Genomic DNA, 72,089 nt, shown 5'->3' with positions numbered 1-72,089 from the left:
ATTCTGAAGAAGGAATACTTTTAGGGTAAAAGTAGAGTTAGCATTGAATGAGGAGCAGAGAGTTGAGTCTAGGGTTAGAGGGTGCTTCTCATGGAATATAGAATCTGCTCAAATTAGCCACATTTATGTTTGGGAGCCATATGAGTTTTTCAACTAGTAAGGTTCCCAGCAGCATGAAGGATGCTGATATCTTGATGTTTCTCCCTGTGGCCTGGGTTATAGACAAATAATTCAGGGGGAAAGGAAAAAAAAAAAAAAGAATCTCTCTAAACATAAAGCACTGAAGAGAGACTAGAAAAATCAGGAGAGAGCTGGGAAGAGACGAGAGGACTGACTTCCTAGCCAATCCTGAAGCAAAGAAAGATCATTGGTCTAGTGACTCCTGAGAGGCGTGCTTACCATGTATAATTCTGATTTTAGATATTCTGTCCCTTTATGTCACCATATACAGTCAAGGGTTCTGCTATTTACATTAGAAACCATGACCACCACACGTGTCCCTAAACACAGGGAAACGTCTAAAGATGCATGATTTCCTCTGTTCAATATGCATTGTAAATCTCATATAACCAAATCTTTTGAAGTTTCCTTTCACCAAAAAGAGGAGAGAAGCAGCAGCTCAGTGGCACACAAGTTGTTGAAAATGCATTTCACCCAGAGGATGCCATTGCCTCTGGGGCCTCATGCCTCAGGCTCACATACAGGGCTTCTGCTGTTTGGGGTGCCAGGAACCCCGCTAGGGATCCAAGTTTTCAAGGCTAATGAAGATGATTTAGATGTGACGTCTGAAAGGGCCGTGTGGCATAAAGCCTTTCCTGTATGAAATCCTGGCACAGCTGCTCAGAGAAATGTGAGTGGGCGGGGATGAAGGGGTGTGAGAAGGCAGGATGCCATCAGGCAGAGCTAGCCATAAAAAAGGACTTAGAGAGTCCAACTCCCCTTTTTGTCTTAACTTTATCAATTTCATCTTTCTTTTTTTTAAAAAAAAGTCCCATTTTAAAAACTTGGCAATTCATCCAATAAAGCATGCCTCTATGCCCAAGTAGTAATATTTACTTTTTTAAATGTGGGATTTAAGATAACAGGGTCAACAGAGAGAACATAATTAATGGAACAAATGGCTGTTGATCACCTAATTAACCAAATAAACTTGAACCTTGGGAGAAAAATAGGTGGACTGTGACCCAATCATTCCTTGTCTTCATGAAGCACCAGGAAAAGCTGAATAATTCCAGAGGGAACATTCGAGAGCATATATCCATTGGCCATGAGTTTAATGTAAATATTCATCAGCTGTGAGGAACCTAGAACTTTCCAACACAGTAAAAGCAAGGTTGTGCTGATTAAAAAAAAAAAAAAAAAAAAAAAGACGTATAGCCTTTCACCTTGTAATCTTTGCTCTTAAACCTGACCTTTCAACCCCCTTCCGAGACAGACAAGCCCATTAACAGTCCCCAGTGCCTCACTAAGCTCCGCCTAGCGGTCTGAGATCTTGACCTAACAGGTGGACTTCTCATGCTTAATGATTTCTTTCAGCTTCTTTCTGCAGAAGGAGCACACCCAAGACGGTGATAAGGAGCATGGCTGCACCACCACTGTTACTGCCCCACCAGGCTGATTTCTAAGGTTAAAGCAGCAATTGTAAAACTTGCCGTATTTTTCTTGATGATGATATTAATGCTCTTTACGAAGTTAAAACAACAATGATCTGAACTGATGTAAACCTTTGGGGGCTTGCTGCATTTTCATGAAAGCCTGTAATGACACATGCAGAGTAGGAAGAGAGTCGCCATCCTTAGTATTCATGAAGAGGACTGGCAGTGAGAACCCCAAGCATGAGCGCCAAGGTATTATTAGCGCTTCCTGTCAACAGCATGGCCTGGGAAATTGATGGCACAAGAGCAACACATGCCCTGCTTTAAGGAACCCTCAGACACAGGAGGAGTTTATACTTGGAGTCAGATCCATAACTTCCCATTACCGCGTATTAGCGACTTTCTAGAAAGGGACAGTTTCTAGATTTTTAATAAAATCTAATGTTTATATGAAATGCTTTATTATGCAGTAAGCACTACATATGCATTTTCTTTTTTCCTTCTCATAAAAATCTTATTGGTCACTTTTATTATTATCCTCATATTATGGATGAGAAAACAAGGCATAGAGAGGTTAAGTAGCTTTTCCAAGCTCACACAGCAATAAATGGCAACACTGAAACTCAATCAAAGACAACAAAGTTCAGGCTCCTCTGAGACTCTGTTTTTGGGTCTGTTTACAAAGAACTTTCTCACATGTAATCCCCGGTAAACTTCAAAACAGCCCTGTACATTAAATATTATTGTCCTCATCGTATGAATGAAACTAATAAGGCTACAACATATACTTAGGTCCATTAGCTTTTTAAGTAAATCATTTTTAAATGCCAAACAGATGTATGAACAATTAAAAACTCTTAAATATAATATTTTTCATATCATACATTTCAAATATTCATCACCTAAGAAAATGTTAATGTTCAATTTTAACATAAATTTTGCCAACTCCCTTTCTGGATAGGTTGCCAGATTTAACAAATAAAAATACAGAATGCCTAGTTAAATTTGAATTTCAGATAAAAAGCAAATGATTTGCATGGGGCATACTTGTACTAAAAAAGTATTCATTATTTATCTGAAATTCAAATTTAACTGGGCATCCTGAATTTTATCTGGCAGTCCTATTTCTGGAAGATATATTTAGTGTGCCATAAATAAGGAAATTTTAAGCCAATTGAAAAAGATCAGAGAACTACTCTTTTGTCATCAGCTACATTTGTACTAAGCATATATCTGTGGATGATGCCTGCCTAGCTACTTTACAACTGTGTGGTCTGGTTTCAGCCCTCCAGGAGTTTATAGTCCAAATAGTCATTACAATGTAAAAATAGTGATAAGTCGATGACTCTTTCAAATGCTTTTAGTTCTAGCTACTAAAAATTAATACTAGGAAGTGCCATTTGTATAGTTTTTGATGATTTGTGCTAATTTAAGATTCACAAAATTTTATGAGGGCTGTGGGTATTCCCATTTTACAGATAGAGAAAAAGAGACTAAAAAGTTATTTGTCTAAGGAAACCAAGAATTGAAGCAGAACTGGGGTTTAAGTCTACTGATTCCAGCCTCACTCATTTTTCCTCTACACTCTACAGTACCACGTTTCTCAAAGCAGCAGGCTAGCCATGGAGGGGAGCATGGAGAAGGCACTGCCAGATAGCAGTGAATGCCCTATCTTTCTGGGTACCTTTATGATGGTGCCAGAACCTGGAACCCCAGATGACAACAGAGGGTGATGATTCACCAAGAAGAGTCTTCCGGTTGGCCTCAAGCCCTTCAGACTCTGTTAACGGAGCAGGCAAGACTGGCTCAGGTGAACAACCTGGAAAGCAAATTTGTTGGGAGCAAAAAGTAAGTAATTCAGGAAAAGCTAAGGTCCTATAGAGGTGGTCAGACTTCCATCTAGGTCACATTTTTCTAAGTGGATATGATGGTTAACTTCATGTGTCAACTTAAATAGGTCACAAGGTTCATGCTTGGTCAAACATTATTCTGAGTGTTTCTGTGAGGGTGATTTTGGATGTGTTTAATATTTAAATCAATAGACTGAGTGAAGCAAATTGCCCTCCCTAGTAGGTGGGCCTCATCCAATCAGGTGAAGGCCTGAGTAGAAAAATAGGCTGACACTCCCCCAAATAAGAGAGAATTTCCCCTGCCTGATGGTCTTCAAGCTGAAAAATCCATTTTTTCCTGCCTTTGGACTCGAAGTGAAACAGTAACTCTTTTGGGTCTCAAGCCAGTTGGCCTTTGCACTGGAACCATACCATCAGCTCTCCTGGGGCGCCAGCTTGCTTACTGCAGATCTAGGGACTTGTCAGCCTCCATAATCACAGGAGCCAAATCCTTATAATAAATACATACATACACATACATATGTATACAAGTATGTATGTGCATGTATATATAAAGCTAATATTTTCAGGTTTCTAAATTGTTTACACATACACACACATGCACATTCACATTATATTTGTGTAATATACATAGACCAAAGCCATTCTGAAATAATTCATTTCAGAGCAATTAATCATATAGAACTGTAATGCATCCTTTCATCAAGAAGTGGTAGAGGGCTTCCCTGGTGGCACAGTAGTTGAGAGTCCACCTGCCGATGCAGGGGACACAGTTTCATGCCCTGGTCCGGGAAGATCCCACATGCCGCGGAGCAGCTGGGCCCTTGAGTCATGGCCACTGAGCCTGCATGTCCGGAGCCTGTGCTCCGCAACAGGAGAGGCCACGACAGTGAGGGGCCCGCATACAGCAAAAAAAAAGAAAAGAAAAGAAGTGGTAGAATACAATTTATCTTGACTAAGGAACAATTTCATCTATTTAGGCTGACTTCTGATTACACGAACCAGAGTCTTTACATACAGATGAATGCTATTCTCTTCCTAACAGTTATCTAGAAAGACTATAAATTCTATAATGCTGAAAATATTTTTTTCAGATTGTCTAGAGTCCTCAGTACGTTCCTCTGAGTATTTCTAATTGCAATAAATCTTTATTCTTCAGAAATGAATCAAATGTCTGAAAATAGTCAGATATCCAGAGAATATAAAGGAGGACCAAGCTGGATAATGTAGATGGATGGCCCACTTGGGGTTACAAACTCCAAATAAAAAAGGGTGAATCTGTTTTTTTTACTTTCTCTGAAGTCAATCATACAGAGAAGGATCAAAAATTTTTCATCTGGCAGAATTGTTTTAATATACATATCACCTTCATGGGATATTTTAGAACAGGATTGAGGGCCTTCTGTTCTCTTCCTGGGGTACCTCGCTAATGTCTCCTCCCACTTCTTGTCATTCCTCATTTCCTAACAGCCTGCCTGAATTTCATGTGTTCGTGCCCTTGACATTCACTCCTCCTCATCTGTAGAAAACATACTCATACTTTTTTTTAACATCTTTATTGGAGTATAACTGCTTTACATTGTTGTGTTAGTTGCTGCTGTATAACAAAGTGAATCAGCTATATGTATACATATATCCCCTTATCCCCTCCCTCTTGTGTCTCTCTCCCACCTTCCCTATCCCACCCCTCTAGGTGGTCACAAAGCACTGAGCTGATCTCTCTGTGCTATGCGGCTGCTTCCCACTAGCTATCTATTTTACATTTGATAGTGTATATATGTCCATGTCACTCTTACTTCATCCCAGCTAACGCTTCCCCCTCCCCGTGTCCTCAACTCCATTCTCTACGTCCGTGTCTATAGTCCTGTCCTGGCCCTAGGTTCCTCAGAACCACTTTTTTTTTTTAGATTCCATATATATGGGTTAGCATATGGTATTTGCTTTTCTCTTTGTGACTTACTTCACTCTGTATGACAGACTCTAGGTCCAAGCACCTCACTACAAATAACTCAATTTCATTCATGGCTGAGTAATATTCCATTGTATATATGTGCCACATCTTTTTCCATTCATCTGTCAGTGGACACTTAGGCTGCTTCCATGCCCTGGCTATTGTAAATACTGCTGGAATCAACACTGTGGTACGTGACTGTTTTTTTTCTTTTTCTTTTTGGTTTTTTTTTGCAGTACGTAGGCCTCTCACTGTTGTAGCCTCTCCTGTTGCAGAGCACAGGCTCCAGATGTGCAGGATCAGCGGCCATGGCTCACGTGCCCAGCCACTCTGCAGCATGTGTGATCTTCCCAGACCAGGTCATGAACCCATGTCCCATACATCGGCAGACAGACTCTCAACCACTGTGTCACCAGGGAAGCCCACATGACTCTTTTCGAATTATGGTTTTCTCAGGGTATATGCCCAGTAGTGGGATTGCTGGGTCATACGTTAGTTCTATGTTTAGTTTTTTAAGGAACCTCCATACTGTTCTCCATAGTGGCTGTATCAATTTACATTCCCACCAACAGTGCAACAGGGTTCCCTTTTCTCCACACCCTCTCCAGCATTCATTTTTTCTAGATTTTTGATGATGGCCATTCTGACAGGTGTGAGGTGATACCTCATTGTAATTTTGAGTTGAATTTCTCTAATGATTAGTGATGTTGAGCATCCTTTCATGTGTTTGTTGGCAATCTGTACATCTTCCTTGGAAAAATGTCTATTTAGATCTTCTGCCCATGTTTGGATTGATTTGTTTGTTTTTTCGATACTGAGCTGCATGAGCTGCTTGTATATTTGGAGATTAATCCCTTGTCAGTTGCTTCATTTGTAAATATTTTCTCCCATTCTGAGGGTTGTCTTTTGGTCTTGTTTATGGTATCCTTTGCTGTGCAAAAGCTTTTAAGTTTCATTAGGTCCCATTTGTTTATTTTTGTTTTTATTTCCATTTCTCTAGGAGGTGTATCAAAAAGGATCTTGCTGTGATTTACGTCATAGAGTGTTCTACCTATGTTTTCCTCTAAGAGTTTTATACTGTCTGGCCTTATATTTAGGTCTTTAATCCATTTTGAGTTTATTTTTGTGTATGGTGTTAGGGAGTGTTCTAATTTCATTCTTTTACATGTAGCTGTCCATTCTTCCCAGCACCACTTATTGAAGAGGCTGTCTTTTCTCCACTGTATATTCTTGCCTCTTTAATCAGAAATAAGTTGACCATATGTGCGTGGGTTTATCTCTGGGCTTTCTATCCTGTTCCATTGATTTATATTTCTGTTTTTGTGCCAGTACCATACTGTCTTGATTACTGTAGCTTTGTAGTATAGTCTGAAGTCAGGGAGCCTGATTCCTCCAGCTCTATTTTTCTTTCTCAAGATTGCCTTGGCTATTTGGGGTCTTCTGTGTCTCCATACAAATTGTGAAATTTTTTGTTCTAGTGGTAAAAAAATGCCAGTGGTAGTTTGATAGGGATTGCATTGAATCTGTAGATTGCTTTAGGTAGTATAGTCATTTTCACAATATTGATTCTTCCAATCCAAGAACATGGTATATCTCTCCATATGTTGGTATCATCTTTAATTTCTTTCATCAGTGTTTTATAGTTTTCTGCATACAGGTCTTTTGTCTCTTTAGGTAGGTTTATTCCTAAGTATTTTATTCTTTTTGTTGCAATGGTAAATGGGAGTGTTTTCTTAATTTCTCTTTCAGATTTTTCATTATTAGCATATAGGAATGCAAGACATTTCTGTGCATTAATTTTGTATCCTGCTACTTTACCAAATTCATTGATTATCTCTAGTAGTTTTCTGGTGGCATCTTTAGGATTCTCTATGCATAGTATCATGTCATCTGCAAACAGTGACAGCTTTACTTCTTTTTTTCTGATTTGGATTCCTTTTATTTCCTTTTCTTCTCTGATTTCTGTGGCTAAAACTTCCAAAACTATGTTGAATAATAGTGGTGAGAGTGGGCAACCTTGTCTTATTCCTGATCTTAGTAGAAATGGTTGCAGTTTTCACCACTGAGAACAATGTCGGCTGTGGGTTTGTCATATATGGCCTTTATTATGTTGAGATAAACTCCCTCTGTGCCTACTTTCTGGAGAGTTTTTATCAGAAATGGGTGTTGAATTTTCTCAAAAGCTTTTTCTGCATCTATTGAGGTTATCATATGGTTTTTATACTTCAATTTGTTAATATGGTGTATCACATTGATTGATTTGTGTATATTGAAGAATCCTTGCATTCCTGGAATAAACCCCAGTTGATCATGGTGTATGATCCTTTTAATGTGCTGTTGGATTCTGTTTGCTAGTATTTTGTTGAGGATTTTTGCATCTCTGTTCATCAGTGATATTGGCCTGTAGTTTTCTTTTTTTGTGACACCTTTGTCTGGTTTTCATATCGGGGTGATGGTGGCCTCGTAGAATGAGTTTGGGAGTGTTCCTCACTCTGCTATATTTTAGAAGCGTTTGAGAACGATAGGTATTAGCTCTTCTCTAAATGTTTGATAGAATTTGCCTGTGAATCTGTCTGGTCCTGGGCTTTTGTGTGTTGGAAGATTTCTAATCATAGTTTCAATTTCAGTGCTTGTGATTGGTCTGTTTATATTTTCTATTTCTTCCTGGTTCAGTCTCAGAAGGTTGTGCTTTCCTAAGAATTTGTCCATTTCTTCCAGGTTGTCCATTTTATTGGAATATAGCTGTTTGTAGTAATCTCTCATGATCCTTTGTATTTCTGCAGTGTCAGTTGTTACTTCTTTTTCATTTCTAATTCTGTTGAGTCTTTTCCCTTTTTTTCTTGATGAGTCTCATTAATGGTTTATCAATTTTCTTTAACTTCTCAAACAACCAGCTTTTAGTTTTATTGATCTTTGCTATCATTTACTTCATTTCCTTTTCATTTATTTCTGATCTGATCCTTATGATTTCTTTCCTTCTGCTAACTTTGGGGTTTTTTTGTTCTTCTCTCTCTAATTGCTTTAGGTATAAGGTTAGGTTGCTTATTTGAGATATTTCTTATTTCTTGAGGTAGGATTGTATTGGTATAAACTTCCCTCTTAGAACTGCTTTTGCTGCATCCCATAGGTTTTGGACCGTCATGTCTTCATTGTCATTTGGTTCTAGGTATTTTTTTGTTTCCTATTTGATTTCTTCAGTGATCTCTTGGTTATTTAGTAGCATATTATATAGCTTCCATATGTTTGTATTTTTTACAGTGTTTTTCCTGTAATTGATATCTAGTCTCATAGCATTGTTGTCAGAAAAGATACTTGATATGATTTCAATTTTCTTATATTTACCAAGGCTTTATTTGTGACCCAAGATATGATCTATCCTGGATAATGTTCCATGAGCCCTTGAGAAGAAAGTGTATTCTGTTGTTTTGGGATGGAATGTCCTATAAATATAAATTAAGTCCACCTTGTTTAATGTCATTTAAAGCTTGTGTTTCCTTATTTATTTTCATTTTGGATGATCAGTCCTTTGTGAAAGTGGATTGTTAAAGTCCCCTACTATGATTGGTGTGACTGTCGATTTCCCCTTTTATGGGTGTTAGCATTTGCCTTATGTATTGAGGTGCTCCTATCTTGGGTGCATAAATATTTACAATTGTTATATCTTCTTATGGATTGATCCCTTAATCATTATGTAGTGTCCTTCTTTGTCTCTTGTAAGAGTCTTTATTTTAAAGTCTATTTTGTCTGATATGAGAATTGCTACTCCAGCTTTCTTCTGATTTCCATTTGCATGGAATATCTTTTTCCATCCCCTCACTTTTGGTCTGTATGTGTCCCTAGGTCTGAAGCATAGGCAGCATATATACAGGTCTTGTTTTTGTATCCATTCAGCCAGTCTATGTCTTTTAGTGGGAGCATTTAATCCATTTACATTTAAGGTAATTATCGATATGTATGCTCCTATTATCATTTTCTTAATTGTTTTGGGTTTGTTTTTGTAGGTCTTTTCCTTCTCTTGTGTTTCCTGCCTAGAGAAGTTCCTTTAGCATTTGTTGTAAAGCTGGTTTGGTGGTGTTGAATTCTCTTAGTTTTTGCTTGTCTGTGAAGGTTTTAATTTCTCCATCGAATCTGAATGAGATCCTAGCTGGGTAGAGTAATCTTGGTTGTAAGTTTTTCCCTTTCATCACTTTAAATATGTCCTGTCATTACCTTTCGGCTTGCAGAGTTTCTGCTGAAAGGTTATCTGTTAACCTTATGGGGATTCCCTTGTATATTATTTGTTTTTCCCTTGCTGCTTTTAATACTTTTTCTTTGTATTTAATTTTTGATAGTTTGATTAATATGTGTCTTGGCATGTTTCTCCTTGGATTTATACTGTATAGGACTCTCTGTGCTTCCTGAACTTGACTATTTCCTTTCCCATATTTGGGATGTTTTCAACTATAATCCTTAAAATATTTTCTCAGTCTTTCTTTTTCTCTTCTTCTTCTGGGACCCCTATAATTCAAATGTTGGTGCCTTTAATGTTGTCCCAGAGGTCTCTGAGACTGTCCTTAATCCTTTTCATTCTTTTTTCTTTATTCTGCTCTGTGGTAGTTATTTCCACTATTTTATTTATCCAGGTCACTTATCCATTCTTCTGCCTTAGTTATTCTGCTATTAATTCCTTCTAGAGAATTTTTTATTTCATTTATTGTGTTGTTCATCATTGTTTGTTTGTTCTTTAGTTCTTTGAGGTCCTTGTTAAACGTTTCTTGTATTTTCTCCATTCTATTTCCAAGATTTTGGATCATCTTTACTATCATTACTCTGATTTCTTTTTCAGGTAGACTGCCTATTTCCTCTTCATTTGTTTGGTCTGGTAGGTTTTTACCTTGCTCCTTCACCTGCTGCATATTTCTCTGTCTTCTCATTTTGCTTAACTTACTGTGTTTGGGGTCTACTTTTTGTCGGCTGCAAGTTCCTAGATTCTGTTGTTTTTGGTGTCTGCCCCCAGTGGGTAATGTTGGTTCATTGGGTGGTGTAGGCTTCCTGGTAATGGGGCCTCATGCCTGTGTTCTGGTGGATAAGCCTGGATCTTGTCTTTCTGTTTGGCAGGACCACATCCAGTGGTGTGTTTTGGGGGTGTCTGTGAACTTAGTATGATTTTAGACAGCATCTCCGCTAATGGGTGGGGTTGTGTTCCTGTCTTGCCAGTTGTTTGGCATGGGATGTCCTGCACTGGAGCTTGCTGGTCATTGAGTGGAGCTAGCTCTTAGCATTGAGACAGAGATCTCTGGGAGAGCTCTTGCTGATTGATATTACGTGGGGCCAGGAGGTCTCTGGTGGTCCAATGTTCTGAACTCAGCTCTCCCACCTCAAAGGCTCAGGCCTGACACTTGGGTGGAGCACCAAGACCCTGTCAGCTACATGGCTCAGAAAAAAAGGGAGAAAAAGAAAGAAAGGAAAAAAAGTAAAATAAAATAAAGTTATTAAAATAAAAAATTTAAAAGTATATTACTAAAATAAAAATTTTTTAAGTAATTTTAGGGCTTCCCTGGTTGTGCAGTGGTTGAGAGTCCACCTGCTGATGCAGGGGACACGGGTTCGTGCCCCGGTCTGGGAAGATCCCACATGCCGTGGAGTGGCTAGGCCTGTAAGCCATGGCCGCTGAGCCTGCGCGTCTGGAGCCTGTGCTCCACAACGGGAGAGGCCACAAGAGTGAGCAGCCTACATACCGCAAAAAAAAAAGTAATTTTAAAAAAGAGAGCAACGAAACCAATAAGCAAATCCACTAATGATAACAAGCACTAAAAACTAAGATAAACATAAAAATCAGAATCTAGTCAGGCGCATACAGCAAACCCCAAGTCTACATTTGCTCCCAAAGTCCACTGCCTCAATTTTGGGATGATTCACTGTCTCCTCAGGTATTCCACAGATGCAGCGTGCATCAAGTTGACTGTGGAGATTTAATCCACTGCTCCTGAGGCTGCACGGAGAGATTTCCCTTTCTCTTCTTTGTTCACACAGCTCCTGGGGTCCAGCTTTGGATCTGGCCCCGCCTCTGCATGTAGGTCACCCTCTGGTGTCTGTTCTTCACTCAGACAGGACGGGGTTAAAGGAGCAGCTACTTCGGGGGCTCTGGTTCACTCAGGCCGGGGGGAGGGAGGGGTACAGATGCCAGGCGAGCCTGCGGCGCCAGCGGCCAGTGTGATGTTGCACCAGCCTGAGGCGCACCGTGTGTTCTCCCTGGGAAGTTGTCCCTGGATCACGGGACCCTGGCAGTGGCCGGCTGCACAGGCTCCCGGGAGGGGAGGTGTGGATAGTGACCTGTGCTCACACACAGGCTTCTCGGTGGCTGCAGCAGCAGCATTAGCATTTCATGACTGTCTCTAGTGTCAGTGCTGATAGCCACGGCTCACGCCCATCCCTGGAGCTCGTTTAGGTGGTGCTCTGAATCTCCTCTCCTCGCGCACCGCAAAACAATCGTCTCTTGCCTCTTAGGCAGGTCCAGAGTTTTTCCCGGACTCCCTCCCGGCTAGCTGAGGCGCACTAGCCCCCTTCAGGCTGTGTTCACATGGCCAACCCCAGTCCTCTCCCTGGCATCTGACCTCTGAAGCCCGAGCCTCAGCTCCCAGCCCCCGCCTGCCCCGGTGGGTGAGCAGACAAGCCACTCCGGCTGGTGAGTGCTGATCGGCACCGATACTCTGTGCGGGAATCTCTCCGCTTTGCCCTCCGCACCCCTGTTGCTGCGCTCTCCTCCGTGGATCCGAAGCTTCCCCCACCCTGCCACCCCATCTCCACCAGTGAAGGGGCTTCTAGTGTGTGGAAACCTTTCCTCCTTCACAGCTCCCTCCCAGAAGTTCAGGTCCCGTCCCTATTCTTTTGTCTCTTTTTTCTTTTGCTCTACCCAGGTACGTGGGGGAGTTTCTTGCCTTTTGGGAGGTCTGAGGTCTTCTGCCAGCATTCAGTGGGTGTTCTGTAGGAGTTGTTCCACATATAGATGAATTTCTGATGTATGTGTGGGGAGGAAGGTGATCTCCACATCTTACTCCTCTGCCATCTTGAAGGTCTCCCCATACTCTCATTTTGAGCCAGTGTTTCTCAAACACCAGTGTGCATCAGAATCACCTGGTGAATTTGTTACAGCACAGTTGGCAGGGCCCAACCCCCAGAGTTTCTGATTCAGTACGTCAGGAGTGGGGATGAGAATTTGCGTTTCTAACATGTTGCGGGTGAGGCTGATCTGTGGCCTACAAATTGAGAACTACTGCTTTGCACTGCTTCTTGGACTTTGCTGCATCTACCGTAACCTGAGGATCTTGTTAAATGTGGAGCCTGATTCAGTACATCTGGGGTGGATCCCAAGGTTCTGCTTTTCTAACAAGCTCCCACTTTTAGCAGCATGTTTGTGGGGCTCAGCTCTGAATACCCCTAATTTTTTTTAGAAGAAGAGGGCCACATCCTTCCTCTCTATCAGTGGTGGCCAAACTTGTCTGCACATTAGAATCACAGAAGGACCTTCAAAATATACTGGTGCCTATGTCTCATCCCAGAGATTATGGCCAGTCTGAGGTACATCCTGCCCTTTGGGAGTTTTAAAAGATCCTCAGGTGACTCTAATAATGCCAACAAGCTTAGGAACCACTGCTCTAAAAACTCAAGCTACTTTACATCCTCCATTGTATTTTCATTACAGCTATTGTCAGTTTGTTGGCTTCTTTTCTCTTTGCTTTCATCTAATCTGCTGTACCAGCTCATTCACGCCACTGAAGGCAGAAATGGAGTCTGTTCCCCTAACAGTGTCTGACACACACTAGCGGTGAATAAATGTTTGTTTTATAAATAAATGAGTGACAAAAATAGAAATAAAAATGAATTTGTAAACGATATTACCCAAATCACCAGCCCCCAGTAGAGTAGGGTCTGCCAAAAAGCCATTTACCTAAAATAAATTGTCTGACTTTCTCATAACAGACTTACAGGGACTACTGCTCTTCACATGTTCAACTGTCTGACTCGTTTGCCGTATGAATTCCATCAAGAAACTTTTCTGGCCACTACGGCGGCAGCAGGGTTCCTGGCAAGAATCACGGCTTGCAGGCCGCCACGGGCGGTCTCATCTATACACCATATCAACAAACTGAAGGAGAAAAACCATATGATCCTCTCAACAGATGCAGAGAAAGCTTTTGACAAAATTCAACACTCATTTATGATAAAAACCCTGCAGAAAGTAGGCATACAGGGAACTTTACTCAATATAATAAAGGCCATATATGACAAACCCACAGCCAGCATCGTTCTCAATGGTGAAAAACTGAAACCATTTCCACTAAGATCAGGAACAAGACAAGGTTGCCCACTCTCACCACTCTTATTCAACATAGTTTTGGAAGTTCTAGCCACAGCAATCAGAGAAGAAAAAGAAATAAAAGGAATCCAAATAGGAAAAGAAGAAGTAAAGCTGTCACTGTTTGCAGATGATAAGATACTATACATAGAGAATCCTAAGGATGCTACCAGAAAACTACTAGAGCTAATCAATGAATTTGGTAAAGTAGCAGGATACAAAATTAATGCACAGAAATTTCTGACATTCTTATACACTAATGATGAAAAATCTGAGAGTGAAATTAAGAAAACACTCCCATTTACTATTGCAACAAAAAGAATAAAATATCTAGGAATAAACCTAACTAAGGAGACAAAAGACTTGTATGCAGAAAACTATAAGACACTGATGAAAGAAATAAAAGATGATACAAATAGGTGGAGAAATATACCGTGTTCTTGGATTGGAAGAATCAACATTGTGAAAATGACTCTACTACCCAAAGCAATCTACAGATTCAATGCTATCCCTATCAAATTACCACTGGCATTTTTTACAGAACTAGAACAAAAAATTTCACAATTTGTATGGAAACACAAAAGACCCTGAATAGCCAAAGCAATCTTGAGAATGAGAAATGGAGCTGGAGGAATCAGGCTCCCTGACTTCACACTATACTACAAGGCTACAGTAATCAAGACAGTATGGTACTGGCACAAAAACAGAAATATCGATCAATAGAACAGTATAGAAAGTTCAGAGGTAAACCCACACACATATGGTCACCTTATCTTTGATAAAGGAGGGAAGGATATACAGTGGAGAAAAGACAGCCTCTTCAATAAGTGGTGCTGGGAAAACTGGACAGCTACATGTAAAAGTATGAAATTAGAACACTCCTAACACCACTCACAAAAATAAACTCAAAATGGGTTAAAGACCTACATGTAAGGCCAGACACTATCAAACTCTTAGAGGAAAACATAGGCAGAACACTCTGTGACATAAGTCACAGCGAGATCCTTTTTGACCCATCTCCTAGAGACATGGAAATAAAAACAAAAATAAACAAATGGGACCTAATGAAACTTAAAAGCTTTTGCACAGCAAAGGATACCATAAACAAGACCAAAAGACAAACCTCAGAATGGGAGAAAATAGTTGCTAATGAAGCAACTGACAAAGGATTAATCTCCAAAATTTATAAGCAACTCATGCAGCTCAATAACAAAAAAACAAACAACCCAATCCAAAAATGGGCAGAAGAACTAAATAGACATTTCTCCAAAGAAGATATACAGATTGCTAACAAACACATGAAAGAATGCTCAACATCCTTAATCATTAGAGAAATGCAAATCAAAACTACAATGAGATATCATCTCACACCAGTCAGATTGGCCATCATCAAAAACTCTAGAAACAATAAATGCCAGAGAGGGTGTGGAGAAAAGGGAACACTCTTGCACTGCTGGTGGGAATGTACATTGATACAGTCTCTATGGAGAACAGTATGGAGGTTCCTTAAAAAACTAAAAATAGAACTAACGTATGACCCAGCAATACCACTACTGGGCATATACCCTGAGAAAACCATAATTCAAAAAGAGGCATGTACCAAAATGTTCATTGCAGCTCTATTTACAATAGCCAGAACATGGAAGCAACCTAAGTGTCCATCAACAGATGAATGGATAAAGAAGATGTGGCACATATATACAATGGAATATTACTCAGCCATAAAAAGAAATGAAACTGAGTTATTTGTAATGAGGTGGATGGACCTGGAGTCTGTCATACAGAGTGAAGTAAGTCAGAAGGAGAAAAACAAATACTGTATGGTAACACATATATATGGACTCTAAGAAAAAAAAATCTCATGAAGAGATTAGTGGTAGGATGGGAATAAAACACAGACTTACTAGAGCATGGATTTGAGGATATGGGGAGGGGGAAGGGTAAGCTGTGATGAAGTGAGAGAGTGGCAGGGACATATATACACTACCAAATGTAAATTAGATAGCTAGTGGGAAGCTGCCGCATAGCACACGGAGATCACTTCTGTGCTTTGTGACCACCTAGAGGGGTGGGATAGGGAGGGTGGGAGAGAGGGTGATGCAAGAGGGAAGAGATATGGGAACATATGTATATGTATAACTGATTCACTTTGTTGTAAAGGAAAAACTAACACACTATTGTAAAACAGTTATACTCCAATAAAGATGTTTTTTTAAAAAAAGAAACTTTTCTGATACAGCTTTTATCAATATTCCACACAGTTGATTTTTCACATGCTACTGCAGACTTGTTAAGGAATCCAGCTCAGCCCTGGTATCCAGGAACTGTCCTGCCTGCTCCTGGGTTTTCAAAAGAACAGGAACAGAGCCCACCCCAAGTTTGTGCACTGACCTTCTCCTGCACGGCAACTCTGTCCCTCTTCTGCACAGGACATGGAGCCTTTTATCCCATCACCAAGGGGTCCTATACAGCAGCCAAATGTCTCTGAAAAGATGGAGTCCATTCTCTTTCCCATCATACTCTTCCTTTTCAGACCTCTCCACAACTGCAAACATAGAGAAATCAGCTGAGTGTAGGCAGCTGAAGCCTGGATCTCAAGCTCCTGTGTCTCATGATGAAGTGAAGACTCCTGTGGGTTTGTTGAATGAGCATAGTATCTTAGGGTCCATTGGCTTTGTAGTCACACCTGGAAAGGGCAAAACTTCATTCTGTATTTATTCTCAGAGAACTATTAAGTCTTAAGTCACCCACTGTACCAGTGGCTCCTATACACGTTTCCAGGTCCTCAGGCCGCTTCCTGATGTTTGGAACAGATTTGTGTAAAGTCCTGACATTGTACCAAAGAACAGTACTGAGGCCCTGCAGCATTACATGAACTAGGAGAGAAGTTAGTTGCTCATATCAAAAAGCCAAATCCCCACTAGTTAATATGTAGGATTTATCTTTTCCTCCCCCCTTATCTAACAAGACTTTTAACTAATGCTACAACTCAAAATACCATTAGAGGCAAGGTTCCTGTATTGTCCTTAATAAGAAGACATTATCACCTCCCGGTTACAAGATGGCTGCTGTGTCTATTAAGGGTTTTGTGTCCTTAATTCTAGGCAGCAAGAACAAAGAAGAGGGAAGCACCACCCCTTCCAAAATTTCCAAGAAACTTTGAGCTGATGTCACAAGGCTGCCCTTAGCTGCAAGAGAGTCAGGTAAAGAGTATTTTCAGTTGAGCACAGGGCTGATCAATCCATTAGGCACAGTGCCTAGAGCCCACCGTACTTTTCGGAGCCTATAAAAATGTCTTCATTTTACTTTCCTTTAAAATCAGAAGGGAAAAATAATATACTGAATATGAATATATAACAATGAATCTAGTCTGGATTACATTTGTCTTTACACCAATGCAGTTGTAAAATTTAATTTTAACTTTTAAACAGAGAAGGGGCCCACAAAGGCCAAAGCATCTAAGGACTATGAGAGTCATAAAACAGCACTGACTGGGATGAACCCACTGGATTCCAAACTGGAATGAAGCCACCCTAGCAGGCTACTGTCTTTGTTCCCTCACCCAGAAAGCAGGCCTCATAAGACTAGGAGCATTATAAAACTAATACACATAAATAATAGCATTGTTCCCACCCAAGAGATAGTGCCCACCACAAGTATTCACTAGTGATTATTAGTTTTTCTGAATGGTATATGAGTATTTTTTTCTCTTTTGAAAAAAAGAGCTATTGTGCAATGCTACATTTCTTGACATCATTTGCCAACCCAAGAAATTTTAGTAGCTTCAACATTTGGTTGCCCGTGGTTTATCATTGCCCAATCTGCTAATTCCTTTCCTCAGTTTTTGCCAGTAAGTTGGGTATTACTTAGACCAGTGACTGCCACAAGGTATGTGCTTTCTAATTGCCTGACTACATGACAGCCTGTCACCTTGGCCCTTCCCAGAAAGACTATTTAAGGAGGAGTCAGGCTTTAGCAGTTACTATATTTTCATTTGTGGTTAGAAAAGAGTGGGTTTTCCTCTCCTCCGCAAATATTTGGCCACCAAGTGCCAAGAGTATCACTTATGAGCCATCTGGAAGAGCTGTTGGTCCTTAATTATTTCCAGATGACATTTCAAATGGATCATGTGGTGGAATTCGATTCCTACTCTCAGAGTACCAAGGATAAGCTTAGCACCTCAAAGCATGCTACTTGAAGCATTTTACAAAGAGCATGTGCAAACAGCACATGTATAGAGAACTTTTCCCTAAAGAGGAGGCTTTAGTTGACAGTGCTAATGTTAAATCCTTGAAGTGGGGATAGCCTCTCGTTCAACTTGGTCCCCTCATGGCTCAGTGGCCACAGTGGCATTTCTAGCCTCTCACTGAATCTTGGTCCAAATGAATTAAATTACCAACCTAAAAGAAGCTGACCTTAAAACCATTTTATGTTTCCAAAATCAATTCACGATATTAGGTTTTCCCAAAGAAAACAAACTGTCATGTATGATCCTGGCTAAGCAGAATGCCAGTATCCAATTAAGTAAGATATCATCAACATCATGTTCTCTTAGACAAAAGGATAACCCTGGAATCAGCTTAGGAAGAACTAAGCAAAGATAGTAAAGGTTAAAAAAAAAAAAATCTTTCTGAGATCTGAGATTAATGGGTAACTTGTTTTACTTTCTAAACCCAGTTTCTCCATCTAGAAAATAGGGGTAATATTGCCTACTTCAGAATAAATTGTGATGAAGACCAATAAAGATAATGTTTGAAAAGCAATAAGGCAATGCCTCTCACATTTTAAGACCCAAATAGATGGTGTCTGTATTATTATTACTCTTGTTGCTGCTATTGTTATTTTTACAGTGAAGTGCAATTACCAGTCTAGCTTAGGAAGTCTATTTCGTGGTTGTCATCATTATGGTAGAGGTGTTACAAGATTACAGTTGGGAAAGAAGAATATGAGAAAAGCATATACTTTTGAGTGATGTCTCTCCTTATCCCTAAATGTTCTTCTTTCATGGGGAAAGATTTTTTCTTATTTGTTCACAGCTATCAGCCACCATGAAGAAACCCTTTGGGAAAGCAATAATCTTGAGGCATGATTCTTTTGCTCTCTACTAAATGCAGAAATGGAATCTCTTACACATCACAGACATCTTGTGATTTTTAAAAATTACTTTTTAATTAATGACTCTCATAAACTGTCTCCTGTGTAACTACTCCCTTTAGTTACACAACTGTGTGCCAGACTTGAGCACAGAATCATGGGATTGCCTTGCTGCACACCCACCCCCTGGGAGTGGGTTTGGGAATGTCCTCTGGAAGGTGGGATTTTCTTCATCAACCATAGATCCAGGGAGAAACTAAGTCATGCCTTGATTCCACCTTCATAAAGGGGAACTGTTCTCTTCTTGGGACTGAGCTGAGGTTGGAGCCCTCAATGCTGGCTAGAGGAGAACAAGCTCAGTCCCATGCACAGAGGTCAGGGGATCCCTTCGTGGCAGGGTATAGGGAGCTCAGTACCAAGGCAGCCTGTGGAAGCCCCTAGGAGGAGATTCCAGGAGACATCCTATCTAGAAGCCAGTTTTAAATGTTCTCTTTCTGCGTTATTATTCCCTCCTGTTACACCTAATACTTCAAAAAGCTTATGTTAAACATGGCTGCAGACTCTCTGGTACTTGGAAGAATTATCCATGTCCATATGGGAGGGTCCAATGTCAGTACTTAAGAGGAAGCAAGTTATGAGATGGCAAAAGATGAATGACTAGTAAACAAGGAATATCAGTCAGAGCAAGAAAGCCAGCTGAGGGGTGCAGGGGAGAACAAGTCATTTAATGGAACATAAAATCATCCCTAAGCAAATTTTCAAAAGTTTACTAGGGGAGGTGGGAGGGTAGAGAAGAATGTGAGAAGACCAGATTTCCACATGGCATGGGATAGGATTCCAGACTATCATTGTGTTTGTTTTTCTACTGTCATTGTTTGAATTAAAAGGAAAAATTACCCAAAAAGCTGGAGAGTTTGCTGACATTGGGGTTGTCCTCATTTGCTAGGGCCACCATAACAATATACTACAGACTGCATGACTTAAACAAAATGCATTTTCTAACAGTCTGGAGGCTAGAAGTCTGAAATCAAAGTGTCAGCAGGAATGGTTTCTTCTGAGGCCTCTCTCCTTGGCTTGCAGACGGCCACTTCCCCACTGTGTCCTCACGAGGCCCTTTCTTGGGCACACACATCCCTGGTGTCTCTCCCTCTGTTATAAGGACACCAGTCCTGTAACTCCTGTAAGGACACCCTAACAACCTCACATTCGCCTCTTTAAAGACCTCATCTCCAAATACCGTCGTGTTCTGAGGTCCTGGGGGCTAGGGCTTCAACATATGAATTTGGGAGGGACACAATTCAGGGGTTAATACAGATGTCAAAAGGCAATAACATCTAGGCCCTAAAGTCTAGAAAAATAAAAGAGGCAGGTGGCTATCAATGTCAGTGTGACAGCCTTTCTTCTCTTCATTCTGATCCTCTCTTTTGTCTGCAAAACATGGCATTGTTTTTAACTGATTGTCTTTCTGAAAACCCTAGGCTGTCTCCTCGATGCTTTCTCGAAGATTTTAATAAAGAGGTCTCCATTAGGGGTGAGTGGAACGGTGTGGTGGGAAGGACTGCAGGGTAAAAATCAGGAAATGAAGGAAGCCTCCCGTCTCTCAGCCCAGCAGGAAGAGCATGGCTGAGACGTGACAGGTTTGCTACACACAGATCTGCTTTCAGCACTTGACTTCCCCACTGCCCCTGGGGCATCCAGCACTTCATTCAAACACAGTCAAGGCAAAGCACTCCAACATTGCTGAACGTTTCTCTGGCAGGTTTCCTGTGCTTCATTCTTCGAGTTAATGGTAGCCGAGAAAATTACACAAGGTATCCAGGATGTTGACATGCTACTTGCTTCACCGTCTACTTCAAAGTCCCTCAGGGTTCTCTGAATTTTGTTTTCTAGAACAAATATTCTTGACATAAGCATCAAGGATGCCCATGCAGTTATTCTTAATGGCGGCAGAAAGCAAGTTCCGGATTTTCAGGTCAGAAGCAATCTGTCTTTTAGCAATTAACAATTTATGGCTTCGTAGTAATAAGTTTGGTTGGCACAGGCTTATTTCTTCAATTCACTGATACAATAACAACCACGTATTAAAAATGAACTTATTTCTATTGAGTGATATCACTTTGCTCTTGTTCTTGCTCTGACTCTGTAACTTACCTGGCATTGCCCGAGGTTCTCCTTCAGTTTCCTTGATTGAAGATGACATCTAAGGAGATGAATTTGATTCACCAAATCATAAAGCTAGACGAGACCACAAGAAATTTTTCAGTTAAATCTGCCAGGAAAACTCCAATGCAACAAAACCATCAACATTTTCCAGGGCAGAAAGGCAGTGTTTCCTGTATATTTCACTGTCGGAAGGATTTTCCTGTATCAGGTCACTCCCCTAACAGTGTCTGAACTTGAATTAATTCTGTATTACCGAATCCTCTGCCCCATATCTAGTCTCAGGAAGAGGCCTGGTATCCAACGTTTCCAAGAAAATACACAAACTGATTCTGAAAATGGTGACCCTGGGTTGCCCTTGAAATCTGGATTTCCAGTGTTAGTTATGGCTATAGCTAGAAGAGCACTTAGCCTGTGGCTAATTCAAGAATTTTTGCCCAATGGATGACTTGTATGGTCAACTCCCTTGAAATCTGGAGAGTCATGCTGGTCATAAATGCAAATTTCCAGGGGGAACCCTCTGCAATTTTTTTGAAGTAATTTTTCTTTTTCTTACGATATGTTAGAAATTTGGCTGGTTGCTTATTTTATGCTATTTGCTTATGACTTTGCTGTACTTCTACATGGATGATCAAAGCATACTTTGCTGTGTCCCTCTCCTTCTGTGGTCTCCTATTCTGCTCTCTTTCCCTCAGTCTTCAGCAAGGATCTGCATCTTTGAGAAGACCATCCACCCAACAGTGCCCTCTCCCCTCCATCTGGCAACTTGGCAGTGGAATCATTCAGGGCTGGCTCTGAACTCCTGCCTTGTGCTATTGGCCAAATAGGAAGGGAGATTTGCTCAGTGACCTGCTATTTGCAAATAAAAAGTCTAAGACACGGTCATTGAGTGACAAGTGGCTGAGGAAAGACTTGGGTTGTCCAATGCTGCATGTTAAAAGCATCTTCACCAGCCCAGAAACCCAGGGTTTCTGGACAGAGAGTCAAAGTGGAAATGCTTCAGGGGTCATCAGCGTAGCTGCACTGTATCCCCTACCGCTGCCAAACAGCCCAGCTCAGACCTTTTTTATTTTTTAATATTTATTTATTTATTTGTATTGGCTGCACCGTGTCTTAGTTGCAGCATGTGGACTCAGCTGCAGCATGTGGACTTCTTAGATGCTGTATGTGGGCTCTTAGTTGGGGCATGCAGGATCTAGTTCCTTGACCAGGGATCGAACCTGGGCCCCCTGCATTGGGAGCGTGGAGTCTTACCCCCTGGACCACCAGGGAAGTCCCCCAGCTCAGACCTTTATTTCAAGGGTGGGGAAACTGTGTCCCTGAGACATACAGTCATTTGCCCAAGTTTGTGTAGCAAGCTCAATGCTGTAAAGCTGAGCCCATAACTCAGGTCCCCTGATTTCTAGCTCAGGGTTCGTGCTGTTATAGCATGTGGCTCACAAGGGCTTCTGCACCATCCCATCTATACCACAGTGCCACCCTAGCCTCCAACCAATAAAGTCAGCTCTCTGCATGCCAGGCAAAATAAGAGGTCTGAGAACGTCAGTTGTGCAGCCAAAAAGCCCGAAGCTACTCTTGTCTCCCTGCCTCAAGAATTATCCATTTCCCTTACCAGCCAGCCCCTGAAGCAGCTAAAGGGCATGATGTGGCTTTGCACGCTCATTCTGCAGGGAACAAAGGCATACAAAAAGCAACTCATATTACTGGTGTCCTCAAATTCTTTCAGTGTTTCCCTACAGAAGGTCACAATCCTCAGCTCGGTTTTAGAGGCATCCCTTAGCCCGCCCCGAACCTCCCCGCTTCCTTTCTCCCCAGCAGCTCCTTACCCTGACCGGTCTTGTCAGTGCTGGATTCTTGCCTCTTGCCATTGCCCGCCGCCAGAGCGCCCTCCCGCACCCTTCACCTAATGCTAGCCGAGCTGCCAGACCCAAATTCTTTATCCTAGGCGTTGCTCGAGAGGGATCCCCTCCACCTCTTCTCTGATGTCATCCAAGTACTCGCTGCACACGGAGCATGTGAGTTCAGGTATTGTTTTCTGTGTGTCTCCCAGGCTCTCCCTTCCCTAATGGCTCCCATGCTTTTTATTATCTATTGGATACACCTTGTACTTTCTCACCTTTGTGCCTTTGCCCATGCTGTTTTCTTGCTGGGAATTCCATTTCTCATTTCTGCCTATTAGAATCCTACCTATGCATCAAAGTTCGACCGAAATATTACCTTCCATTAAACTGTCTCTACTCCTCTGTATTCTAATGCCTTTGTAACAATTACCACAAGCTTAATGGCTTAAAACAACACAGATTTATACCTTTATAATCCGGGAAGTCAGAAGTCTGCAGTGGCTTTCACTGGGCTACCATCAAACTGTTGGCAGGTCTACGTTCCTTTTGCAGGTTTTAGAGGAGGTTTCCTTGGCTTTTCCAGCTTCTAGAGGCTACCCACACTCCTTGGCTTGTGGCCCCTCTTTCGTCTTCAAAGCCAGCAGGGTCGCGTATTTAAATCTCTCTCCTTCTGCCATAACTCTGCCTCCTCTCTGTCCCTCCTCTTATAAGAATTCTCTGTTTTTATTGGGTCCACCTGAATACTCCAAGAAACCTAATCTCAAGATCCTTAATCACATTTGCAAAGTCCTTTTTACCATGTAAAGTAACATATTCACAGGTTCTGGAGATTCCCCTAATGGAGAATCTGTAATCTGTATCTGTAATTCAGAGTTCATCAGAGACTGTCTGTATCCTTATAGCAGGATAAATGCTTTTTTTTGAATTCCAATAAAAGTTTATTTTGGGACACTGGTATTTGAATTTCATATTATTTTCACATGTCACAAAGATTATTTTTTCTTTTTGTATTGAAGTACAGTTGATATATATTACATTAGTTTCACATAGTAAAATCACATAGTGATTCAACATTTATGTATGAGTTGATCACTATGATAAGCCTAGTGGATATCCGTCACCATACAAAGTTATTCCAACATTACTGACTATAGTCCCTGTGCTGCACACTACATCCCCATGACATATATTTTAACTGGAAGTTTGTACCTCTTAATCCCCTTCACCTGTTATGCCCAATCCATACCCTCACTCCCATCTGGCAATCATGAGTTTGTTCTCTGTATCTGTGAGCCTGTTTCTGTTCTGTTCTGTTGGTTGGTTTGCTTTGTTCTTTATATTACACATATGAGTGAAATCATACAGTATTTTTCTTTCTCTGTCTGACTTATTTCACTTAGCATAATTCCCTCTAGGCCCATCCATGTTGTCACAAATGGCAAGATTTCATTCCTTTTTATGGCTGAATAATATTCCATTATATATATTTCTCATGACAACTTCATTTCTTGGAACAGTCTAACCTCGCTTCCCCACTGCAATGTCCACATACAGGCACAAAGATAATTTACATAAGTATGATTATTGCAGAAATATCTATAGTAATGAATAATTGGAAACAACTTGAAAGTCTATCAATATGGTACTAGTTAATTAAATTGTGATGTAGTAAAAAAACAGAATATTAAGCAAACATTCAAAACAAGACGGAGATGCATCAACTGGCATGTAAAACGCTCACAATATGTTGTTAAGTGAAAAAAAAAAAGCAAGTTGCATGCAGTACGTCTAAAACAATTTGGTTTTTGAAAGCAAATCGTAACATATGTGTAATAAGTTATATATGCATACAAAAGGATCTGGAAAATAAAGAGGTTATCACTTACCTATGTGATTTTGGAACATTTTCACCCTCTTTGAACATTTGACCTTGATTTTACAGTTATGTTTTGCTTTCATAATTGGAAGAAGGGAAAGAAACCTATTCTGAAAATACAGCAACAGATGTTATGTGAATTCTGGAAACAAGGGAGGTCAGTAATGGGCATTTGGTAAGAGACTAAAACAGAAGACATTCTTCTTTCACAGGAAACTGAAAGCTAACAAGGAGGTCCTACCCTCTTGTTAACCTTTTTGAAATTAACTGCTTTGCATTTACTTTCTTTTCCACAAAGTGACAGCACTCACATAAAAATGTCTCTCAGTGACATTAGGATGTCATGATTCCACGGCTCTCTACATCTGACTCTTCCGGTGCTTCTGCAGCTTGACAATAAGCTCAAGGAAATCTCCCAGAATTCCCAGGGTGAGGAGTGAGAAGAAAGCACCCCTTTGTTATTGAATTGGATACAGGATTCCAGGCAATATTAACAAAGGAATATTTTTTAAGTGGATTTAATTAGACTCTTCATGGTATAAATTTCTTTTTATATAGCTCCATTTGTGAATTTAGGAAGACTTTTAAATGTCATCTCTTCTTTCCTTACATTTCTGTGTCACTGTATTTTTTTCTCTTATACTCCAGAATCTAATCAATTTAGAATCTTTTACATGTGACAATTCTTTGAATTGAGTTTGGCCACCAAAATAGCAGGACGCTATCAAACTTATTTTTGTATATATGATTCCATATGTTTAAAAGTCAACATGCAAATATATGCAAAAATTCTAGAATTATAAAAAAAAAAATAAATCTCCCTGAACTTAAAACCAGTCCTTATGGGTGGTTCCAGGTGTTTTGAAATCGGGTGCCTTGCATGTGTGGGTGGGTGGTGGATGGTGAACATTAACCTTACTTTCTTCCTTGAAGTTGCTAAAAATGAAATTCTCCAGGAGATAGAGGAGATGCATTCAGTGAGTGCTCAATAATGATTTTCTAATTGACAGTTTTTTTGTAGATACTTTTTAAATGAACATAATTCCATTTACATTAGTCAACAATACTGCCACTGTTATCCCTGGAATGAGAACCACAAGATTATGCCTTTATACTCTGTCTAGTACCATGAATCCTCTATTACAGAATAATAAATCCAGTTATCTGTTTATTCAAAATTTCAACTTAACTCAATAGTATTCAAAAACACAGCAATTATTTTTTCTGAGTCTCATTTCCATTATTGGCAATCTTCTCTGCATAAAATGTCTTCTGCTATGATGAGGCTAGAATTTCAAAACCTTGAAAAATGCCTTGCTTAGTGTCATAATACTAAGAATTACGAATTTACAAAAACTTGGCGCTGTTTATTTCTACTTAGAATCACCTCCTTCTCTCTGGAATCATAGAACTCTTATGAGGAATCAGTGTACCAAGCAAAGATTGCAAGCACACGGAAGAAAAGAAAGAAGAAAGGAATTCAAGTGGTTGGGTTATAAGATATAATGGACAAGAGAATTCTAAGAGGTTTGGAGTGCTGCAAATATCTTCCCAGCTCTAGGCAAGCCCAAGCTTGCAGAGTACCACCCACACTCCCACCTCCTAGTCTCCAGCCTCCCACCTTCTATCCACATACTCTCCTTCCCCTGACCCAGGACCTTCCCTCCTCCTGCCCACTCACACTCTTACCACCTATCTGGATACTCACCTATAAAGGTGAGCTGATGACATATAATTCAGGATATGAATGAACATGTTTTGGGGATAAAATCTCAACCCATTAATTTCTTGGTGCATTCTAAGATACAAAGTGACCTTCCCCAGGACGGAACACAAATATGCCCTGTTCATCCCGGGCAGTGGATCAAGTAATTGTGTTTCTGAGGATTAAAACTGCCTTACATTGGGGAAGTAAAGCCAGTTTTTTTGATGTTGAAGATTTGGGCTCATGTTTAAAGTAGAGTCAAGTCTCTTACTGATTGGGCCATTAAAGTATTTTGTGAGAGGAAATAAAGAAATCTGAGCTTTTGGATAAAGCAGAAGTTGGCACATGAAGTTAAGGAGGTTGGGAAGAAAGGGGAGGGAGGGGAGAATGGAGTCCTGAGTGAGGAGGATGTTCCACCATCGCCAAGGGCATACTAGGAAAGGGACCAAGAAAAAGCCCTCCATGAGGAGGTTATCATAGGCATGTTAGCAAATATTTTTCCCAGTTGGAATAAGAGATTTTCAAGATAGGTGGTTGGCCAAGGAGAGTTAGAGTTGCACATCTCGAACTGATCAGTCACAGATGCCCATACAAAGTGGGGATTTGGAAAGGATATTCACACAAGAGGTCATGTTCTAGTGACATATATTTTTCTGTAAGATAAATTGCATTTCTATTATGAATGTTTAGAATAACTATAAAAAAATGGAGAGTAAGAGTAGACAATGGCAGGATGGGGCAGAGGGGTGGGTAGCAGTTGCGGGGAAAGGGCCAGGCTTTTGGGAATACCAGAAAATAAGAACACCAAGAGAACAGTAAAATCAACAAAGTTATTTTCAATCATGAGTGCAGAAAGATCATTTTGCCAAAGTGCAATTCAGATAAAAACCAGACAAGTTAATTTTAAGTAATCAAGACAACTAGAGTCATTGTTCTAGAGCCTATTTTTTATGTCTTCATGCTGGAATTCTTTTTGGTATGGTTTTATTTTTAAAAATATATAGCTAGGGCTTCCATGGTGGCGCAGTGGTTGAGAATCTGCCTGCCAATGCAGGGGACACAGGTTCAAGCCCTGGTCTGGGAAGATCCCACATGCCGTGGAGCAAATAGGCCCGTGAGCCACAACTACTGAGCCCGTGCGTCTGGAGCCTGTGCTCCGCAACAAGAGACACCACGATAGTGAGAGGCCCGCGCACCACGATGAAGAGTGGCCCCTGCTCAACACAACTAGAGAAAGCCCTCGCACAGAAATGAAGACCCAACACAGCCAAAAATAAATAAATTTTTAAAATTTAAAAATAAACAAATAAATAAATAAATATATAGTTATAGTTATTTTGTTTCTTCAGACCTGGAAAATTTACATTCGTGGGTAAAAGAAAGATGACAATAATGTCAGTGATTCATCACAGATGAATATTGAGAAACTAACAATGGAGACCAACGACAGAGCTGGAGGATTTGGTGGGTGGCGGGGGGGGAGGGCATGGTACAGAAGGGGGAAATGACCTAACTTTTTAAAAGGGAGAATAAGGTAGATGCTGAAGACTATTAAATTTAACATTATTCTCGGGATTTTTCCTGAGCACACGATGATGTTGGAGTTAATCTTTTAGAGCCAATCTGTGTCACAAGGAAAAGTCATGCCAGGCTACGGTTTCCTTTATGGCTATGATTACTCTACAGGTAGATGGGGGTGCTTTAAACTGAGTGAGTCTAGACTGAAGCAAGTCACTTGACAAAGCCTAAGTTCTGTCCTTGTAATCAAGTCAGGGAAAAAGAAGCAGCAGTGATGAAAGCTAATCCTTGGACTACTGCCGAAACAGTTGCTTAAGAGTAGCCTGGGGAGCTTGTTAAATGGTCCAAGACAGTCGACTCTGCCATAGCTCTTTAGGCTCTGGAGTGAATTCCAGAAGTCAGGTTTTGGTAATCTCCCCAGATGACTCCCATGAGCAGACAGGCATGACATCTCTGAAGGAAGCTGACTTACAGACCAAAGACAAGCTGAAGAGAGACACCCCAAAATGCCATGCAGTGTTCCGTTCCAGTCAACACTCTCATCAGTGTCTCAGATAAGGAAGAGAAGTTTATCACATTCAAGGATGACATGAAACTGGACAAGATGGCAGAGTTAGCATCTGAAATGATCTCAGCCTAAGTCTGACCAGATAAAAACCAAAGGTTAGGTAAAAAATAAAAAGCCTGTCAGTAAAATTTTCACATCACCTATGACTTCAAGTCACAGGGGAGACATCTAATATTCATTTTATCATTTGTAACATTAGAAAGTCAATGAAAAAGAATGCAGGGATCTGGCCATGGTCAAAGGTCTTTCGGCCTGGGCAGGAAGATGATTATGTATAGATCTTGCGAGACAAAGAATCAATCATGTGGTCACTTTGGCACACGAATGAGGAGTTACAGATTTCTGTGAGTAGACTTCAGGAAAAAATAGATAATGTGTATGTCTTGAATCCAAAAATGTAGACCACATGGCATACCTTTCTTAAAGTTATGGAATTAAATATTTAAAAAGTGTACTGCATCTCATCAAGGTCCAGGCCAAAAACGCTAGTCATCAGTTAACAACGATGGTACTTGCCCTCCTTGAAAGGTAAGCATCTTTCAATCTCAGAATTGAAAATTGAGTAGAGAAATATCTTAGAAAATTAAAACCTAATAATATCAACATTTTTGCATCAAGGAAACTTAAAATTCAATATTTTGCACACTTGTAATGTTTGAGAATTGCATTTGAATGACAGCTTTGTAACTTCAATGTAAAATATTTAAGTAACTGATTCAGACTTCTGGTTTGCAGTGGAATTCTTACTAACTATATGATACAACAGTACCACTTAAGATAACTCAGGGTTCACAATATTTATAAACTTATTAGATTTATATGAATTACTTAGTACTTGGGAAAGTTTGCCAATCAGGCAAACAAATTACTCTAAATGGAAATAAAATATATTAAAATTATTAATGCGATGTAAAATATGTGAAAGTGTTTAATTAACTAGTTTTAAAAGTGATCAAATGTTGTTCAAAGGCCATTAGAGTGATTGCTAAAATTGTTAGGCATAACTAGAATAACAGGATTTATACATTGAATTTAGAGCCTAAGGAAGAATGAGGTTATTAAAAAGCAGTAACTTTAACAAAGTGAGTATCAATTTTTGAGAACAAAATCAACACCTGAATAGTCTTTTCTACATAGACAAGCTATCCTTGAGTGAATCAAAACCTCATGTTAGCTTGTCCAAAGTTGGGATGGACTAGTGGCAAGTGTGAAAATGACGAAGGCTGGAGTTTGAGTCGTTAAAGCTCCAGTGGAGGTCTCGTGATGCTGAACCTGTCAAGAGCTTCCACGATCTTGGGCTGAGCAGAGAAGTCAGTGTCCAGAGAGAGGGAGCCCATCACCTCCCTCTACTCTACGCTGATCAGATCCCTTGACATACCATGCTCATTCCTGGAAACCTGTCTTTAAGACCAATTGTTGCTAACTGTCCTGAGCCAGTTTGATCATTCACTGAGGTTCTTTTTAGTTTGTTTTTGTGAATAATGGCAGATGTTTTAGTAGATAATAGAAATGGGTGAGATTAGTTACCTCCCCACAAAGTCACTACCAAGTTATAATGAAAGCAGGTCTCCAAACAAATTCTGCCACACGTCTATCAGACGTTTATTAAGCAAACATCTATTAATAAATAGGCACAAAACAGTTCATATAATCTGAAGTGCCAGTTCTCTATCCTTTTATGTCATCTGACCATACTTTTCATGGAGATGTTTCTAGAAACAGATGTACAATATTTTGATGGCAGAAATCTGCACCTCTTATGGAGGAGCTGGCTTCCAAAACTTAACAGGGCTCTCAAGAGGGCACAGGCTTAGACCTGTAAGGCAGCTGAGCAGAACCTAAAAAAATACTTTAGAAAAAAAGCCTGAATTCAAATGTTGGCTGTTCCCATACATCAACTTGGGAATTTTACATAATCTCTTTTGCCTTCCATTTCTTCATCTGTAAGGCAGGTATAATAAAAAATTACCTATTTTTAAGGTTGTTGTGGGAACTAAAGGAAATAATGCATATAATGTACATAGTCTCAAATAGCCAGCACTCAGTAAATATAAACTGTTATTGTCATTGTTTTGTGTGATTCCAGAGAGAGAACTACAGTTTATGGGTGAGAGTGAGAAATAGGAAAATAGTGAGTCAACTCAAAGAAGTAATTTTCTGACAATTAGAGCATTACAAAAATAGATGAAGGTATCTTTTGCTGAAATAAATTCCTATCAAGGTCAATAACCAAGATGAAACTGTCTTTGGTCTTACCAGAAGTTTATCTAAGGTTTCATAGGAGATTCCTGCTGAGGGTAGAAGATTACATGTAGAGAGGTCTCTTTACTTCTCTCCAGCACACAGATTCTACAATATTGGCCCCTTTTCTTTCCTGGCAGGTGTAATTTAGATGTGATTATCCACATGTGGTCACAGGAGGGTCCTCTAGTCTTGTACTTTTACAGATTGAGAAGGTTGGTCTAGAGAGATCACTTTTTTCTTCATTTCTAACTCTGTGCCCTTTCCCTGAAAAACAGTCACAAGCTCTCTGCTACCTCTTTATTCCTGTTATAAGCAGTGTAGATGATTTTCTGCTCTCACGTTTCTTTCAGGTGAGTCCACGATCACCAATCTGACATTTCCCATTCCCCACTTTACATGCACAGTCACACACATCTTCAAGCAACCCTCACCCCATATTTGTTTTAAAGAATAGACTAGGACCTTGTTTCTGGGATTAAAATTGTACCCTGGGCTACCTCTCTAGCTTTCTGCCATTTGTATTTCTATGCCATTTGATTCTTGCACAATTTTTGTATATTTACCCACCTCTGTGCTCCTTTTCTCCACCGGGAAAGGCTACAAACACCTCTTTATCTGTGAAGTTCTTGCTGTAATACCTCTATCTATACAGATATCACCTCCTGACTTCTCCTAGGCTTAAATCATGTCTAGACCCCAACTCTGACCTTGCCCTGGTTATGTCTGCTCATCTCCCCATTTCTTGGTTATATTTCACCTGAGGATTTCCTTAACACCCAAACCTGTTACTTTTACTGTATCTTTTAATAAATGACAATCAATTTTTAACCAGCTCATAATGTTTTCCTGTGCCCATTGCTTCATGCATGAAGAGTCAGAGGAATCCCTTGGTCCTTGATGAATAGACTAATCGTAAAATGATATAAATGATTTATAAACATTTAAAAATGTTCATCCTCACTAATATGGAAAAAAAAAAAAAGAAACCCAAATAGGAGCAATAAGGTACTATTTTACTCTTACAAAATTAGATTGGAAACCAGGTGAGTAATGCAAGTCTGGTGAGGATGTCGTACGACAGGTATTTGTGCCTACCCTGTTGATAAGAGTGTAAGTTGGTACAAGCTTTTGGGAAAGCATTTTGGCAAAATATAATAAGGAAACATGACAGATACATATATAGCTTTGGGGGCAAAGAGTTTCATCATAGGTAAGGTAATAGATAAGAAAGTTTGCTATAATTGAATATTTTGCAGCCATTCAATGTTTTTTTCTTCCTCTACTTTTAAAATTAAACTTTCTATTTTGAGATCATTGTAATCTCACATGCAGTTGTAAGAACTAATGCAGAGGGATCTCATGTACTCTTTACGCAGTTTTCCCAGTCATACCATCTTGCAAAACTGTACCATAGTATCACAATCAGAATGCTGACACTGAGACTGTTAAGATACAGAACGTTTCCATCACTACAAGAATCCTTCATGTTGTGCTTTTTTTTCTTTTAATAAACTTATTTATTTATGGCTATCTTGGGTCTTTGTTGCCACACATGGGCTCTCTCTAGTTGCGGCGAGCGGGGGCTACTCTTCGTTGAGGTGTGTGGGCTTCTCATTGCAGTGGCTTCTTTTGTTGTGGAGCACGGACTCTAGGCACCCGGGCTTCAGTAGTTGTGGCGCACGGGCTTAGTTGCTCCGCGGCATGTGAGATCTTCCTGGATCAGGGCTCAAACCCGTGTCTCCAAAATAGGCAGGCAGATTCTTAACCACTGCACTACCAGGGAAGTTCCATGTTGTGCTTTTAATCACTTGATCCTGCCTACACCCTCTCTTTAGCCCCTAATCTGTTATTTGTACCCTTTTGTCATTTAAAACCAGTTATATAAATGGACTCATACAGTATGTAAGCATTTGGGATTGGCTTTTTCCCACTCAGCCTAATTCTATGGAGATTCATCCAGGTTGTTGCATGTATCAATAATTCATTTCTTTTTATTGCTGAGTAGTATTCCATGATATGGGTGTACAGTTTGTTTAACCAGCCCATTGAAAGACATCTGGGTTGTTTCCAGTTTAAGGGTATTATGAATCAAGCTGCCATAAACATTCAGGCCTAGGCTTTTACATGAACAGAACTTTTCATTTCTCAGGGATAAATGGCCAGATGTGCAATAGCTGGGTCATACGTTAGCTGCATGTTGAATTTTTAAAGAAACTACCAAACTGTTTTCCAAAGGGGCTGAACTTTTTACCTTCCAGCAATGTATGAGCAATGCAGTTTTTCCTCATCCACAGCAGCCCTTGCTGTTGGTGCTATTTTTATTTTAGTTATTCTGATAAGTGTGTAGTAGTATCTCTTTGTGGTTTTCATTTGCATTTCTCTAATGGCTAGTGATGTTGAACAATCTTCAAATCTTACTTGCCACATCTGTATATTCTCTAGGTTGAAATGTCTTTTCATGTCTTTTGCCATTTTCTGACTGGATTGTTTTACTCTTGAATTTTTAAAAATTGAGACATAATTAATATATCATAAAACTCATCCTTTTAAGATGTACAATTCAGTAGTTTTAAGTATATTCAAAAGATTGTGTAACCATGACATTTTATGTAATTCCAGGACATGGTAATCGCCCATATTCATTAGCAGTCACTCTCCATTCTCTCCTTCCTCAGCCCCTGGCAACTTCTAATCTACTTTTTATTTCTATGGATTTGCCTATTTTGGACATTTAATATAAGTAAGATCATGCAATATGTAACTTTATGTGACTGGCTTCTTTCACTAGGCATAAGGTTTTCAAGGTTCATCCATGTTGTAGATGTATCAGTGTTTCATTGCTTTTTTTTTTTTTTTTTGCGGTATGCGGGCCTCTCACTGTTGTGGCCTCTCCCGTTGTGGAGCACAGGCTCCGGACGCGCAGGCCTAGCGGCCATGGCTCACGGGCCCAGCTGCTCCGCGGCATGTGGGATCCTCCTGGACCAGGGCACGAACCCGTGTCTCCTGCATCGGCAGGCGGATTCTCAACCACTGCGCCACCAGGGAAGCCCTCATTGCTTTTTTATTGCTGCACAGTATTACATTGTGTGGCTATATCACATTTGTTTAGCTGTTTATCAGCTGATGGACATTTAAGTCATTTCTTCTTTTTGGCTAATATGAATAATGCTGCCATATACATTTGTTTTGTGTAGACATATTTTCAGTCCTTTGGCTGTACACCTAGGCATGGAATTGATGAGCAACATGCTAAGTCTACGTTTAACACTGTGTTGCATCCCCAAAAGCCATGTAAGAGTGTGTAGGAAATGTTAAGATTAAGGAAAAGGCTCTGCCATCTTAGACAAGCTATTCCACTCTGGGCAACTAATTATCCCTCAGCCAAGCTAATGATTCTGACCTCGTATCACTGCAGAGGGGCCATATGTGAAGTGATAGAAGTGGCAGCTCCTCAAGTGTCCTACACAGACAATGGCCAAGTGGCTATTTTTCACACTCTTCCCAAGAGCTGCTACCACACTTTTTAAATGTCCCTCTGAGCTAGTCCTCCTCCACAAGAACTCACATCAAATGCTCCTTCATTATCACATCTGACAAAGCAGATCCTAGCTGTTAAGGACAAATTAGAGCATCTCAGTTACCCCTCTCTCCAAGAAAGCCGTGCCCCTTAGCGCTGCAGGGGGCACTTGCTTTTCAGAAGCTAGCTTTGGGATTTGAAGGAGAGAGCCAGGGAAACAGCCTCTGAAGAGGCCTGAGTGGCTACCCTTGTGGCTCCCCTCTCCCAGTTCTCCAGAACCTTAGGTACAAACAGCCAAGGGAGAGGAGGGAGCAGGAGATCTAGGGCCTCTGAGAAAAGACGTGACTGTCTTTCTCCTTCTCAGGGGCACTGGGAGAGACACTATGGTGAGGAGCGTATGGAGACTTGGCTCAGGACTGGCTGGGGCTGCCCCAAGTGTCAGGGAGCAGCGGGCAAGGGGCTCTACAGTAGCTGTAGGGACAGTAACGGGACCCCTGCTCCCCTGCTCCCTCAGCTTAGCTACATTGCAGGACACCCCGATGGCCAGCGAGCCACATAATGTGTCCCTGGTGTAAGCCTCCGCCCTTGATCCTTCCCAGACCTCGGCTATCTTTTTTTTTTTTTTTCCGGTATGCAGGCCTCTCACTGTTGTGGCCTCTCCCATTGCGGAGCACAGGCTCCGGATGCACAGGCTCAGCAGCCATGGCTCACGGGCCTAGCTGCTCCGCGGCATCTGGGATCTTCCCGGACCGGGGCACGAACCCGTGCCCCCTGCATCGGCAGGCGGACTCTCAACCACTGCGCCACCAGGGAAGCCCTCGGCTATCATTTTTAAAAAAGAGCTGGGTCAGCCACAAACAAGGGTTCTTGTAAAAGGGCAATAGGGGGTTGAAAGCTCCAGAAAACAGATCACAGGGGAACTGGCTAAAGGAACTGAGGCAGTTCTGCCTGGAGGAGAAAAAGGCGAGGGAGCAGGACACGAAAGGCTGTTGTGTGGAAGAAAGAGCCCCCTTAATCTCTGTAGCTCTGAGAACTCAGCTGGGACCAAAGGGTGGGTGGAAAGTCATACAAGCGTTAGGCTCAGAAAGGTTCCAACTAATAATTAAAGCTGCCCAACTTGAAGGATCAGCAAATTAATGCATTCTTAAGATTCTCTATTCCATAAGGCTTTCACGTTAGCTGCATGGGTCTCTCAGTGAAATAGCTAAGCTATGTGTTAATGGCACTGTGTATTGTGAGAGGGAATAGATCAATTTCACATTACTTCTATGTAGTTATGCTCAGAGGTAAGCCTAATGGACACACACACAATAAAAGAAGACGACCCCCTTTTTCTGCCCTGATACCCAAGCTGCTTGCCGCTCTATGGGCTCTTCTCCAGCAGTGCTGGGGTCCCAAGGACTCAAGGATTGGGAGCCTGCTGTATAACCCCACCTCTCACTCTGGACCCCCTTCTCCTGTGACCACTTACCACCACCCCCGCCTTTTGGATATGCCAGATAGAGCTATAACGAAGTGTTTAAAAGAATTTGGAAGAAAAGGATTAGCACTAAAGAGATTTGACCTTGTAAGGAAATGAAGTAAAGGCTCTGAGAAGAATTACCGACTTACTGAATTCACAGTCCAGGAAGACTGATCTCTGAGATCTTCCTCCTGCCATTTCCCTGTGCAGTAGGGACTCGGTCGACCATCCACTGACAGGTAGTCTGGATCTTTCTTTCCCTTCTCCATCAAAATTCATTCCTGCTGTGTTCCCTGGGAGTCTTGTTCCCTGCAGTGCACTAAGTTCATGGCCAGCAAACTTCAAGGCTTCTTCATTCAAAAGAATAATGGGGGAATGCAGGCACTGGGGCTGGGTGAGAAGTATTTCTGGCCAAGAGTGAGTTCCTCAAAGCCCAGTGGATAGGTGGTTATCTAGCTCAGAGATCTTAAAACATTTTTGTTCTAAAAAAAGAGAATCTTAATAGAGTATTTCCATCATGCAATTTTTAAGTTAATAGTAAAGTTTTTCATTGTAAATTTAAATACTTTCAAAGGTTATAATTTGGAGTATATTGTAAATGTTTCTGTTTTAACAAAAAAGTTGAATTTCTTTCATAAATGTATACAATAAAATCCAAACACCGTGTAATTGATAATCCATAATTTTATTTTTAAAAACAAACAATTCTTTAACTTGCAGAAATTCGACTTTTTCTTTCATGAACTTAAATTTTTATTCCAGTTCCCTCTAAGAATCTTATGTTAACAAATATTAATCACCCTATCACATTTATCTGCAATAAAAACATGTATCTAAATTTTAAAACTTTTATCTTCTGTGACCATAAAAGTGTAAGCATTAAAAAAATCTGCGTGGATGAATTAGCATTATTAGCAATTCACTACTAATTAAAACTACATGCATATATTATATTAATTATTAAACACAAAAATCGAAATATAATGAAAATGCACCTCAATGAGACGATGAATTTTTTCAGTTAGTTCTAGTATCAGTGGATGAATATTACTTATTGCTAAAATGAGACAGGGGTTGTCATTAATTCTATTTCTTTTGTTTGTTTGTTTTTAAGCTATGAACCGTAGGAAGTAAAAGTGTTTTATTATAGCAATGTAATTCAACTCTTTGATCTCCTTCCATGTTAAATGCCAAAATTCGTATAATGATCTATTATCAAAAATATTTCTAATATTCTGTCACCTGACAACTTGATTAGGTCCTTCTGCATTTTTCTTATAAGCAACGAACTGGAAAGCACCCTGACTTGCAAAGAGATTTCTTCTCGTCATTAGAATCTAATTCACTTTCTCAATTTCTGGGAAGAAAGATCTTTGCTATGATTTACCAAATGATTGTTAATTATGCTGTAACACTTTCACCTAGACCCACCTTTTAAAATCCCATGTCTTCAGAAATGAAAGGAAAACCAGATATATTACTAATTTCATTATACTTTTGCCAAAATAATGCTTTTGGATAAAATATTTTGATCATATTTCTTCCCTTAACCATATTACTGTTACCTTGGAGTTGCAGATTCAGACCATTTATGGAACATGTCCATCACAAACCTCATTGGCAGAGCCAGTCTTCACTGTTAAACCAATTAGTCAAATCAGATTCACTTTCTGTCAGAAAAAAAAACTTTGACTTCATTTTTCAATTCAAATAGCTATTTTGAGGATTATTATAAAAATCAATGAGAATTAAAAGCACATCTTGTGAAATTGATCACTAAAACCAATCAGAATGAAAATGATATAGAGCTAATATAATTAATTATTGCATGTTTAAATAAGTTATAAAAACAAAATGATCCATACACTTTCTCAATCAAGTAAGAACAATGATGAAAGGCATGATGTATCTCTAGTAAAATTGTGTGAGGTTACTGAATGCTGCTGACTGACTTTGGAGAATAAGTAAGAACTAGTGTAAAATTCAGAAACACCACAAATAATAGAAAGGTTCTAGGCTGCTAATCAGTCTAGCAGCATGTAATATTTTTTGTTGTTGTTATGAAAAAGATATTAAACATTTTATAAGACAGAATATGATGAGAATTGACTATAATTGAAACAAATATTTCATGCTATGTTTTGATACCACAGGTTTTTGATAATTTTATTAACTAATGCACATCAAGTCTGAAAGAATCCATATAAAAATTTTTTATTCTTGAGTTTTATCCATTTTATCGTGTAAAAATTGAGTATTTTCAAAAGGCATCCTAATTAAATTGAAAATAATCAGCATTGCAAACCTATACTGCTTTAGCTGTTCTAAGTTACTTTCCTCCCAGGTAAGAAATATCCTAGGGATAAGTATGGAGAATAGTGGAAAAAAATTGCTTACAATTACATGAACAAGCCATTTTGGGTAGTTGATGTCTCCTACTGATTTTCTCTTTGCTTCACTCTCTCAGGACTCTCCCTCAAGTGCAAGGCATTCTTTGACAAGAGTCAGGAGGAGAAAGAGGAAAAAGTATTAAATAAAAATTGTCATTACTTCCATCCCTCCACTTTACCAGTATTATCTGAGTTCTGAAAATCCAAATGAGTCCAAACACCTCACTTCTGTGTTTTCTAATCTATCAGTTTGTGTGTATAAGAAGGGAAAGCCCAAAGCACTATGGATTTATGATTAATCATTAAAGGAACCTCTCTTTGCCACATCTGGGGTTTTTGTGTCATATTAACGGCAATTTGTTATATTAAGAGTTGGGATGTATGAGACCTGTATCTTTTTTTATATAATGTGGGGAGAGGACTATTGTGAATACAGACTCATTCTCAGCAGAACAATCTTAGGAAAGTGTCTAGTTTGCATAGAGGATCTAGAAATGAGTTCCTTAAAACTATCCATGAGCATGTATGTACTCCCTGGAAAGACTTCACATACTCTGAGTTACACATACCCCAGCTTGAAAACCATGCATTTATCAGACCCGTACGTAGCCTAACCTAACCCAGTCCAAGATGTTTTAGCCTGGGGATCTCAATCACTGGAGGAGAGTAACTGAAAAGTTGAAAAGAGGGCCCAGAGGTGCAGAGGGAACTGCAGCAGCAGCCCCTGTTTGGGGACCAGTAATGAGGAGTCTCTGTTTCCAGTCTGGTGTTCACAGACATGCACGTGCTCCAGCTATCAAAAAGAAAGTAGAAGATCCCCTGGCTCTTTGTTGGTGCAGATAAGCACATCACCATCTTCTGAAACTAGAAGTTTCATGTTGCAAACTCACAGGCCAACAGAGGGAGGCAGGTGATGTAAATGAACAAATCAGACAGGGTCTGAGATTAGCGGTGTGAGACTGGATAATGGCGGGGCCAGGCCTCACCAGAGATGGAGGCTGCTACTCAGCTCCCATTTTTCAAGGGAAGCCAAAAACCTAAATTTTCATGTGAAATCTTCCAATTTGTAAATGTTGGCAATTAAATCAACATTTTTATAAAACACATTGCAGGCCAAACAGAACAAGTCTACAGGTCATATCTGGTCCGCGGTCGTTAGTTACCAATCTCTGTCCGACCAAAGGCAACTGGGTGATAGTTTTACCTCTAGAGAGAGAACAAAGCAGTCTTTAACTAAAGTTTGGGTCTCCCGCTCTGACTCCAGCTACTGCTCCAGTTTCTTAGCTCCAGCTCCGCTTCAGCAGTTTATTAACCCTGAACAAGTTGTAGCTGATTCACACGTGGGTCCTGCAAGTTTAGAGTGAAGTGCATGGTCAATTATCTAGTATTTCAAGCTTCACGGGGACTGAGGGAGTTGTCATCATCAAACCCAAGTAAGTTTAGTAAGTTTAGTTGGATGGACTTTTAAAACATCATTTATTTCAGTTTCCCTGTTTTTACAGCTTCCATTAACATTTTCTAAATATTCCTTTCAGGGATAACAGCACTTGGATTAGTAAATAGTATTATAGTTCCTGGATGCTCTCCTCATTTGCCTTCAGTCTCTGGAGCTCCAAGGACTGGAAAAACTTCTTCAATCAAAGAAATAGCTATAGGTCTGCTCTCAGCCATTCTCACTTCCAGCCCCTGGCCTACAATTACCCTGAGGCTTTAACGTCAGATGGTTTGCTGGTTTTCCAATGTGTCCACAAATTCTTTGATACTCCTCCCTTTAGGAGGTAGAGCTTAACTCCCTCACTGTGAATGTGAGCTACACTTAGTGACTTGCTTCTAATGAATAGAATATGACGGATGATAGTGATTCTGAGAATAGGTCACAGGCATTATGGCTTGCTCCCAGCTCTCTCTTGAATTACTCACTGTGGGGGAAGCCAGAGGTCATAAGGACACTTAAGTGGCCCTGTGGAGAAGCCCATGCATGGGGGAACTGAGTTCTCCTGCCAAGAGCCATGTGAGCAAGCCATACTCGGAGGAGATTCTCCAGCCCTGGTTAAGCCTTCAGATGACTGCAGCCTGCTCACCTCTTGACTGCAAACCCAGGACAGATCCTGTGCCATAAACACCAGCTCAACTGCTCCTGAATTCCTGACCAATGGAATCTGTGAGACAAGCAAATTTTGTTGTTCCAAGATGTCAAGTATGGTTGTAATTTGCTATGTAGCAATAGATTAACACAGAGGGGCATAAAGCAACCCAGCCTACCGTCCTCCTGGCCTGGCCTCGCCTCATCACCTTTCCTGTTCCAGTTTAACCAGGGCAAGAAGACGAGATGTAACTCCTCCCAGCTGTGATGTTAGCTTATCATTTGCTAGATTCCAGGTAGCTGGCTATATATGAATTCATGATTTAAAATCCTATCTCAAATTTTTATCCACTTACAAGTGGATAAAGCCTTTTGTCTTATACATGTGTACATTTTTGTGTGTGCATGTAAATATTCCATGAAGCAGCAAGGTCAGGTATCTTTTGAGATGGGTAAAGAATACCACAGAGTAGGTCCTTATGGCAAGGGGTAAGAAAGAATGTGTTTTGAGGTGCGTGGGAGTGCCCTGAAAGAGAAAAATATAGAAATAAAAGGGTCTCGGTTTAATTCTCCTTTGTACCCAGAGGCAGCTCTGCAAATACCATCCTAATGAGCCACTGCCTAGCCCCTAATCTCATAAAACCCTCAGAAGGGAAAATGCATGAAAAGCAGAGCTGATTCTATCTCTTTTGATATTTGTCCTTGGGTCTACTTTTGGGGCTCTGAGAGCACATGAATTAACATGAACAACTGAAAGCATTCAAAAGTAGGCCTTTCCAATGACGAGCCAAGCCAGTTACCATACAGCTTGCATATTTATTGAATACTACTAAAATAGCTAAAATACATTGGGTACTTGTTGTGAGTGCATCAGTAAAGATCACATTGTTACAAAAGCCTGCATATTCAGCAGTACACAACTGCAACTCTACGGAAATGCCACAGATGCAGAATACTGTTTTCTTGCTCTATTTACACAGCGGATATACCTATTCTAACAAAGGAGGGAAGGGGGAAATGCACAGGAAACTCAGGCCAATGGGGGAGCGAGAAGAGAACGAAGAAGTGCAGTGCATGCGTCGGTTGATGTGTAACAGTCAGAAGCGGGACAGTTCAGAACAAAGCCTGCCCTGTCAAAGGAAGAGCTAAAAGACAGTTATATAAAAATTAAGGTGGGCTTTCAGACTGGCTAACACAACAACATTCCATGAGTGGATGGTATTGTCTGATTGTATTTTTGTTTATCCATTTCATTGGGAGCAAGGACAAAAATGTAAAATCTACACCTTGCTTATCAGAACTGCCAAAAAAGAGTGCTCTGCCTTTAAAAAAAAATCGTAAAAACATTTTTTTCCAACCTAATTATTGGGAAAGGTGTAATTTTCATGTTCCTACTGAGATGTCAGTTTTTTAGATTTTTTTCAAAGGGCATTTGTTAAAAAAAAAAGTTTGCCCTTTCTTCCCCAAATATTCTTTCAAACGAAAAGAACCAAAAGAGACACCTAAAAATGCCTGTCAAATTATTGCTTTTTGTTCTCTAAGTGAGGCAGGCGAGGCTATGGAAAGGAAGAGATTTGGTAAGGAAATTACAGTTTTGTGATTGCTCCCGCTACAGTGACTGCGTGTCCTGGAGTGCTAGCCCATGATACGTGGGTCTCTCCCGCTCTGTGGTGGCACTCACTCAACCTACAACGCTGAAGAAGAAAGCCACACTGAAGACACAAGGAGAACAAGTCAATCCAGTCTAGAGAACAACATTCGGGGAAACAGAGTACCAACACCTTCTTAGAACATGAAAATAAAAAATAACTCCATCAGAGCTACCTTGCCAAGGAGCATGTTGAAAGTCCAAAATAGCACCATTCATCAGTGTCTCAGGTCCTGTGGCAGCATCTCGGTCACTTACCACAAGGAAACAATGAGTTTCAAACTACTTCTATACATCGAAAGAGTACATGGATAAAATATAGAGATATACAGACAATTGATGAACATAAACTACTAGGCTTGTTACATCTAAATAAAAAAAAAAAAAAATGGGGACTCTCAGCCTCTGCAAGAAGCAGTCGGGAGCTGTGTGAGTGAAAAGGCAGAAGTGGACCGGTTGTGTGAGAGCAGAGGGGGTTTGAGTTGTGGAAGACATCGTCGTAGCAAACCAGGCCTGAAGGCCCACCTGTAAGGGTTGTAAACGTGGATTCACAGTGTGAAATTCTGAGCGTTTTCACTTGAGTCAGAATGATTAAAAACTGGTTTGATGATACCTATTTGTCCACTGTAAATTCTCTAAAGCAAGGCTCAGAGTCCCATAGTTTCTTCTTATACTTGATGATTTACACAGAAAAAAATCCCATATATGATACCATGACCTCATCAATACCCATACACCATGTGTAATACAAATGGAGGTGATTAAAAAGAGAGGAGGTAACTGATTCCCGGGGAGTGGAGCTCACTGCTGCCAAGTGGATGCAGGGAGGCAGCCTCGGTCTGGCCATCCTTCTTGCGGCTCACTTCCTTTGGGACAGGAAGTCTTCCCTGAAGAGCACACAGACAGACACACACAGAAAAGAGACACACTGAGTCACGCTCCTAAAACCATTTGAAAACTTTTGCTTCTCTCTCCCGCCTTTTATCCCTGAACTCCTGGTGTTTTGCAGAGTTTACATATTAAACACAGTTCACCTGAATGTAAATATTAGGTCTGTCGGGGCATGAAGTAATTAAACACTAGCCACCGTGGCTGCAGTGGCATCAAGCGTGTCCCTAATGGCTGGGCTCAGCCATGTAGGAGACAGCATACCCCAGAGTCAGGTTCCTGAAGACAGTTTCCAGGATCTGATAGGACCCCTGACAGAAGACTGGGTGAGAGGTGTTCCTAGGAGTGCTAACACTTTTTTTAAAAAGAGTTCAGTGGCTGTGGTGGGAAGGGATACTTGTTTTCTAATACATAATTAAAATATTTAAATCATACCACAACTGCACAAATGTAATATATGTACAGTTTATTCTAGAAGCAACTAGGACAGTCCCTATGGGCCTTACAGTAAGAACCAGAAGTGGGTACCAAAGGCAGGGGGGTGTTTGGGAGGGAAATCATGTGGGCTGGGGGTGGGAAGGCAGCAGCTGCAGAAAAGAGGAGACTAGTGGGAAACCAAGGCCAGAAGAGAGTGAGATTCAGCTAGATTGGACTGACTGGGGCTTTTCTAGTCTCTCCTCATGATCCTGATGAGTGAGGGTTTCGTGTTTCTGACTAGGAGAATCCAAACGCACTGTGACTGGTGATCTTTTGAGTACCCACGGAGAGAAGCTCCCCATCACAACCAAACAGCAAGAGGACAGGACAATGAAGCCCATTTGCCCAAACGATGATGCAAAATAAAGGTCTTATCACAACTAGACTTTATGCCTCATTCAGAAATGAATACAGTGAACATTTGACAAGAGTCTCTTTTAGCCTAACACTTAATTACTGGAGTTGTCTTAAAAAAAATTATCCACTATGGTTTTAAAAGATCTGTTTCTTTTCTTTTCCTTTTTGTTCAGGTCACATGTTCTAACAGGATAGTTAAAATAAGCCAGTTTGACTAGATATAAATACTTGGGTTAAAGTGATAATCTTGCTTTGTGATCTGCAAATTACTTTACTCGATTTTTTAAAATTCAGAAGTCAGGGACTTCCAAGCAACTTGCAACCAAATAAATGTTTTCAGCAGCCAGCAGAGTGAACTAAATGTAACAGATAATTCAACTTGAAGAAGTCTTATTTACTGTACAGGGTTCCCATATTAAACATCTGTTATACCTAAATATTTTTTAAAAATCTCAGACTTTGAGAGCATGTAACATTTTTAGAATGTATATGAAATCCACTCAGTATGTACCTTAATGCTCCAGTCTTAGTTTGTGATTTAGAGGTTGTTTTGGTATCATTAAATACCAACAGGACCAAACCAGAAAATTAAATTAAAATATAATTCATCATTTACACACACTTAAGGATCTAGATAAATATCCAAAAGCATTGTATTGGGCAGTTCCCTTCACTTGTGAAAATAATTTCAATCTTGAAATTTTGGCATGCAATCCCACTACTTAAAAAAAAGAAATCCACTGTAATCCTGATGTCTTTAATGTCTGTTTCTCCTCCCCTATCAACCAGTTAGCATCATAGTTCAGGATATGACAAGCTTAAGTTTTGGACAAATGAAGAATTCAATGGCTGTTAACTGTCATAGGCCTAGAAAGGGAAATCAAAAGTTCATAACACATTTCACTCAACACTCTCTGCATGGCTGGCCTTAACACTGCCTCCTTGAGACTTACTGTGAAGTGAATATATAGAACATCAGTTGGTCCTTATATAAGTCTCAGTTTTACTAATCTCTTATCTCCATAAAAAAATATACAACAAAATGAAATAAAGAGCTGGGTGGGATCTGGGTAATTGGGAAAGAAGTCCTTTCAGGAAAAAAAAATGTGAAGGAGATTACTTCAGATTTGAATTTATCATGTTTACTATTTTCTTCTCTTTCAAGGACCCAAAATGTTCACGTGTGTCTTCCCTTCATTATTCATGTTTTGCGTGCCTACTATATGGATTGAGCACTCTATTAGATTTTAAGTCAACAGAGACAAAAGCAGTCCCTCCAGCCTGCCCTTAATTAACTTGCTGTATGGGAGACACCTAAATAACTGGAGGATAACAAGGCAGTGGTAGTAAACCATGCAGGAAGTTCTGCTATGAGGCACCCTGGGGAGCACCTGCGGAGATAAAGTTCTGTGCATACTCCCTTTGGGGGCTGGAATTTACTAGATTTCTGTCCCTACCTCCTGTCCTTCATTAACAACAACAAAAAGTTATTTCTGCCCCCATTAAAGGAATTTCAAGTTTCTGCAGCAAGGGGGGGAGGTCCTTTGAAGAGGAGACACAAAGATGTCTTACTCCCCACAAGTAAGGCCTTGCAAGAATTCATACACACAGCATCATATTTTCCTCTATCATCCACCATATAATGGTCCCTACAGGACTGAGGAACTTGAGTAATCCAGAAGGCTGGAGGAGGGAATGTGCTCCTAGATGTCCCTTCGCTGATGTACCTCAGGTAGGATGGTCCTCTCTGCTGATGACTGTTAGTACATGAATCCCCCAGTTACTCAATAATGTGCTTTGGGCCAAGTAAGCCAAGATTGTTTTTCATATGATTATGCAAAGACGTGCTTTTCCAGAAGGCAACAGCTAGAAAAAGGACAAATATATTATGCTTGAAATACTATTCATATATTTAGAGAGGAAAGAACTCAAAATAACAGAAGACCTGAATTCCAGGATCCACTATGCCAGCCCCCTGGAGCATACCTCAATGCAGGCAAGGCCTAGGACACAGACTGGCCTTCCAAGAGGAAAGGGAGGCACTGTTGACCTCACTGAGGAACTTGCCCAGTCTTGCCCCTCTGGTTGATGCCACCAGTATCAAAGAGAGGACCTCTGGATGCTTCAATGGGGCAGGAACTAATGAAAAGACTATACTCTCCCCCTTCTCTTCCATAATCACATATTCCCCCCAGCTACTCAGGGGAAATATGCCTTGAGGTGGCCCAGTAAAGAATGTCTAGACTATACGGCGCCCCCGGTGGTGTGGTCGTGCTGAGGAGGTGGGGTGTGGGTGTGTTTTAAGTAAAGCTCCAGTATTTTAGCACACCTCCACTCCAACTCTATAAGATCAGAACAACTCCAGGTCAGGCAGGGCCCAAATCATTTGGTTCACCTACTTTACTGCCAATGATTTCGACCTTGACCTTCAGAAATTCTCTGAAAGATTAAAAGTGATTTAGAATTGTTTTCTTTCAGTGCAAACTGCCAGTAGACATAATCTCTTTAACTAATGTCTGCCTGTTAATAAAAGATAGGAAATTGCTGAAACCATTAAGGGTAAGTAAGATAGTTTCCCAAAGTTGAAATGACAGTAGTAGCTGGGGAGTCCTCTCCATTGGTCATTTACACGTAAGACATTTTTAAATGGAAATTTTATTTTCAATGCACCCTATTTTTTTTTAATTGCAAAATTAATAGGTCAGTGGTAAAAAGTACAGTCTTCCTTGCTTAAGGTCAAATTGATATTTACCCTAACAGGAAAGTCCAAAGGTATCTACAGTAAAAACTGGTAAAAGTTTTTGTTGTTGTTGTTGCTGTTTTGAAATGCTGCTAAAATCTAAAATGTAAATTTTACAAGTTTTCTTAAGGCAGAGAATTGTCACACCTTAAGATGTCTGAACAATGAAAGCATGTTTACAGAAAATATTTTTAGGCTAAAAATTAGAAGAAAAAATATAACAGCTTTTTTATATTCTTTCTGTTTTGTTTCATGGATAATCTTATCAGAGAGTCAGGTATTATTAACAGACAAAACTGTCACCATCTTATACTTTTAAGATATCTTTTAGTTAGATATCTTCATATTTGAGTTTATCCACCCAGGAATGGAACAAACAAATTAAAAACCTGTAAAAGGTACATTTGACAAATTGGTTCCATGATTCTTAAATGAAACTTTGCTTTCGACTTTGGACTTGTCAAGAAAGATAGTATGAACTGTAAGAGTCACAGGACTTTAGGATATTCTTTTTCTTTTTGTAGTATATGTTATTTCCAAGGTCATAATAGTATCGTGTTAATGGATTATTATAGTAGACAATAATGAGTATTAAAATTAGAAATAATTGGGTTTTGAAAAAAAAATTGTTTCTAAATGGAAAAATAACAAAAAACAAAAAACCTTAACAAAATGTCAGCTAGAGATCTTACCTTAGGAAGCCTTCCCTCCATTTCCTTGTTTGGAAATGGTTCTTGACTGACCCAGACAGAAAGCTCTGGGTAATAAACCTAGAGAGACATAAAAGTACACACATTCAGATTAAAAACTGGATCCACTCTGAAACCACTTGGGGACAGCTTTATGAGCTCAATTCTCCTCAATGGTCACTTATTTGCCAATTGCAACTTAGAGTGCTGGGGAAGCCCGTCCGCTCTTTCAGACTGTCAGTGTGCTTTTGAATGTACACTGCACTCAGGAGAGTTTTAGCTCAATGTCTTCCAAGACCAAGTCCAGCAGAGCAGAGATATCAATCAGTGCTATTTTTTAGCATGCAAAGTGGTAGCTTCATGGCTTACTGCCTGAGCAAACTAAGGCACTGTGGAGGCCTAATTTTCAAAGCAACCTGTGATAAGTATCCTTGCAAAACTCCATGTTTATGAGATAAATGTGTCATGTACCCACCAAACACTGTTAAATCCTGATTCATTTATTAGAAGGCTCAATTATGCACAAAGCATATGGAGGAAAGGAAGAAGCAGCCTGCATCCTCCCCAGATTCACACGTCCGCTGACAACACACTCTGCCCAGCTGCCTGAAAGTAGCCAAGTGTCTCAGAGAGGGGCAGGGCAGGGGACTGGTGGCATCGCCATGAATGATTCAGACAACACTAGCTGTTGCATATGGGGGTGCGGCAGGGGTAGGACGAGGTGGAGAGCGTGAGTCCCACTGAGCAACTCTTCTTTCACTATTAAAAAGGGTTATGACCATCCTAAGAAGGTTGCTGACCAGCTGTTCTCCATCTCTGGTAAAGGCAGGAGTAGGGGGATAAGGACTTAAATTACAACTACAGATTTAGGTCAGCTGTAAGGAAGAACTTGGCATAAGAATTGTTAAATTACTAAAAGAAAAGAATTTAGAGAGGAAAACTGTGAAATCTTCTTTAAGAAATTTAGAAACCGAATCCAACAACCATCTGTCAGGGCTAATTTACATTTGATACAGCCCTGCTTGAAGGGAGGGGAGAAAATTAGGTAAGATTCCCTCCAGATCTGATTCTCTAGATGCTGTAAATGAGCTTCACATTTAATAAATAATATTAAGAATTACACCTCATTAATTGGTTAACAGACTTTTATGTCTTTTTTTGTTTATTTTTGAAAGCACTTGATGTGGTAGCCTAATCATTGGGCTGACTGCAATGTTTTCAATGTCCCAATCAGTCACTTTGGTCAGGGGGTCTGAGGCAAAAAATGTGATGGCTGTGCCGGTTTTGTGGGAGAGTCTAACAGAAACTATCTTTGCTCAACCCCAGGGACATTTATGGCACATCCCACTGTACGAAGCAATCTCACATACATTACCTAATTTATCCTGAAGGTAGGTTGTAAATAGGTCTTATCATTACAGAGAAGAGGAAACTGAAACTCAGAAAGGTCACATGACTTGCCCAAAGTCACACGGTGTAGGATAGGACTCAAACTCAAGCCAGGCTCCCAGGTTCTGAAGCTGGGTTCTTTCCGCCATCCTGATGCCCTCGAATTATCCCAGAATGCAAATTGCCTACCAGCTCTCTTTCAAAATTACACCAGTCCACAGCCACCACACACACTTAGGTCTTAAATATTTGAGAGCTCATGCTACAAGAACTGGGCCTGTTTTCTGACTTTGGACTGGGTCTGCTTTCTGGGCCATGCGGTTCCCCCACCCAAACTCCTGCCTCTTGCTCAGCTTTCCCTCCTCTGCTCAGCTCCTTCTAGGAGAACGCCACCATCTGCCTTGTTTGGGACAAACAGCCACCACTGACATTCCCCTGAACCAGGAATGGGTGAAAAAAACAAAACTGCAATCTTAGATACACAAGCTTTGTTTAAGGCTTAAAAGAAAGTCACAACACACAGAATCCCACTTTGGGAAATTATAGGAGATCTCAAATTGGGATCTACTGTAAATTCACTTAAATAAATAGATAAAAGACGATGACATCTCTACATTACTGCTTTTCAAGGCATGCTTTAAGTATAATTAAAAACATGACACATATTAGCAAGAAATAATATTCTATTGTCAACTAAAAACACTGATAGAAATACATGTAGAAACATAGTAGGCACATGGATGCAATGAAAAGCAAAATCAAGTAAATGTTGTATCTGTTTTCTTATGCTTTTTTATGATATCCTACTTTAACAAAATGACACTACATTAGTATTTAACTTCTAGGTCCAAAACATGAATACTGAAGCCACCCAAGTCTGATCTGTAGGGAAAAATACTTACCCCTCAGAAATTATTATACTTACTGTTACAAGTTTTTTTCCAAGAACTTTCCTTTTTTAAAGAAAAACAGCCAGTGACTGTATGCCAATGAGTATCTGCCAGCAAATCCATGACTAAGGAAACTTCCTTCCCTACTTCAAATTTGTTCTTTTGAAACATATTAATTTAGCTACAGATTGACCAAGGGCATTTCTAATTAGGCATTTTTTTAGTGTGTGAATCATAAAGTAATCAGTGTATATGTTAGGAAAAATAAATGTCACTTTGGCCTTGTAGTAAATTCATCTAGTCTCCTTCTGAGTCAGAATTTTAAGCCAAAAATGGCAGGGACATATAAGAATCTCAATTACATTCTTAACACCTGTCTGGCTGGTCTCTAAGAACTCAGTATATCCCTGGACACAGAATCTAAAGGGGTATAGTTAAACTTTTATTTTTTGGTTTTGGGAAAAGGTGGTAGATTATTAGAAATATATGTTACCTACATTACAGCTTTGTTCATTCCTATACCTGTGGTGTTTTGAAGACTCTAACATGAAGGACTTAAGAGGAAAAAAAATCAATGACAATCATTATCCTTACTCTCAAATAACTCAGAATACCTTTGTCCATGCGGGCATTCACCATGAGTTTGTGAAATACCTGCAGTGTGCTGCACACAGTTAGACTCTGGATATCACAAGAAGAGAAATAGAGTTCCTGACTCCTAGGAGCTCAAATCAAGGGGCAGGGAAGGCAAGCAGCAGGGGTGATAGACCCTCTAAAAGATCATTTTAAAGCATGTGCTATGGGCTGAACTGTGTTCCCCCCAAAATCCATACGTTGAAGTCCTAACCCCCAATACTTCAGAATGTAACTATTTGGAGATAGGGTAATAAAGAGGTAATTAAGCTAAAATGCAGTCATATGGGTGGGCCCTAATCCATTATGACTGGTGTACCTTTAAGAGGAGGAAATCAGGACACGTCTACACAGAGGGAAGACCATGTGAAGACACAGGGAGAAGACAGCCACCTACAAGCCAAGGTGAGAGGCCTCAGAAGAAACCAACCTCGCTGACACCTTGACCTCAGATCTCGAGACTCCAGAATTATGAGAAAACAAATTTCTGTCGTTTAAGTCACCTAGTCTGTGGTACTCCATTTTGACAGCCCTAGGAAACTAACACAGTGTGGTTTAAGTGCAATTTTAAAAAAATGTATAGGTTATGTCAACTGTAATAGCTGTTGGAATATCCATCAACAGATTTTAAAAAACAAACAAAACCAACATTTAGCAAGACATCCACTAGTGCTGTCAACAGAGGAAATAAGGGTGGCAGCGAGGGATCTGGGAGGGTATGTGATGGCTGCCAGATGCAAGCCAAGGAAGACAGAATGCTGAGGGGTAAGGATGTAATGAACTCTGTGGCGGGGAGGCGCCTCCAAGGCCAGATCTTGCTACAGCTCTCCGTGGCCACAATAGTAACAACACAGGTGCAACCCCACAGGCTGCTTCTTACCTAGTTCAGAATATTAGAAGCTGACAATGACCCTGTGATAGAGGCTTCTGAGTGCTGATAATATGTGGGTCAGAAAAGAGGGTAAGTTGATCTATCTGTTCTTGCATGTGTTCTTGCTGGACCCCAAAGCTGTTCATTCTTCTTGGTATTAGTCAACTGATGCTCCGAAAGTGGACACATGGTTTAAATTGTATCCCTTGCATTCAGGTTTCTGGATTCAAGTTTGTGTTTTTCATGAAGACCGGTTAAACTAACTTTTCCTCTCTTAAACTTCACCAAGTTCTCTCTTGGTGGTGGTGGTGTGAGCACCTCAGAAATGTAGGCACATGGGAATCCCTCACAACTGTTGTTTTATTAAACAAGTAAACCAAAGTTTGTCTTAGTCTTCACAAGAGAAGTGTGTTCTTTTAAAACTGTCTTCCATATAAAAAATAAACAAATGTTTGTTTTTGCTCAAGTAAAATCCTCAGACCCTCTCGAATACTGCTCTTCCAGATGTCAGGAATCAGAGAAGCAAGCTATAGCCTCAGCAATTAAGAAAACATCAGTATTTGTGAAAATACAGAGGGGATGAAATATTTTAATGTTTTAAATTGGAGAACATGCAAAGGTATTACTTGAATTTGGGGGAAGATTGAGTGTTTATGCTCACTGAATATGTTAGTCAATGCGTCTTTTTCTATAATGCTACATTTATCTCATTGATGATTATGTTTAGAAACAACAGAACATGAAGAATCATGTTGGTTTAAATACACTAATCATGATAGATATGTATTTAGATATCCACGAGCAATTCTTAGTTAAAACCAATTTTTTTTGCTTTCAAGTATACTTAATATATTTTAACCCACTAATATAGTTTTATGGAGAAAAGGTACTATTTCTTCCTGATTCCCTTAAATGTATTTGATGGTTGTGCATTTAAGTTTCAATTGTCTATCACTGCATACAAGTTTAGAAGAAAATGCTCATGGTTTTTGCCTTTTGTAATCTTTATTTCCTTCTTTCTTTCCAGGCTTGTTTTATTCTCAGGGCAATGCATAGTGAAAAATAAGTTCATTTTTTAAAGTCTATAAGACAATTAGCTTGCAATGATTATTGCCAAATTAGAATTTGTCCAAATTAGAAAAATAAAATGTGGAGGAATCAGAGACCACTCAGGCAAGGTACCCTGGACCCTCAAAATGCCAACTAGATTATCATTCAAATTCTTTTTTCTAACCTCTCAAGCTTTTCATGGCAAAACTTGCTATTTATTTTCCAACAGTATAGTCCACATACAGAATCAATCTAATTGACATGCTTCCTATCACTTCTACCATACTGCATGTAAATTTTGAACTATATCTATTACTTGTTTCTAAATTCATATTTTCCTCTGCTCACTTACTGTCTTTCTCAATATTTCTTTGGGGAGACTGTTATATGAGAACAATCTTCAAAGCAGGGTCATGGCTTTATTCGGAGCCTAAATATACCACAGACATATAGGCTGCTTACTACCCTGGTTAACATAACTTCTCAGAAACCCGCTATGAAGATGTTGCATGGCTTGCTTGTTAATGACCATAATTATAATATTATTTTCTGCCCTTGGTGGGATTCTATGTGCTTAAACAATGGTCTTTTTATGACTTACCAAGGATAGGTGCCCACCCCCAGCAATTAGGAGCGGGAACTAGAGCAGCAGATGTCCAACCTGCATAATTAATTCTTTGAGCAGCAAAGGAGTATATTTTATCATCTCTCTGCCTGTGTGTGTGTGTGTGTGTGTGTGTGTGTGTGTGTGTGTGTGTGTGCGCGCACGCGTGGATCCATGTTCTATTCTGCCTAATTAGCTGGGAGGTTGTGAAACCCAGTACTGTAATACAAGGAGAATTTATGTGCACATACATGCTCTTCATTTCTGAAAATACCCTTTGAAGTGGTGCTATTAAGAATCTCCCTCAAAAGCCAGTCTTCTCCCAGGTGTTATTGGTCATGTGAGAGGGCAGAATGTAAACTGAAACCATAAATGAGTTACAAGGTCATTTTCTCTGAACAGCATTACATCAAAGATTAGATGGTGCCAAAAGATGATGCACTGAGCTGTCTCTCTAGAGACCTACTCTTAGAGATCTGCCTAACCCTGTGAATGCTGCTTGGAGATGGAGTACACAGTGGGGGAAATGACCTGCAATTAGAAGATCAAAAGATAAATATACAGAACACTGGGTCATTCAGATAGTGTATGTCACCTCTGCAGATTCTGAAAAGTAAAATAAAAGTGTTAGTTGGTCCCTAAGTCGGCCAACATTCTAGTTCGAGAACTAAGTGAAACATGCAGTGACCTAACTTAAATACACACACACACACACACACACACACACACACACACACACACACACACACACACACACACACACACACAGAGGAGCTGGCTGTGGTAACAATGGGTAATCACAGAGAAAGACTTACAAACACCTGACTGTTGCACTCAACCACAAATGCCCTCCTGCTAGAAAGGAAGGCATGGCCTTTTAGGGCACTGCTGTATTACAACACCTGCCGACACTCCCAGTTTTTCCATGGCCTGGTAAATTCTTAATCTGTAGAAATGAGGGTGGGAGAGACAACCGCGGTTCATAGCTCACAAACTGGTTAAGCCCACTGGCATTAACTTTGCTTGGGGTGCATATGTTTACTATGGGCACAGAAAATGTCCACATTTTATTACTATTATGCAGCAGATTATGTTACTGCCCGTGATTACGGGTCAGGCAGGCAAAGGATTCATATCTCTTTACTTTGAGAGTCGGTGTGCCTGAAACAAGCTGTGCAGAGTTTAATAGTGGAATCCTCTAGATTCCCTCTGCTGGTTGTGAAGCCATCTTGCAAGGCCGCTGATGAATATGTGGGAGCCTGACAGCTGTGGAATTTCATTTCTAGATTTCAACTAGGCAGAGAAAGGAAAAGGAAGTCTCCTCACTGGCAACAAAATGAAAGTGTTTACATGTGAAATTAATCGTCAGCACAAAGAGCTTTCACAGTCACTCTGTTCCACAACATAATATTCTGCTTGTTTGGCTGCTGAGTCTTTTAAAATTTGATTTCTAAGAATAAGAACAAAGACTTAGTTAGAGGAGCAAGGAATCAAATCAGGAGCAAGCCACAAAAGGTTAACATTACCCAACTCTGCTTTGTCACCCCTCTTTGAAACCATGCGTTACGTGAGTTTGGGGGCTTTGGATGGCGTGTAGTTCAAGGCAGGGGTGAAGCAGTAGCTGGAGAACTCAGTGTGCTAAACCGGAGGTCACTTGCAAACGTTTGTATTGTGCAAACTCCTCTCATCTCAGCCTCATTCCTTTCCAACAGGAACATGCTTAACACAAAGCAATCCACCTAAAGGCTCCATAAATCCAAAAAAGGGAGTTACTGATCGAGGAATTCTCAGATTTCTGCCAAGGCACCCTCCCCTGGGCTGGAGGTCAGCCTGGTACGGTAATCAGAGCCAAACTGTGGACTGGACTCAGGGAATTAAGTTCAACACTTCAAATCTAGACTTTTAATGGGCGATTTTTCTTTTCAGTGATGAAGAGAAAACAAAGTGCAAAAAGCTGATAACAGCCCAAAGTAAACCAGGAGAAAAAGTACAAGAAGAAAGCTTGGAAACAAATCTCATAAGGGATATCTAAGAAGAGATTTTCTGAACAAAGGGAAAAAATAAAGCAGCTTTTAAAAACTCTAGTTTGAGATTAAGCAGTTTGTGAGTGAACAATAAGAAAGTGCAGGCCACAAAACAAGACATTTGCTCTTTTCAGCAGAAAAAAAATACTGGCCTTTGTTAACTAGCAAGAAAAAAAAAGGCCCCTCAGGCATTTAAGCACAGCATAAGCTTCTCCTTGCCCCATGACCTCAACAAATATGTTAATAAAATCTTTTACCTCCCTGGAGTGGAACCAGAATAAATATTTACTTAACACATCTGAGTTCTAAGTCTGGACCACCTTATTCCCTTATATAAATTGGTTTTCATTTGCAACCAAGAAATCAGAAACACCACATCTTGCAATGTTTCTCCTACTTTTAAGGTGAAAGAAAAGAAAGAAGGAAGGATGAAAGGGAATGAAGAGGGGGAAGAGAGGAAGAAAGAAAGAGAGACAGCAAAAGACTGAAAAACAGGAAAACAAAGGAAGGAAGGATGGAAGGAAGGAAAGAAAGAAAACCACATTGGGCCCCAGTGCACCAAACTGCACTTATGAATTTTTGAACTGTATTCTCTGCCACAAATGAGAGTCACGCTGTTGATATGCTTTCCAATACTAGACATCTGGAGTTAGCAGGACTTTTTCCAAGCACATTCCAAGGTTAATAGGAAACATCTAGACTTGCTTTTATTAGCTGTTTTGAATAATTTTAGGTATGCTGGGTTTCAAATAACTATAAGAAGTCTGATTTCTACTCACCAAGAATACTGATTTTTCCTTCCTCTTGTCCTGAAGTTACTGCACTATCCACTAAAATCTTATAAAACTTTTCACCAACAACATGGAAGAATAGGTCCTCAAAACTCAGATTTCTTTTGCTAAAGCCCTCAATCAAAGGCTAGTGAAATAGGTATTTATTTATTTGGACATAAGGATTTGGGGTTTTTCTTTATCTGGATGAATGATGAGATAGCCAGTTGCTTTTGACGAGCTTGTGGACATTTCAAAGCATTCCTATTGATGACATGAGCAAGACTGACTTTTCCAGAGAGTGTGTATTTTCTCCCAAAGTGCTCATTCCGAAAGAAGTTATTCTCGCTTTCCATCAATGCACCCTCTTCTGAGGGCAGCTGCAAACCGCTCAGCATTTAGCAAAAGTCATTTCACAGTTCAGTGCTTGTCTTGCACCGTCTTGGTCATTCAAAGACTGATAACTCTTCAACAGCAAACAGCATCATAACAGATCACCAAATTTGGAGGGGAAATGGTTTCTGTTGTGGAGAGGGTGTAATTAAAATTGGTTTAAATCAGAGGCTAGTTGATTATCTTATAAGAAGTTTGGCTTTAAAAAGGGGGAAAATATAGCCAGATCCGTATCTGCATGCTGTTAAGTGTTTAGGTCACAAACAGGGCACTAAGAGGCTTCCAGTAACCTGTCCTCTGTGAAAACTGGCAAACAACTAAAAGTACAAGAGGAATAGAATAAGGTTAGGATGGATGTGCCCCTGTACACCACCTGGATTTTCAGCCCCACTGAGTACAGCTTGGTCTGATTCAGTAGAAGTCTTCTCCCTGACAAAGGCTCAGTCAGGCAGTACCATGGGAAGCAGAGATGACCTATGGGGGTGGCCGCCAACCCAAATCGACAAGGCGTTTCGGTACTGGGAGTCACCCAACAAATACCTCAAGAGTTGTGAAGGTAACTGCAAAAGGAATGCCAAATTAGGAGGCTAAATTCCCTGGGAAAGGGATCACATATTCCAATTGATGCGAAAAAGCCAGCTTTGGAAACTCAGAACTTCATTCCAAGTCCTGACTGCATTCTGTGACAACAGAATACATTGACATTGACATCTTTGGGGATTTTCCCCCTCAGTCCTTCTTCCATTGCAAACCAATCAGCAAAACTATATTACTCCAAAGGAAGAGAGCTGTGAGCAATGCATGAGGGTTGTTGGAACCCACACGGGCAGAGTATGTAAATTTGGAGATTTGAAATCATGTTCACTGTAACTTTGCTTTTCAAAATTTCAATTTCAGAACAAACTGTTTAGTCAAAGGAGAATGAAACTCTTATCTTTACCAATGATATGCCGATATACAAACCATACACTACATATAAAGTAATCCTAGTTGAAGAGGAAGAAAATAAACACCTATTAGACCAGAGAGGCAGTGTGGAAACTACTAAGAATGGTAATTCACAAGGAAAAAAAAAATTTAACCAGATTGCACTTGGAAACTTTTAGTTAATGCAGTAGAAATGCAGTTAGTACTAAAGACAGAAAACTGGAAAAATAGAGATGAGGGAACAAGCCAATTATTGGTTATTACTATCATGAAGGTAACAAATAGAAAATAACAAGGAAAGTAGTATCTGATCCTCAGACTACAGGTAGAGTACTGTATTCAATCAGTCAAAGACATAGTGCCCCTCTGGGTTTGTCTGAACAACCTAAGAATACTGATCAATTTGGTAAAAATTCACATTAACTATCAGATGAATTGTTTATATGATGCCAAAAAAAAATTTTTATTGAATTTCTGATTGAATTGATTGTGACAGTGTAGACAATTAATCCTGTAAAAGAAAATCAAAGTTTCAAAAGGAGTCCTCATGAAAAAAAAAAGCATAGGCTTAATGAAGATGAAATGAAAAGATATGGAGACTTGACTCCCAGACCTTGATAACAAGATCAGAACAATTTAAGATTCTATTATCAAGAAGTGAACAAAATATCCAAAGGCCAGAGGCATTCTGTGATGTATAATTAGACCTAAGTCTCCACAGGGCACCATGAAATGGAGCCTTAGTTGCAGTCTAGGGCATCTAGGCTTTGGAAACAGTCAAATCCAGGTGACTAAGGATCAAAATTACAAAGATGAGAAGGGCTCCAAGAAGATGTGGGCAGAATTTCTGATGCTCTATTAACTGAATTGGTTGAGTAGATATATTAATTGATTATCCAATCAATAAATCATGAAATAGTTACCAAGTACTTACTTTCTGTGAAGCATTTAATATTTAGTAGGTAGCTTTCAGCTCTAGAGAATGAACATATTATCAAAGAAATTGTCCCATTAGCTTGGGCTGGAAGTGCCAAAGTAGCAAAGAAAACCCTTTTTTTTTTCCTCAAAAAAGTTTTTTAGAGCTAAGCCACCAAATCCTGGACATCAATTCAGGAAAGGAGAGGGCTAGTTAATGAATTTATCTTTTCAAATGTTAATTCTCTTAGCCATGCAACCACAGAAAGTACATGAGATCGCATCTTTCAAACAGTGGGTCCGTTCCCTGCCCAGTATTCATTTGCTCAGCCAGTGTTAACTGAGTCCCTACAACGCAGCAGCACTAGGCTAAATGTTCAACCATGTGCTGCCAAACCCACATGGTACAACAGTGCACACAGGTTCAGCAACCGCCTGGCAAAGGTGCAAAAGAACAGACTCTCCCCTCATGGTCTCAATAAGCCTTTTGGTCTTTCACTCTGACGACAATGAAGGACATGAAACAGTCCTTCTTAGTAAAGTACTTGATAACAATCCCTTACTTGGGTCATGTTTATAAGTATCTTAGTCAATAAGTTTTATTCATCTAACTACAGACGCTAGTTTTTCCTTGACAGTTCTGAACGCTGGCTGCCAAACACGCAGTATCTTCTCCTAATTTCTACTCTTTCCTGTCCAAGAATGGGTTCTATATCCGACACTGACTTTATCCAATAAAAGTGACCTCAAAATGCCTGGACCCATTTTAAACACAACTTTTGTAGATTTCTCCCTGTTCAGCCACTGGACTGCAGTATTTTTCCCTGCTGGAATTGTATCAAACACAGTTCAGACAGGAAGGCTGTTACCTGCCCCAGTAATCAAAGGACACTGGTGTGTGATGGTGATCTGAGTAAGGGCTGGAGTGGAGAAGGGAGAAGAGCTAGAATCGGGCAACGACACCAAAACTTCTGTGCACGTTATGAATCTCCCTCTTGTTTTAATTGCCTATTGGTATGAGTCTCTGGCTCATATTTTCACTGGCAACAACTATTCAGCCATTCTCCCTTTCTTTCCAGTCAATGGCTCTGGTTCCCAATTTCAGCTTAAAAGGGGCAAAGAGACCTTCCTTTCATCGAGCACATTCTCTTAAATATCTTCTACTTCTCCTTTTCAAACACGAATTATGTTTGTATTTTAGTCTATGAGAGTGAGGATAAACAAGGATAGTGTAAAATCAAGGGTTTAAAAATACTTCCAGCTAGATAATCCTAACACTTTTCAGGCACAAAGCTTAGACTGGAAACCATTCTAAGGTAATAAGAGGCAATCATTTCATTTATGAAGATTTCATTACCTTGTGAAACCAGAGCAGATGATGTTCTACCATCATGAATGCCTTAGTCAGACTGCTGAGAGGCAAACTGGGACCACTGGCAAAACACCATTGATAACCTGGAGCACAACGGCACCCCACAGCCAGTGTTCTGGATGGATGTGTGACTCCACCCTAAAGATTAGAGTCCTCTTCCAGCAGACCACACTGAACTAACCTTCTGGACACTCTCAGGGCCTCTTCTGTCTAAAGAAGTGTAGGGGAACGGAGCACAGAACTACAGAGCTGGTTTTGTATTGTGCTTAGACTTCACTTAACTCTCCCCTTTTACCTCCCTAACAAACACTGAGCCTTCTTTATTCAGTGAGAGGGGTTTTCAGCAGCGAATTCATCACCTGCCCATGGTGATCTCATTTCCTGGGTCATACATTCTACAATCTGCACTGTCCTGACCCTGCAAAGTGTTGGGCTATTACTAGTTGTAAACCTCAAGGTGAACCACCTGGTTCTGCCCAGAAATAACAGATCTCTATGTATCCCTGAGCTCTGACTCATTCATTTATTCCACAGACATTTATCGATTACTAAGAATGTGCCAGTTCCTACACAGGTACTGCAGCAGTGGTCAGAGTGGTTCATGGAGGTGCAATCTACTCTAAGGTCCATGAAGGTTAGGGGTTCCTTCTACTTTGTAGGAAAAGAATGCCAATCAACTTCACTAGCTGTTCTTGAGTTCCCTCTCAATGATGAAACTTTCCCACATCTGAACTCACCATCCTGGTAGAGGAAAAGGAAAAAAAATGAGGCATCACAGCCTCAACTGCTATCATAAAAAGAGGCCTGATAGTCACTTACTAGTGGTCAGTGTTCGTGTTTCAAGTTTACAGTCTTGGAGGGTAGAAAAGCATGCAGAAAGAAGCCAGCTACAAGTAGACTGTTGTGTGATGAGTGTACAGAGGAGCATGAGATCATTCCTGCTGGATGTCCCGGGGTGAGTTTCATGGAGGAGTTGTCATTTAAACTCAGTCTGGAAGAAGAGCTTTATTTTGTCAGGAGGAGCATTCTTTCTAGGACTGAGTAAGCAAAGGCACAGAGGGAGGGCATCCCAGGGCATGTTCAGAATAACAAGTGGCCTGGTCCCTCTAAGAAAATATATGCTATAGTAGCTAGAAATAAAAGATGAGTTCACATAGTTCCTGGCATGGCTGCCCAGCCACAGAAATTAAACTTATGAAGGTTTAAACACTGAAGTTGAAAAAAAATACTTGAAAGTATGAGGTGGGAGTAGGCTTAGGGAATCCAAGGAACAGTGCTTACCTATGTCACTTACTGAGAGACTTAGGGCATGAGTCCAACCTCATCTGAAGGGGCCAAAGGAGCCGGTAAAATCATTTCATATTGAAAACCTTGCAGCTGATGCCTTCTGAGTCTGTGCTGTTTCCAGAAGAGATTCCAGAAAAATCCTTCTTGGTCTTGGCTTTCCCCAACTTTTGTGTATCATGTGACAAGATTCCCTTATGATAGTCACTAGACTACTGACTAAATTAGTAACAGCCTGTAGGCCTCAAATTGTAAACAATTTTATTATGGTGATGTAAGTGTTGGCTTGAACTTTGAATACGTACGTCTGGCTAATCAGGAAGAAGTAGAGAGAGAGAGAACCAGCTGGGTGCGTGTGGTTACAACTGATTAGCACATGGCTACACCCAGTTAGCCTCACAGAAGGGATGCATGGGGCGTCCTTTCATGCAGCTGGCATGGCAGCAACACCCTCTCTGGCCAAATGGACACTGACAAACCCTCTGGCATTTACCAGTGGAAGTGCTGCCACCTTCTCCCAAGAAAGAGGTTAAGCGTGTGCTCCCTTCCCAATTCCTTCCAGCTAGGGACCTTCTTTCTTTTCCACCACTCCACCCTGACCCAAAGAGAGTGAGAGGCAGCAGTAAATTAGGCTTACAATCAATCAGAAGGTGTATGTGAGTGAGTATGTGTGCCCTTTTCTGTTGGGCACAATCAAAACGCAAAGAACCTGAGACAGGCTGGAACCTGAGTGAGAGCCTCGGGCCATCTCTAAGATGCCTGCTCAGTGGCTTCCTCTGGCTCAGCACATCAAGTCCTCAACCTCTAGGTCGAGTGTGTGAGGTCTGTCTTTGAGAGCACAAAGGCCCTAAACAGGGAGGAGGTCATTCCCTACTGTAGTAAAAATGCATTACGCTCACTCCTGTAAGCATACTTTTCTTTTATGAGAAATATGCTTTTCTTTCAACTAAATCTACCAGAATATTCTTAATTCTTCATTCACTCAATATTTATCAAAGATTGATGCTAAGCCCTAAAAATCTTAAGAAGGCATAGTACCTGCTCTCAAGGAGCTTCTAGGTTTCAAATTTTTGTGCCAATTAGTTGTTAATAGAACAAGACTGTGAGGATTTGGAAATCATATTCAGGGTGAATAATAATAATGAGCGTCAAGACACCGATTAGCAATGTCTGCCACAGGTATATAGCAGGAGTCAGTGGTGGCACACATGCCATACGTTTGTCATCTCTGGGTCTAGCTGAATTTCTACCTCCTTAAAAAAAAGTTTTCGCCTATAATCCCCAGTCCCCAATAATACCACTCTTCTTCATCTTACAATTTAGCACTAGATTATACTGCAAGACAATGTTTAAGTTCGTCATGCATATTAGTCTTCTTGCCACAACTAAAATATAAATCCACTGAGGGCACTGGCCAACTGTGCACTTTCTATAATGCAAAGAACTAAGCACAAAGAAAATGCTCAAAAAAACCCACAAAACTTGTTCAGCTGACATGGGAATATATGCATAACCCTACTGCTAACTGTTCTCATTTTCTTCAATACTTTCAGACATGGCATCTTTGTTTTCTTGGGACCATTTTCATAATATCACAGAATGAGATTATACTGGAAATAAGTGAAGGCTTTAAAGTTTTAATACTGGGAGCAAAGGTCCTCCTGGATCCCAGAGGGGATTTTTAGGACTGCAGGAGAAGCTGCTGTGAGTTGTTTTTTGTTTGTTTGTTTGTTTGTTTGTTTGTGGTACGCGGGCCTCACTGTTGTGGCCTCTCCCGTTGCGGAGCACAGGCTCCAGACGCACAGGCTCGGCGGCCATGGCTCACGGGCCCAGCCGCTCCGTGGCATGTGGGATCTTCCCAGACCGGGGCACGAACCCATGTCCCTGCATCGGCAGGCGGACTCTCAACCACTGCGCCACCAGGGAAGCCCTGCTGTGAGTTTGGAGTACCACAGCTGGATCAAACCTAGAGAGCTAGCATCGTACCAGGTTGTTCAGAGTGTGGCTCTAAACGCTGGTAAAGGTGAGCAATTGCAAGCCATTCTTTTTTGGCAAGTGGCTTTATGGCTTAATCACAATTTTTTCCTCCTGTTAATAAATAATGGATGATTTCCCTGGTGGTGCAGTGGTTAAGAATCCACTTGCTAATGCAGGGGACACAGGTTCAAGCCCCAGTCTGGGAAGATCCCACATGCCGCGGAGCAACTAAGCCCATGCGCCACAACTACTGAGCCTGCGTTCTAGAGCCCACGAGCCACAACTACTGAAGCCTGCGTGCCTAGAGCCCATGCTCCGCAACAAGAGAAGCCACTGCAGTGAGAAGCCCACGCACCGCAACAAAGAGTAGCCCCCGCTCACTGCAACTAGAGAAAGCCACCTGTAGCAACGAAGACCCAACGTGGCCAAAAAAATAAAATAAAATAAATTTATTTTTAAAAAATCAATATGCCATTGAGGTACATTAAAAAAAAAGGGAAATAATTTGCTGTGGAAACTAAAATTACACTCACTTCATCTTCCTAGCTCTTTAGAAGAATGGGAAGGATACAAATTACTTCTAGTCCACCAAAACTAAACAAGATTAAGTCATTAACGATGAAATTTTTGAAAGTCCAACTTAATAGATATTAGCATGTATAGACCAAATATTTACTGAGCTTCTAACATATATTTAATACTTTATTAAGCACTGTATATGAAGTTTATAAACCCTCTGGGAGCCTATAATTTAGCTGGTCAGTGAAAGAAATGTATGTGATCCAACTAACAAATAATGTAGGAGACTATAATCTAGTGTTACACTAGGTTAATACCATGTCATTGCTACTAATAACTGAATTGATATTTAGAATTTAGTTGAGAGCCATGCTAATGCTTAAGTCCCAAACCGTTAGAGCTGCTAATACTGTCATGTGCTAATAGATCAGTTTCAGGATCACTGCTGTTTTTTAAAGTACTGAGATGAGAGATTCTTGAAGCTGTCCTTAGGTGCAAAATATGTCCAGAAATACCCATTTCAGATAAATTTAGAACCAATAAGTAATATTTTTAGTAACCATAATTTCTACAGCTGTGGGCTGAGATTTATGGTTAACCTGTTTTCCGGTACAAAGCAAAGGAATGGTTTAAAATTAGAATTTTTTAAATGTATCTTGATCAACTAAGATGACACAGTCCATGTACATGCAATATATTTTCTGGTATATTCAAATTGGATTTGCTGGTAAGATTTCCTTATTGCTAGTCTTTTCCTGTATAACAAAGGAATTATTCAGATAATTCAGGCAAATCCCTCCCACTCCTACCTCACTCCAGCAACATTTTGAATAGCCAAGATGAATCAGACAAAAATCAACTTTTTTTTTTGTTTTAAGCATAATTATTCAGATAACTATCTCAACCTTCCATTTCACTTTGGTTGTGAGAATAAGGCCTTAAAAGACTTTCCAGCCAGAAACAGCATTTAAAAAAATATGTGCAAGAGCAAGGAGGCCACAGTACTTCACTCCAAGGCTCCCAGTCCGTCCAATGTAAGTGAACACAATGTATAAGACTCATAATCTGGAGGTTACTCATTTGGCTTACTAAAGTATTCATATTTTAGAAGTGTATTTTCTGATTTTAAAGTATGCATCTTACGGTTTAAAATAAAGTGAATTCCTTCAGTGTATTTATGAAGATCTGATTTACAGGCCAGTTTTTAAGAATTGCATCAGGTTAAAATAGAAGAAACAAACAAACAAAAAAATAGAATGGTGCTTTAACCAACTGTTTATTCCAAGATTTCTGCTTAAATATCTTCTCCTGCCTGAAATATCTATTTAGTTCAAGAGGAAGCAGGACTGGGGCTAAACCCAGACAGACCATCCCTACTGTCCTCATTCCCCAAACAATTCCCAATTCTCCCCTCACAGTGTGCTAGAAGGCCTGGTGAAAGAGAAGATAGTACCATCTAAAATTACCCTCCTAGGTACTTTTCAGCATCTCCACAATCAAGAATCACTAAGCAACTTGTAAATTTACATTCCAAAACCCAACGGCACAGCTACCAACAGGACCTCATCCCTCCACAATCTTTGTCTTTTTCTTTAAACAAGGAAACCTTATGTCAATGGGGAGATTATTGAAAGAGTCTCCTTGTAAGCCCATGAATGCCACTTCACAGACTGTACAGAAAGCAGAGCTCTATGAACGGTACAATGGAGTCAACTCATCTTTTTGAAAAGCTCAGCATCGGTCTTAGAGAGAATCTAAAATTGTTCCAATTCCTAGGTCTCTGTTAAAACATAATGAGCCCATGCTTATGCCACTGTGAATCCATGGCACATCCATACTTGGAGGCAAGTTTACGGCACAGAGGGTAGTCATGTTGAAAATAAGGACTCACTTGTGACATTGAATTAAATAATTTAGTTTTTCAAACTATTCAATAAGACCCATCCGCTCATTCTGAAGTATTTTCTTCTCAGTGATGTACCTGAAGCAAGTACCTTTAAAATAAAACAGCTAAGTAAAAACCAAAGACCCATATAAAATATAATCTTAGAAATTAAATTTAACAAAAAGCCAAATATAAATTAAAGAAATGCTGAAGATTTCTGCAGACTCACAATATCTTGTTAATTGCAAAGAAGGGGGTAGGGGGGACTAGAAAAAGGTATGTTTACTAGAAAACTGAAAAAGCTGAGGGATGAGTTATTAAAAACAACATTCTAGAAAACTAAGATAAGGCAAACCACACTCAAAATTAAAACTTTTAACAGTCTTCTTAAAACGCACAACCCCAGATGAACTGTAGTCTATGTAAATGGTGCCCCCTGGAGTTGTGCCCAGAGGGTCCCCTACACAGAATACAATGTGATTAACGCCTTGTAGTGTTAACAAAGCAGTTGTATTTTCTTGATAATGCAAAAGGCATACTAGTATTCTTTAGTGCCTTCAAATTATCCTTGTGAAACATCACTTTAGGGTATGTCAAATGTCTAAATATTGAATCACTCTGTTTTGAATTCTGGAGTCTACTAGTTAATTTCTTACTCTGGAATGAGTTGATTATAAATTTGTATTTGGAATAGGCCCTTTACTAAGCAGGTCAAATACACTGAAATTAGATCCTCTTTAATGTTTTAAATTATGTAAATGGAAATACACATTTAACAGAAAAGGCATGTTTGTATATTTTCTAGAGGTGGCCAGGTGTTAACTCTGTTGCTTCCCTAGTACTAGTTTCTACTGTATACGGGCTAAGTCTTTAAAAAGCCAGTTACAGAGATCAGCAAAGTAATCTGTTTTAATCAAGGAAAGAAAATAACTTCATTTTTCCAAAAAGGAGAAAAAGACCCCTCTAATATCAGTTTAAAAAAAAAATGAAACTTTTTTTTTTACATTAGAATGTGAAAAGACTTTGAAGACCTCAGATCTCCTGGAGTAAGAGAATTGCTAGAAAGTTACTTGGAATCACCCACGGACAATAACTGTCGGTGGTTTCATTTCAGGCAATGGGCTTGTGCCAAAAGGGACTGACATCTTGATGAAAGGATCACCAAAAAGTTGTGAGAATTTTTCCATGACTCAAAATCCTTCCAAGAGCAACAAATTGTGATTTCTCATTCTGCCACCATACATAAATGACAAATGTAAGAAACTGACAACATGTAGTAATAAGTCGAATTTGCTCTTCGGCATGCAAATCGTTCCAACTTTCATTCTCAGCTTTGGCACACATGCTTGCCTTCCACAAAGCTCACTCCGCTCACTACTATGGAAACATGATATTTACTCTTCGAGCCTGATCTATAGGGCTAGTTTTGGCAGAGTCAGTGGTCAAATTGATGCTCAACCAAACTGGTCACCTGACATATCACAACACACATGAATCTTCATAGTCTATCTATGGTGACACAAAGGGTAAGGTTCTGGGATAAAGATCTATAAGACAAGATGATGTGGCCAGTCACAGTAAAAGATAATTAAATAAACAAAAATACTTTGCAGCTGTTTATTTTATTACCATCCTAGAACTCTATGACAATGGCTAGTTAGGAATTTAATATGGAGTTAGGAACCATTTGCACAAAACCTACTGATTAGTTTAATTTTCTGTTCATCCCTTTTGCCTCCTACCTTAAGTTCCTTAATTTGGTCATTATCAATCTATGTCCAAACAAGATCTATTTGATTAGGTGCTTTGACACCCACCTGTTGAAATGACAGGTGAGGCATACACAAAAATAAGAGCTTACTTATTAACAGAATTCATTTAACTGCTTCTGATTCATTTTTCTCGTTGGAAGCTTATACTTGGATTGTTCTCAAAGAAAACATCAAGTACATCGGATTCAACTTTGATTCATTAAATTCCTCCCTCGTTTAAAAGAAAAAATGAAAACTAAATTTGGAAATCACATACTCTAAGTGGCAAAGAGGTGTTTTAAAGAGCACAAACATCTGCAGTAGGACATGCTGTACTTAAGTGAAAAGTTTCATGACATTTCTGTTCTATTTTTCAGTTCAACTTTATTTCCATAGAGGAAATTTTTCAAAGAAAATTAATACACTTATTCCACTGTTTTTAATGTGTATTTCATCTATTTCTTTAATCAGTCATCAAACACCTAACTGCCTCCTCTGTGGATCATAATGCTTGTCAGAAATAGTTACACTTTCATTTAGAGGATAACACGCTTATCTTCTAAAACTGAGCAGATATCTCTCATAAATGAAGTTATAAATCAACAACAACAAAAAAACACTAATTATGTTTGAGATACAATAGACAGTGCATTTATATAAAAGTCCATGCTCTATGTATATATTGCTTTTAAAGACAGCAGATTCTATAGCTGTTGGATTAGCTGGACACAGACTCCTACTTTTGGGGATAAGTTCTGGCTATCTCTAATAGAAGACTCATTGCTTTGTTTGAGCCCTACTGTTGCCACCTCTTCCATGCATGTCACAACATATCACTCTTCTTAAAGAACAGAATGGTTTCTGTTGTTGGAGTTAAATAAATCGTCACTTCTGAAAGAGGAATTTCAGTTTTCTATTCAAAATGATTGAAAATCAAGACCTAATCCCTAATTCACCACATCCAATTCATATAAACTGCTGTACTGCAAAGCTCCCCAGGCTAGAGACAGAACCTCTGAAAGGTCAGATGGGGTAGGAACAATGGAGGGTTCAGGCAGGATGAAGGTGGGTGGTTGATATTTATATGGAATAAAGACTGATAAGAAGCAACTGAGAATCTCCTGATGACCAATGCTTACCATTTTGAGAATCTTTAACAGTCTTGGCCTTGCACCCTCCCTCTCTTCAGTCCAAGGAGACCAACCAACCTGCAAAATATGTTTAAATACAGTAGACAAATTGCCACACCACAGGTCAGCAAATGAGAAAGCCTGTTTAGAGGCTACAGACAAATAACCATTTTCTGTGGTTAAGCTAAGTTACATGCAAATTATTGTAACCACTGGGGCTTCTGAAAGAGCTTTTCAATCGGTCTGTAGGCTTAAATAGGGGACAAAGGAATCCCTGGTACCTAGCTTCCCAGAGTCCTGGGCTATTCTTAGTGTTGGGTTCATCTTTAAATTGCAGGAGTTCAAACTTAAAAGTAGAACCAAGTGATAAAAATAGATTGTTTTCTGGCTGCTCTTTGTTCCCAGACATACTACTGGCAGTATATTTGCAATCAAGACAGCAGAATAGGAATCAGCCTTCCACCGCGTAGTGTAATGCCTCAGAGTGGATATTTTTGGAAATGGCACTGCATTACATAACCTTCCGTGCTTAAAAAAAAAAAAAAAAAACTACACTGAGGGGGAAAAGTCAGGAATATACACCATTATGCCCTTCTCCCTAAACCAAATAAACATTAATGTACATGCTGCAGTGATTTTCCTCTCAACCTTTGTGTCATCAGGACACAGTTCTTTTGTTAACATAAGTTAAGACAAAAATTAAGATGAATGGAGAAACTAAAAGTTCTCTAACAGGGTATCTTAAGCTCTTCGAGTTTTCCTATAATGGTATTACAGATACATATAAATGCAAACCAGATTATTATCATCATCAAGCAAAAAGCAGTCAGTTATTTTTAAGCCCTCCCTCCCCTCAAGTTCAACTGCTTTATAAGAAAATGCAGAAAAAAAAAGTGTTGCAAGATCGAATGCCTGGAAAGACCCCAGGAGGCGACAGCAGCTTTGAAAGAGTAATAAAGTCTAAGGATGGAGGGACACAAATTCATTTTATAAAAGGCGCGGGTGGGGGGGGAGGCTTGCACGCACCAAAGTGCATCTCATGAAAAGAAACAAAACAATTCCTAACAATGCTTTATGAGCAAGAAGAACAAAAATGAACCACACCAACAAGCAATAAACCCCACCCCTTCGCAAAAGAATTCTCCCTCTTAACTTGTGCATTTTTTTAAAAAAAAGCCCAAGTTAAATTCCAGCCTTAATGCAGTAGGACCCAAAATGCCAGAATTTCTCCAAGTACACGCTTCAGCTCCTTAAAATTAAGAGGGAAGAAGCATGAACTCTGCAGGGTTGAAGGGTCCAGCTAAGAGCAATGGCAAGAAATCGACACAAAAGAGAAAGCAGCGCTCCCGGCCAGGGATGGGAATGGCATATACTTACAGACAAAAGCCCCGCTCCCTGTTCACTCTCTCCTCTCTACACCTGAAACACAAATGTGGATGAAAAAGGGTATCATGCTAGAAAGACAGCTGGGGGATGGGGAGAGGGGGCAGGGGGAGGGAAAAGGGGTGGAGGAAGAGGAGGGAGGAGGGGGAAGGGAAACAAAACCCAAACCAGCTTCACTTCTAAGAAGTGCAGCCTTGGAAAAAGGAGGGGAAGGTCTCCCTGCCTCGCGCTCTCTCTCTCTCTCTCCAAGAGTGTGTGTCTCTTTCTCTAAGAGTCAGTTTCTTTCTCTCTCTCGCTCCCTCTTTCTGTCTCTCTCTCTCTCTCTGCTGCTAGTGTGCTAGTGAACAATGAGCTAATTCTGATGGGCTGGTGCGGCGCCAGCGCCCCAGCCTTGCTGCCACTGTGCTGCCGCGGCGGAGCCAGACTGCTTACTCGGCAGGAATCGTCGACTCGGGGCCCGGTCGGCGAGCGGCCAACGAGCGCGCGCCCCGGCCCTCGGCACCCCAGGCACCCCGCTGCCCCCACTGAGCTGGCCCGGGCCTGGGGGACAAAGGGGCCCGCAAACAGGCGCGCCGCCCCGGCCCCGCCCCCCGCAGCGCGGCGCGCACTCACGCCGGCCCGGCCTCTGTCGCCCCGGCGGGCTTCTCCGCCTCGACGTGCGGTTGCTTTTCAGACAAATAAGGAGGCGGAGGAGGCGGTTTGGGGGCGAGCCAAGCGTGAAGGCGGCCAGGGCGCTGCATAGCCCGGCGGCTGGCCAAGGCCGCGGGGAGAGGCGGCGCGGCCCGTACTGTAATAATAAACCTGCAGCAGAGGGCATCTGAGGGAAAGAGGACGGCGACGGGCGGCAGCCGCCTTCCCTTTTATGTGCCTGTCCCGAGCGGAGCAGAAAATGGTGCCCGCGGCGGCGCGGAGCCACACAGACACACAAAGAGCCGGCGTTGCATGCGTTTGCGCACGACCCGGGTCTGCCCAACCGGGGACGCGCGCCCAGCTCCCGGCCGCGAGGAAGCCCGTGGCCCGAGCACCCCAGGGGCCCTGTGGCTGCGCGCGCGCACACACGCCGGCACACACATACACACACACGGGTGCGTGCACACAGTCACACGCGTGCACAGGCAGCAAGAGCTGAGCTCTGATGTGATCAGCACCCTCCCCAGGTGCTCCCTTCTCCTTCCCTTAAGGATTTTGTATGTTGCCCACTCTCAGCCCCACTGAAATCATACTTCTGAAAATTGGGAGACTGCGTTTTAAAAGCGGTTCTTTGCATTTCTGATTTTTTTTAAACCTCATCTTTCTTATTTAAAACCTGTCTTTTCACAGTAATGTAAAAGCTCAAAATTTTGCTACAAATTCGAACAAACTGGTTTCGTTGCCAACCAAACGGGATATAATTTTATGGTAACTGTCAGATGTTAGAGGACAAGATTATTTCCTAATTAAATTGTTTTGCCAAGAGAAAAAAGATATAAAGGATAGTAATGTCTTTTAAATTTGCCATCAACATTTTACTTCTAATCACTGAAAGCAATGTTTTCTATTATAACAATCAAAAGGAAAGGGGGGGTGGACTTACAAAACTAAGTTATTAAACATATATTTATAGAATGTCTTGTTTTTTAGTCTTAAGTTTCTTTGAGTACGAAAAGCACACCTTAAAAAGCAATGTTTTACACTCATTTATAAAGAATAAATTCTCTTTAAGCTTATTGCCAGGACTATAGATGTCCTTGCACACTACCAAAGCAGCAAGTACTGATTAGGCTGCCAGTGGGTGCGATGTTTAAGGGGTCCACTAGGAGCTTCCCCGAATTAATCTAAAACATCACAGTCGTTTTCCTGCCAAAAAAACTTACCTTGGAACCATTACTAGGAACAAAGGGAAAAAACAAGTCTCAGTGAACTTCCCTAATGCCTTCAGGGCCAGTGTTCACCAGCCAGGAAAGTGATGGAAGGCAGGTCTGCGGAGTAAACGGAGCAGTGGGATAGGGCAGAAGCCTGGGGGCTGCCTCTGCAGGTCTGAAGCCCCAGGAAGCTGGTAAAGGGTACCCCAACATTGAGATCTTGGGCATTCACCTCAGAGTCAGACTCAAAACCCAACAGGGCACTGCCACATGAACCAAAAATCTATCCCAGGAAAGTATGTTCAAAAGTTACTTCTACAAGAAAACATTTCTACACACACACACACACACACACACACACACAGACACACACACACAAACTGCCTTTAGTGTTTGTGCAAAATTTACCTAAGATGATGTCCTTTCAAAACACAGGGAAATTTGGAATTTATTAAACGTTATTTTTTCTTCACGTGTAATCACAGACATCTAGGTGACACAGATTTTTTAAGTAATAAGAACACTGGGTCAGAATCATAATCTATTTACTGTGTTCCAGAAAACAGTTGCAAACCAACTATTCAAGAAACATTCTTGAGTTCCTCTGAGTGTAGGAGACTACACTAACCACTAGGGACCTAAATAGGACCACCCACCATGTCACCTCACTCAGGAAATGTAGCAATAGCTGTCTCAGGTGCTCCTGGCTGTCACGCTCCATCCCACTCCCATCTATCCTGCGGCTGACATAGTAGAACCACTCTCCTGAAATACTTTTTAATCATGGTACTTACTCCCTGCTCCATTACAGTACAAAGACCGTACTTACTCTTCCACTTAAAATTCGCCACAATGTAACCACAATCCAGCTTTCTAGCTTTCTAATCCCATCTTTTTCCCATTTATGGTATATCAGTCCCTTGCATCCGTATGGTTCATATTCATCCCTAGACCATTAATGATCAGGAAACAAAGTCACACAAACACTGACTTAAACCAGAGTGCCTCAACCTCAGTAGTATTTTGATGTTTGCGGCCAGATGACTCTTTGATGGGGCCAAGGGGTGGGGAGGGGATAGGTGGCCGTCCAGTTCATTGTAGGATGTTTAGCAGCATCTCTGGCCTCTACCAAGTGGATGCCTGTAGCAAGCCCTGGCTGTGCCAACCAAATATGTGTCCACACATTGTCAAATGTTCCTTGGAGGGGAAAACTTACCTCTGGTTGAGAATCACTGGCTTAAACAATCAGATCCATTTGTGAGAGGAAAGAGGTAGCCTTTCTTGAGCTATGTGGACCACATGCAGGAGGGACAGAGACCTGAACAAAACTGAGGTTTTCTTAGGAAAGAGGAAAAAGAATGCAATGTCCTTATCTTGGACTTTACAGACTGGAGTGAGGGGGTAGGGAAACAGTCAAAGCCAAAGTTACAGTGCATTGTGATAAGGACAGTTGTAGAGTTCTACACAGGTACACTGTGAACACAAAGCCTCCT

At 40.5% G+C, this 72,089-nt stretch overlaps 1 protein-coding gene across 3 annotated transcripts; it reads right to left on the bottom strand.

Annotated features, from left to right (window-relative positions):
* Nucleotides 1-40,985: 40,985 nt before the first annotated feature.
* On the bottom strand, nucleotides 40,986-69,777 carry NREP (neuronal regeneration related protein). Of its 3 annotated transcripts, none has more exons than XM_067031459.1 (5): nucleotides 69,368-69,777; nucleotides 68,750-68,791; nucleotides 67,382-67,450; nucleotides 46,992-47,069; nucleotides 40,986-42,724 (listed from the first exon to the last, which is right to left on the bottom strand). In XM_067031459.1, the coding sequence occupies exons 1-3, from the start codon at nucleotides 69,493-69,495 to the stop codon at nucleotides 67,396-67,398; spliced, it is 225 nt and encodes a 74-aa protein (XP_066887560.1). In that variant the 5' UTR covers nucleotides 69,496-69,777; the 3' UTR covers nucleotides 40,986-42,724; nucleotides 46,992-47,069; nucleotides 67,382-67,395. The 3 variants fall into 3 exon arrangements, with proteins under 3 accessions (XP_066887560.1, XP_066887563.1, XP_066887562.1); XM_067031462.1 differs by lacking the exon at nucleotides 69,368-69,777 and adding an exon at nucleotides 69,188-69,273; XM_067031461.1 differs by lacking the exon at nucleotides 69,368-69,777 and adding an exon at nucleotides 68,979-69,067.
* Between the last annotated feature and the right edge of the window lie 2,312 nt (nucleotides 69,778-72,089).

Source organism: Kogia breviceps, chromosome 4, assembly GCF_026419965.1.
Source record: "Kogia breviceps isolate mKogBre1 chromosome 4, mKogBre1 haplotype 1, whole genome shotgun sequence".
NCBI lineage: Eukaryota > Metazoa > Chordata > Mammalia > Artiodactyla > Physeteridae > Kogia > Kogia breviceps.
This window is presented reverse-complemented; position numbering and strand designations above follow the sequence as displayed.

Coding starts and splice junctions, on each gene's coding strand:
- NREP (XM_067031459.1), bottom strand. CDS start 69,495: ATGCAGCGCCCTGGCCGCCTTCACGCTTGGCTCGCCCCCAAACCGCCT. Junction 68,792..69,367: donor GCGACAGAGGCCGGGCCGGC/GTGAGTGCGCGC, acceptor TTTGTGTTTCAG/GTGTAGAGAGGAGAGAGTGA. Junction 67,451..68,749: donor AGGGAGCGGGGCTTTTGTCT/GTAAGTATATGC, acceptor CATATTTTGCAG/GTTGGTTGGTCTCCTTGGAC.